The sequence below is a fragment of the Chionomys nivalis genome, chromosome 1, assembly GCF_950005125.1.
Source record: "Chionomys nivalis chromosome 1, mChiNiv1.1, whole genome shotgun sequence".
In the NCBI taxonomy this organism is placed as follows: domain Eukaryota; kingdom Metazoa; phylum Chordata; class Mammalia; order Rodentia; family Cricetidae; genus Chionomys; species Chionomys nivalis.
Genome location: NC_080086.1, coordinates 21,760,040 through 21,832,128, shown reverse-complemented (window position 1 = coordinate 21,832,128; position 72,089 = coordinate 21,760,040). Strand labels below are relative to the sequence as shown.

The 72,089-nt window shown below is 39.8% G+C and overlaps 2 protein-coding genes and 1 long non-coding RNA gene across 4 annotated transcripts in view; all 3 read right to left on the bottom strand.

The window, feature by feature from the left end:
- Positions 1–26,785: 26,785 nt before the first annotated feature.
- Positions 26,786–36,910, bottom strand: LOC130881154 (C-type lectin domain family 2 member H-like). Of its 2 annotated transcripts, none has more exons than XM_057780481.1 (5): positions 36,079–36,910; positions 34,481–34,605; positions 29,045–29,220; positions 28,387–28,493; positions 26,786–27,397 (listed from the first exon to the last, which is right to left on the bottom strand). In XM_057780481.1, the coding sequence occupies exons 2-5, from the start codon at positions 34,599–34,601 to the stop codon at positions 27,271–27,273; spliced, it is 531 nt and encodes a 176-aa protein (XP_057636464.1). In that variant the 5' UTR covers positions 34,602–34,605; positions 36,079–36,910; the 3' UTR covers positions 26,786–27,270. The 2 variants fall into 2 exon arrangements, with proteins under 2 accessions (XP_057636464.1, XP_057636474.1); XM_057780491.1 differs by having other exon boundaries at positions 27,345–27,397; positions 28,421–28,493.
- A 5,766-nt stretch (positions 36,911–42,676) lies between these two features.
- On the bottom strand, positions 42,677–45,669 carry LOC130881160 (uncharacterized). Its single transcript, XR_009057707.1, has 3 exons — positions 45,497–45,669; positions 44,918–45,091; positions 42,677–42,889 (listed from the first exon to the last, which is right to left on the bottom strand). It is a non-coding gene; the product is annotated as an uncharacterized LOC130881160 (long non-coding RNA).
- Positions 45,670–67,581: 21,912 nt separating this feature from the next.
- The window catches only part of LOC130881148 (C-type lectin domain family 2 member H-like), an 8,035-nt gene continuing 3,527 nt past the window's right edge, over positions 67,582–72,089 (bottom strand). The window contains exons 3-5 of the mRNA XM_057780468.1: positions 69,365–69,549; positions 68,702–68,808; positions 67,582–67,696 (exon numbers count right to left, since the gene is read on the bottom strand). Of these exons, the coding sequence (XP_057636451.1) occupies positions 67,582–67,696; positions 68,702–68,808; positions 69,365–69,549 (407 nt within the window). The remainder of the gene's footprint in view (positions 67,697–68,701; positions 68,809–69,364; positions 69,550–72,089) is intronic.

Genomic DNA, 72,089 nt, shown 5'->3' with positions numbered 1-72,089 from the left:
AGTGGGGACTACTCCAAAACAGGGATGTATGGAAAGCCATACACAACCCAGTTAAAACATATCACTGGAGGCACAGTAGAAAATGTGATGTGAAAGGAAAAGGGGGAATTCAGGGCCTAGAACTATGTGGAACTGATGAAGGTTGAGAGGAGAGGGTGAGTGAGCCAAAATTGGGATATACTGTGTGCTAAGGATTAAGTGGGGGTAGGGAGATTGAGAGCAGAGGGTAAGTTAGCCAAAACTAAGGATACTTGCAAGTGCTTATGAAAACCCACAGCTTAATATGCTAACTTAAAAGTATAATTTAAAAAATGTGTTGCAATGGGAAATATTTGCATAGGTGGGCAATGTTGTCCCCAAAAGTATTGGGTTAGTAAGCGAAAATTGAAATGCCAGGGATAGAATACCTCCCTCTGAATTACTGTTCAGGGAGACCACAGAGGTCTCCAAAACAGTACAGGCTACTGTCATTGTCCTTGGTTATCTCCCCAAACTGCATGTAAGACCTTATTGCTGAAGACTCCACTTGCTTTGGGTATAGGACATAGAGAAAGAAATGTCAAACTCATCAAGAAATTTCATCTCAGTTGGCTAACTTTCATGTAGCCAGCAGGTGCTATTCAAGCATTTGGCGAGAAAAGACAGAACTTAGCTTTTCCAAGTCTGGACCTACATGCTGCAACGGTGACTTAGCAGGTAATTGTGCTCACTACTGCACTAGTGACAACTGTTGACTGGTAACAAAACACACTCTGATTGTATCTGAGGCCTGCTTCACAGGAGGGAACTTCATGCCTGGGTTTCACTGAGTCTTGTTCAGAGGAGTTTGGTAGGCAGTAGTCAATGCTGAGATTCATAATAGACCGAACTCCTAAGGATAAAGGTCTAAGAACTCAGACCTAACTGAGACATATTTATCAATTGGTACACCCCAGGCCCAAAGGATATGAGAGAAGAGTCAGAAAGAACCAGCTAATAAAGAGTGGTGCTTTGAAATAGAAACTTTGATCTGAGCCCTCAGGAATAAGGGTTTCAAATAGCAAAATGGGGACCAGGGATGAGAAATAAGGAAGACAACAGCAATATTTGGAACCAGGAGATCTTATATAAGCTGAGGACTTTTGCCAAGTGAATTTATTAGAAAAGATAATGTCTCATATACTATTTTAGGGAGAAATGACCAAGGTTAACAAAGAACTATGTCAGGCAATGTTGGCAAAGAGAACATAGGAAACCTCAGGCACAGCTGCCAAAGGAAAGCTGTCCAGGGAGAAAGGTTAGGTCTGTAGACACAACAACCTTGACTCCTACAAGGCGTGGACTACAGTGTCCGACCGTGTGTTCCTGGAGGAAGATACTCTATTCAAGTTCTGTTTGTACTGCAATCATGAACTCAGCAGTGAGGCAGCACCTTCCCCAGGAGTCTACTCTTTCCAGGTAGCGGGGGTAGTTGTGAGCTTAGAGAACCAGGGAGTTTACTGTGGCTCTCAAGGGACAGTGTTGACTCTTAGGTTCATGGAGGACAGAAAAGTTCTAAACACAAATGAAAGTGATGACTTACAAAACTATACTGAGCAGAAATAAATTGCAAAATGTTATACAAATAACATCAGCCTGTTCCCTCTACCTTACTGCCCTTGAAAAACTTTTTATTTTTATTTTTATTTTTTTGCTGTTTCAGTCCCTCACACCCTTTCCAGTTAGGTGCTGATAAGGGGAATCTATTAGTGTAACAGAATTAGCTCACAGATGACTTCTCAGCATGTCTCTTTATTGTTCTCTCTTTTATATACCCTTTCAACCAGCAATTCTTCAGCCCTAGTGGATAACAGCACTGGAATTGTTTCAGGGCCATAAAAGACAGATAAGAATTCTTACACACAAAGCTATAACTGTCAGCTTACTCTATGACTTAAAGTGGGAGGGGTTAGTGAGATTCTCCCTGAGGTCTTAAGGGAAAAGGAGGTTCATTAACGGAGAGATTAACTCAATGGGGAAATCTAGAAGAGGAAACTATGTGCTATGCTATATTCTCAGGTGATCAGATAAAGGACTAAGAAGTTTACAATTAGTAAAATCACAAGGTGCTTATGGACCACATTTTACTCAACTTTTTTTCCCAGTCAGCCTAGGGAAGTATCAGGTAACCAGGCAACTAAAACAGGAAGTTTGAGGCCTTTGATCCTTAGCACTTTAGTCAGATGTTAACAAGCTGTAAGGGGCTTTTAGATTTGAAGATGACACTATTTGCTGGAAGTGGTTGAAACAAAGAGAAGCCCCAAGCCCTTTCATTATCAGATAGGGGACTTGACCTCTGTCAGCCACTCTGATCATTGGTGGCATAAATCTGGAGGTTCCTGTGGAAAGATTGTTTTTCTCCAGGTTTTGGGCAGATGTTTAATTATTTTTCCTGCCATCTTGTAGAGTGAAACACAAGCACCAAATCTCCCAAACTAAAAACATCAATAAACCCAGATGAAAGTAAACGATCATCACGTCTCTTATCTGCAAGCAAGGAAAAAGCAGGGCATGCTTATTTTTTGCCTATCTGAGCAGCTATGGATCAACAGTTTTAGGCATGTAGTAATTCTATGTCCTTGGATATCTGGGAATGTCTTAAATGAAATACTTTTCCCTAGAGACTTATCGCTGACTAGATGCCTGCCAATAAAGATAATTGCAGAAAGGCCGAACTCTATGTTCACATTGGAGAAAAGAGCAAAGACATGGTAGTGGGAAATAGGTATTTGGACTGTGTGACTGTTTTCACATAAAGCTAGAGAATAGTATCAGTATACCCTAAATGATAGGGAAAATTGTGTCCAATAAGTGATCAATTAGCACTGAACTGTGGAAGATATATCCCAAATTTGTAACAGATAGAAATAAGCTACAGGAGAAATCTACAGCCAGTCCACTCAAAAGGCAATAACTCCAATGACCTTATATCATGGTTTAAATCCTCCAATAGAATCCTTGATTCTGATGTGTTGACCTTATGAAATGATTGATGAATAATTACTGCATAATCCTGCTGCTCATAGCAGTTATGAACATATAATTTTTTTATCTTCTGAAATGTGTTCAGCAACTGCATGTAAATGATGTTAGACATAGGAAACACTGTGAACATGTGGATGTCTGGGTTCTGTAGCTCACTGTTGTTGCTTTGCATGACAGAAGCATACAAACTGTTAATCAGCCCCTTTTGCCTATGAACGCTGCAGTAGGGTCTACAAAATTTCTCAAGGTGCTGAATTACACATAGAAGAATATAACTTTGTTGGTTTGTGATTTAGAAGCCAGGGTAACAATGTCAATCAAATTCCTTTTGTGAGTAAATCAGGTAATGTTGCAGTTTCCTCTGAGACCATTGCAACCTTGAGGGAAGTTAGGAAAACAAAAAGTTAAACCAATCAAAATAGCTTCAGGATGTCTCTCAAACTGCCCAGATTTTCCAGGTCCCCACCTCAAAAGAGCATGAGCAGTAAGTGACTGCTGAGAATCACTGTCAGACATGCCCAGATACCATGAAGGAGCAGAGACCAACAGAATGGCATAGAAAAAGTACAGACCAACTGAGTCCCTGGAAAGGACACTGTGGTGATTTGAATGGGGATGACTCCCATAGGCTCATGTATTTGAATGCTTGGTCTACAACTGTTGAAACTGTTTGGGGAGGATTAGCAGATAAGGCCTTATTGGAGATGTGACTTGTTGGAGAATGTGTTGATTTATTTCAGTAGTTGGGTCCCCGAGGTTGGTGTTCCAAAAGCTACAACATCCCCGGGTAGTGCTCTCTTTTTGCCTCTTGGTTGTTGTCTCAAGTTGTGAGCTCTCAGCCTCTGCTACAACAGCATGTCTGCCTGCCTTCCTGCTGCCATACTTCCTAACATCTGAAATTTTATTGAAGCTTGCAATAAATTCTCTTCTATAAGTTGCATTGCTCATAGTGTTCTTCACAGCAAATTAAAAGCAACTAAGACAGACACTCTCTTAGCCAATGAGCTGCCATAAACCTGTTCTTTATGTTCCAGGGTTCTAGCTTTTGTGAGTGATCACTCATGTTGGAGTAGACTGTGGTGATGTAGCATCTTTGTGTCAATTTTGATCTTGTATGAAAGCCCTCACCGATATTCCTGTAAATAATCCCTAAAGGAGTAAGTCACAAAATAATCCCACAACAGTTTGGAATTATGATTAATAAAAGAGTTATTTATATAAATGGAAAAGCTTACAGATCACCATCCTAGACAACAGCCTTCTACATGACTAGGAAAAAGAGTGAGTACATGGCTACTGCTGCTTTTTTCAGGGCAGAGAGACCATGCACAAGTGGAATGGTATCTAAAGGCTATTGGCTGAAGGAGCAGAAGGAGCTTCTGCAGCACCTTCCCCCTTTGTTTAAATAAAAGAGTTCTAAACCTACTACAAAATTATATACAATAAGAACAAATATCCTATTCTAACTAGCTCAAATCTTGTATAATAAATAACTTGGCCAAGTCATGAGAAGAAAGTAACTACTTTTATCAAGTCTTCAACCCCATCAAAGATCCGAGAAGGGAAATAATGTTACCTGAGTAGTTTAGGAAGTGTAATCAAACAACTTCCAAAACATGCAACAAATCACAGAGACAACTGGCTACATGGGCAATCACCCAAAGTCACGTTTGCAGCATTGAAGCAACCAACTTTGGCTAAGGCCTAGAATAACTGACAGACTCCAGAAGTATATAATATTACTCAAGTAAACAGGAAGTGCGTTTTAAGCAACTTCCAAAGCTCTAGAATTGACAGAGACATGTTACTGCCTGGATAGTCACCCAAAGTTATTTTGTACCACTGGGGCATCCATCTTCAGCCTACAGGCCCATAGTATCCAGCAGACTTTTTCATAAAGCAGGAAAATTCAAAGACAGTTCAGTCACTTTCTTCTGTATCCTGCAGAATGTCTTATGGACTCTTTCATGCATGAATCAGGAACCCCGAAGGAACATCTCACCTTTAGGCAAGTTCAGTAGTCATTTCTCTGTGGGTTCTTTATGTCCAGTTTATGCAACAGTCCAGGCAAGAGCAGTTTCTTGCCCAAATGGCTAACCAACTCCATAAGGAGCCTCTTTGATGCCCATCTTCCTCTCGAAGTAGCTTGGTGCTGCCAGGAGCAGATGTATTTCATTGTCATGAAAAGCCCTAAGTTATCAAAGCATTAAATGTCATATTCTGTAGTCTTTGAAAGACATGAAGAATGCCTATCTAACTGAAATATATCTCTATATATCTAGAAAATCTAACATGACTACAAGCTTGACTATTATCGATGATTATCCATTAACAACATATATTTCCTAATTGTACATTACATTTTTAAATAAACTACACAATCACAATACCTTAATAAAGTTTAGAAATACATATACATATAACCAGATTGATTTTAAATTTATATCAATAAAGTAAAATTTATACCAATGCAAAATATTCATATATTATATTATATATGAATATTCCCCTTTAAATGTAAAAGAACATTTATAAACAATATTTGGGAATGTGGGCTCAGTTTTTTCTCTCCAAACTGCTTCCTGCTGTATGGGGGCACTGTTATTCAGGTCTTTTATGGTATAACCTGTCTGCTAGGTTCATCTCAGTGAGCAGTTGAGTGAAGTAATTTTTTGAGGGTATTTATGGCAACCTTTCAGGAGGGCAGGGTCCATGAAATCATATCATTGGTCTGGAAGCAATCCACAGGTTCTCATCTTCTGTGAAAACAAAAGAATAACCTCTTTTCCAAAGCATCATATCCTTAGACCCAAATTCTGAAGTCAAGATACCTTTATAATATACATGGTGGATTAGCTTAGCAGCCCATACAATAAAAAGTCTCTCTGTAGTTAGCTCCTTCACAGTCAAAAAATTCAAAGAAAACACAATAACATACAGAATCTAGGTTCTCTGTAAATTTTCCATTTTTACGTGGCTTATTTTTCTTTATTTCTTTTAACCTATAATCATCTGTACTCTATCTCTTTAAAGACTTTAAAGGCATTAACTTTATTTTAAGGCATTAACTTTATTCTCTATATTCTTTTTCTTCTCTCTCCCAAGTCTATGTACAGCCATCCAACACTGTTACCCATTTAGAGATCTTTCATGTCTGAATCTGTCCTATTGTGAATCTGTAATTCTTTACTATCCAGGAGTACTTCTTAAAATGCTAACCCATCCTTTTAGTAACAGAAAAGACAGAGGAATTCCAGGCTGTAGAGGGCCCATAGGTTGAATTACCTTGTTGACAGCCCTTAGATCTGTCACAATTCTCCATTTCCCAGATTTCTGTTTTACAACAAACACAGGAGAATTCCAAGGACTTGTTGAATTCTCAATATGTCGAGCATCTAATTGCTCCTGTACCAATTGTTCTAAAGCTGCAATTTATCTTCAGCTAGAGGCCATTGCTTAACCCATATTGGCTTTTCAGTTAGCCATTTTAAAGGTAGGGCTGTTGGTACCTCTAAAGGTTTGTTAGTAGCTTTATGTTCTTGTATAGCCTGAATGGCTTGTGACCTTTGTGCATAGTACTTTATTACGTTCTTTCCAGAATTATGAGTTCCTGGAACTGCAGGAATGTTAATATGGGTATTCCATTGCTCTAGGAGGTCACAGCCCCATAAATTTATTTCAATATCGGCTACATATGGCCTTAGCTTTCCTCTTTGACCTTCTAGCCCAATACAGTCAACCCATCTTGCGCTTTGCTTAACTCGAGATATGGTTCCAATTCCTAGTAATTGAACATATGTCTCTTGAAGAGGCCAATTTGGATTCCAAGATTCTGGAGTGATGGTACTCACATCTGCTCCTGTGTCTATCAAGCCAACAATCACAATTCCATTTATACATATTCTAAGCTTTGGTCTCTGATCATTTATAGAGGTTTGCTAAAATATATGCTTATTTCCTATTTGAATTTCTGACTCATCCTCCAAATTTGAGCCATCATTTAGAACTTTATGATCTTGCACAGAAGGTTCTAGAGTTTTTAATTTTCCTGGTGTGGCATGTCTTTCATAGTTACTGGGAATGACTGGGCCACATTTGTCTTTGGGGACTGCTAGAGGTCATTCAGGGAGTTTCCCAAAGGTATTGGGTTGCCTTGTCTGTCTGTTGTTGATCTCCATTCATTGATCCAAAGACTTCCTTTCCCACACCTCCTACACATACCTGAAGACTGAGGTTTCCTATTCTTGCCACACCCAAATGAGGTATTATTCCTAGAATTTCCTTGTCTGCAAACTCATTTTAGGTGTCCTAATTTACCACAATTAAAACATTTGGCAGGTTGATGTCCCCTCATTGCTTTGGAAAATGCTTCCCCTACCCAATATTTATCATCGTAGTAAAATGTCTGAAAATTTATTGTATGCTGAATCCATTCATCCATTGGTGCTGATCTAGACCTTAAAGCCCAATTATCTTTTTGCATTCTATGTTTGCATTTTCAAAAGCCAGCGATTCAAGAACTATTCGTCTAGCTTCTGGGTTTGTTACTCCTATGCTCAGAGCCCTAATTAATCTTTGCAAAATGTCAGTATAGGGTTTTCCTTGTCCCTGTCTAATCCTTGTATATAACTTGATCCTTTTCCCTAGTTCTGGTATTCTGTCTCAAGCATTCAATGCTGCTTTGTGGCATAGGGACAATACTTCTTCATCGTAAAGAGCTTGGACCTGTGGATCAGTATAAGCTCCCACACCAAGATTTGATCCTGGGAAACCTCCATATGCTTTGCTCTCTTTTACTCTTCCATATATTTGGATTCTTTTCTGAAATAAATTCCAAACATCAAGGAAGGTCTATCTTCTAACACCATGGATGCTAGCTGGGAGAAATCATGGGGCATAGCCCTGACATTAGGAGCCCAAGTTCTTATCATTTCCTTAACAAATGTAGATTGCAAGCCATAAGTAATGACAGCGTGCTTAATTTCCTTCAGATCATTCATCTCTGTCAGCACCCATCTACGTTTTTTGGCTCCCTTTGAGCCGTTAGAAGTTGATGCTTTGTCAGAGTAAATTACAGGGTATGTCACTAAAATCCTGGGTAAACCAGTTCTGACAGCCAGTGGTGACAGTGTATCCTACCCTTGTGTCTTCTCTCCCTGATCATCAGCTCCAATGATTTCCTCAATCATTTCAAATCTCTTAATCATAATCTCTCATAAAGCCTGAATCTCCTGACCTGCAAATGTTTCTAGTGATTTCCCTATGATATCAATTTTCTGATCCCCATTCTGCACCTGTGATTCCAAGGTCCTAATGTTTCCTTTCAAACATAACATCTCCTCCTTGAAATACTCCTGAACATCGTGTAATTTGCCATCCTGGAGGTATATTCTGTCTGTTACCTTATCAAAACTCTGTGATAACTTCTGAACGTCAACTTCAACAGCCTGGATCCTCTCAGGTAAGTTCCTAGTACCCTTAGATATTGAGTCAATTTTGCCTATCATGGTATTAATCCTATCAATTAATGCCACACACTTCCATAATGATATAATATGAATAAAACTGAAACCTAATAACCAGTAAATTGAGGTATCTCCATCGGCATATAGACCTCTTTGATTTCTTCCATAGTGGCAGTAAAAACCACGGCAAATGTTCCATTAAAAACGAAACCTGCCATTTTACATTTTCACCAGCAGATGGCGCTGTTTCCAAGTTGTGACTGGAATTGATGTAATGGTGTCACGACAAATCTTGTTTTAAAATATGCCCTGATACTTGTTTAAAAACTGGGAAAAATGAGTCACTCGAGAGGTTAGTTGTAGTACACAGAGAGAGAAACCCAGAGTCCAGGCACAGGGAATGAAAACCCAGGGAGCTTCTAGCAGGTGATAAACAGTGAGGCTTGCCCCGGGACACCAGCCCTGCTACTCTGCTCTGAGCCAATGTAGGTTGTCATGACACCACTGCTGTGAGAGAAGCCCATTGTGCACCCAGTGTCCCTATGCTGGGACAAAGGGTAACACTGCAAATGCCACTGTAGCAGTGCTCCACTCAGTTGTGGTGGGGATTTCAAACAGCATGTCTGTTTGAGCCACTGATACTTCCCAGGGAGTTTTTGTCCCAAGGGGTTTTCAGAGTTCAACAACCACCTGCTCTCTGACTCACACTGCCTAAGCACTGTGCTGCAAGGGGGATTTAAAAACCTCTCAGAAAAGATCAAACCAGGCGGGCAGAGACTGTCCTGGCCCATGGATTCCAGGAGGCATGGAGTTTAAATCCACTTCAGAAGGCAAATTATAGGGTGCTTGGGGACTTGAAGCTAATCCAAGGTGTATTGTCTCCACACACAGACGGTGGCTGAGGCAGGGCTCAATCCAAGCCACGCTGTTGGCAGTCAGCCAAGCTGGGGATGGGGAGGGGTAGGCTGTCAGGGTGGTGGTTCTAAAACCAAACATTGGGTACCAGGTAAAGGAGTAAGTCACAAAACAATCCCATACCAGTTTGGAATTATGATTAATAAAAGGGTTATTTATTTAAAGGGAAAAACATACAGATCACTGTCCTAGACAACAGCCCTCTGCATGACCAGGAAAAGAGTCTGGCAGCCAGAAGCAGAGTCCGAAGTAAGAGAGTGAGTGCAGGGCTACTACTGCTTTTCCAATCCAGAGAGACCATGCCCAAGTGGACTGGTATCTTAAAGGCTATTGACTGAAGGAGTGGAAGGAGCTCCCACAGCAAATCCCTATATATTTCTAAGCTCACCTAGTTGGAGTTTGATGATATCTTTACTTTGGCCTGTCTTAGATGAGTACATGTGTTTCTTCATATCCCCAGGAAAGTCTCTCATACAACAATCACACACAGTTTAATGATAGAAAGTCATTGTTTTTCTGATTTTTTTTTTTTTTGTAGAAAAGTACATTTTCTTTTCATGAAGAACTTAGTTGAATACAACCCAATAGAGGACTCTTCCTATCACAACCCTGAGACCCTACCTTCCTTACACATATGATTTGAACACTGTGGTGTTTGGTCTCTGAGAACATAAAAGTGAGTTACACATAGGACTTTCTTATTAGTTTATTAGTAACAAAATGGATTGCAAATCAAAAATGCTAAATGAAGTAAGGCCAGAACACTGAAAAAGTATTTTCCAGAATGAGATATGCTTGTATTTATCTAATCATAAAAATACAGACTCAAAACAGGCATAGCCATTGCCAGATATAGTGTCCCATGCCTTTAATCCAAGCATGTGGGAGGCAGTGGCAGCTAGACCTCTGTGAGTTTGAGGCCAGCTTCGTCTACACAATGAGTACTAGGACTGCCAGAGTTACATAGTAAGATCCTGTCTCTAAAAACAAAAACAAAAAAGCAAATAAAAGCAGCAACAACAACAAAGAATTAATAATAACAGGCAGAGTATATGAAAGGTTAACTTATTTTTATTTTATTTAATTATTCATTTGTGTGTATGTGTGTATAGGTACAGCATAAGTGTGAACATCACAGGACAACTTGCTGGTGTTGGCTTTCTCTTTCTACAGTGTGGGTCCAGGTCAAACTGAGGCCACAATGCTTAATCCATATATCAATAAAGTAAGAAGACTGAGTTGACTGATAACAGACTATATCTGTTATTTCATCTTTTTTAGGATTCATCAGCACAGTATAACATATGATAAAAATTAATTTATTTTGTTCTTAAAACTCAACTGTGTGTAAATGATTGCAAAACTAGGCACCAAATGCCTTTAGGAGTTAATTTTTGAAGTGAATCTAATAAAGAATAAAGTTTGAATGGCATACTCATACATAAAATCTCAAAAAAGTTGAATTAAGAAAATTAAAGGGCATTTGCTTAGATAATACTCTTAGTCCACTGTAATTATAAAATGAACACTGAAGAGTAACATGTAAAAACATTTTGACAGAGTTGATGATCAATTAGTCACAAAGTCTACAGTATTGTTTTAAATACTGTCTAGATATTATTTCATGTTTGTTATTGAGTTTTGCAAAAAAAATTGATCATACCTACAAAAATATTTTTGAGTCCACAGACTACCATGTTTCTTGTGATTATTGGATCATTCTGATGCACTCAGTCTCCCCACATTTTTAGGTCCCCTACATTCAAAGCAAGGACCAAAGAAACAAATTTCAGATCTGGACATAAAAGAAGACCTCACTAATACAGATATGACTATACTTTATGTTTTACTTGAAAAAGGACACTTAAAAGAAATCCTACACTAGTTCAGAATTGAGAATAATAGATGGTTATTTTTTTATGGGTAGACTCACAAATCATAATCCTCTGCTGGAACAGAGAACAGAAACCAAATCCCGCAGCCAGAAAAGGGGCCAGATGCATTCTCTACATGGGAATAAATAGTATAAGAGGTCACGCCCCAGTGGGTGAGTAACTACTGACTGTAGGATTTCCTACAGCCCCTCCCCTTTTGTTTAAATAAGAGAGTTCTAAGCCTAATATAAAATTATATACAATAAAAACAAATTTATTCAATAGATATCCTATCCTAACTAGTTTAAGTCTTATATAATAAATAACTTGGCCAAGTCATGAGAGAAAAATAATTACAACTGTCTAGTCTTCAATCCCATCAAAGATCTGGGAAGGGAAATAATATTACTTGAGTAAGCAGGAAGTGCAATCAAGCAACTTCCAAAATGTGCAACAAATGACGGAGACAAGTGGTTACCTGGGCAATCACCCAAAGTCTCATTTGCAACTTTGAAGCAACCAACTTTGGCTAAGGCCTAGAGCAACTGACAGACCATTTTCAGAGGCAGGAAAATCTTCAAAACCATCTTATCCTGTCTTGGCAAGATTTGATAGTCTTTTTCCTTGTGTCTGCCTATCCATTTCTGGATACCATGTACCTTGTCAGTGGTTAAGGCATGGGCAGTTGCTTGCCCAAAGACCAATTTTGCCAAGAGAAAACAAGTTCCCAGTGGAGTGTCTTCAGTGCTCAACATTCTCTCTGGAATAGATTAGTGCTGCCAGGAGCAATCATGTCTCACTTCAACGGAACCCTAAGTTATTTAAATGCTATATTCTACAGCTCTTTGAAGTGGTTGAAGATTATCTATCTATGCAGAATAAAATCTCTGTATATCTAAAGAACCTGATTAGTCTAACTATAAAGTATGATAAACATAGATGACTATTGATCTATAATTCTTAATACCTATAAAACTTAAAGACTAAGACTTCATATTAGAATATTATATAATAAACAACTGTGCAACAAGTGAGGACAATGAACTCAAAGTGTAAACAATGTATAAGTATCTTGATCAGAAGTAGAAATGTACATTGCAATATGATAAATACATTCTTAAATTGTATCAATATACAAAAATGTTTTAAGCAGAGGTAGAAGCATGCATGCATACAATATGGCAAAATAACTTTTTATTTATAACTAGGCATACAAATATAGTAGACAAAAATAATAACATATTCAAAATAATTTAAGTTTGTATCAATATATAAGAATCTATAACAATGTAAATTGCCTATAAATAATACCTCACAAGTATTCACTCTATTACTCACTATTATTATTAGTGTGAATAAGCGCACACTAATCTATTATTCCATCCAATTTTTCCTTTTCTTAAAAAGAGATCCTTGAGCCTAAAATATCTCCCCCAACCCTATACCAATTAAAATCAACCCTTAAATGATGTCCCTAACCCTGAGAACAAACTTGGTTGGGAGAGGGGATGTCATCATCTAGAATTACTTCCAGCTGTCATGGGGGTGATCTTCTTTCTATGGGATCCTGTGAAAGTAAAATGATGGTTAAGTTCCAAGATTGCTGTCTGGTATAATTGCAAATAGTTTCTGAGTATTTGGTAGGGTTCTTCTGGTGTTCCTATTTGGAATTCTGGCCTTAGTGTTGTAAAAATGTGCACCATTTCAGCTAATTAAGTTGGAGCCATCTTGAGCAGCTGGTACCCAAAACAGGTCTTATAGTTGCTCTATCAGCATCATGACATCATATCAACCAGGTGGAGTTGTTATGGGGCCCATCTTATTCCTGAAAACTTCAAAGATTACTGCAGGAAAATTCATTGTTCATTGTGGAAAACTTAAACATTATTTATATAGACATATTCACACACATATTCAATAAAAGGTATGATAGAGATAAAAATAGGTATGAAGAAAAGTAAATTTTTTCTAAATTCATTTTTCTTTCTGTTCCATATCAAATGTCTCTTGACATGAGACAGAAATTCAGAAGTTTTCTTTTAACAATATGCTTGGATATAGAGAAGGACAGAGCCATTGTCCAACTCTAAAATCAGCTATATACTATTATATATATATATACATACATACATACGTATATATGTTTAAATGTATGTGTATTAGTTACCTGACATCATAAATCATGTTCCTTTTTTCTCTATGATCCTTAAGTGGATAGTTATTTTTCTATCTGTCAGTATTCAAACATCCAAGTGTAGGGGAGACCCAGCCAATCACCTTGCTAGCAGGGAGCAGGGTGCCCTGAGGATATTTTTACTTATAAAGATTGTGGGCATGCTCCCAGCCACTCCTTCTGTTTTCCTGTTCTCTGCGGGAACCTCTGGTTCTGTAAGTCTATTTTCTCCATTAAAGCTGTATATATTCTTACAATCTGTCTGCATTCATTTACGCCGCTACATTCAAGGTCTTTTGAATTTTTGAAGATTAATATTTTCCTGCAGAGATGAGAATAGAAACCTCGTCCAACCTATATGCTTTCTTTACCATCTGTATGGTTGTCAACATTGTGGATGAGCTGTCATTTCTCTGTTTCAAGAGGTTTCTCCTTTTCAAACTGAATCTTTATTAATTTTGATGGTATCCATAGTTTTTCTTCTCCTGTGGAAACAAGAGCAAAACTCCTTCCCCAACATCTCCTGGCTTCCATTGTGAGGTCTACACATCTTTGAAATAAACTGGCTGATTTAATTAGGAGACTTCTATCATCCAATGTATCTCTGCTGCTGTTGTCCCTCACTCATTAGCGTTAAGAAAATTTAAGGTTAATAAAGCATTATGTAATCTATTTCTAGAGGTATTTTTTACCACTTTGTTTAGCATATCCTTTGTAGTTTCATTGATCTTTCTATAATTGCTTGACTTGTAGGATTGTGTGGTATAGCCATAATATGCTTAATATTATAATAAGCAAAAAACTGTTTTATTTTCTTAGAGATATATGATAGATCATTATCTGTCTTTATTTGTGCAGGTATAGCCATGATGGCCATAATGTCTAATAAATGTGTGATTACTGAATCAGCCTTTTCTGAGCTTAAATCAGTTGCCCACTGAAAACATGAAAATGTCAATGGTGTGGTGTACATATTTTAATTTTCCAAATTCTGCAAAGTGAAACACATACATCTGTTAGATTGCACTCCTTTGAGTACCATTTGGATTAGTCCCTGCAGGTAGTGGTGTTTGGTTATAGAAAGAGCAAGTACGAAATCTATAATCTCCTTAGCTTGTTGCCATGCAATAGAAAACTCCTTGTTTAAACCTTTGGTATTGACATGATGTTTTTTATGACATTCAGAGGCCCATAACACACTTCCAATCAATAATTGATCAATTTCTGCATCACCTTGTGCTAGAGGATTTGGTAGACCCAAATGGATTTGATGTTTTTTATGTATGTAGGACAAAGCCTATTCCTGATTATATCTTGCACATGGATAAATAATGAAGTCAGTTCTATATCATCTGCTACAAATTCAGCAGTTTCAATATGCAAGATAACTCTTTCTGCATATTGTGACTCAGTAACTATATTGAGAGGTTCTTTAAAATCCCTTAGAATCATATGAATAGCATATTATTCTGCCTTCTGGACAGAATTATAAGGACTTTGTTCCACTTTAATTCTTCTGATTTGTAACTTGTTTTCAATGATTTATTTGCATCAATATAAAATGTATGGTCTTCAGTTATTTGAGTATAACATACAACTTGGGGAAGAATCCAAGAAGTTCTCTTTATAAGGTTAAGTCTATCACTTTTGGGATAATTGCTATTAATTCCCCCCTCCCCCAAATAGAACAAGCCCTTTGCCATGGTTCATTGTCTTCCCATAACTTTTTGGTTGATTCTTTAATATGTTGAGCATCTAGTTGCTCTTGTGCCAGCTGTTCTAAAGCCTGCAACTTTTCTTCAGCTAAAGGCCACTGATTAATTCATATTGGTTTCTCAGTTAACCATTTTAAATGTAGGGCTATTGGTGCCTCTAAAGATTTTGCTTGTATAGCCTAAATGGCTGTTGCCCTTTGTGCATAGTACCTTTTAATATCCTTCCCAGAATTATGAGTTCCTGGGACTGCAAGAATGTTAATATGGGTATTCTATTGTGCCACAGGTCACAGTCCCATACATTTACTGCAATATTAGCCACATACTGCCTCAGCTTCCCTGTTTGACCTTCTGGTTCAATGTAGTCAACCCATCTCATGCTTTGTTTAACTTGAGATACGGTTCCAATTCCTAGTAATTGAACATTTGCCTCTTAAAGAGGCCAATTTGGATGCAAAGATTCTGGAGTAATGATACTCATATCCTTACCTGTGTCTATCAAACCAACAATTACAATGCCACTTATATTTACTCTTAGCTTTGGTCTTTAATCATTTATAGAAGTCTGACAGAATATATGTTTCCTATTTCCTATTGGAATTTTTTACTTATCCTCTATATTTTTTCTTTTTTATTGATTTTTATTGAGCTCTACATTTTTCTCTGCTCCCCTCCCTGCCTCTCCTGTCCCCCCTTAAATCCTCCCCCAATATATCCTGGTATATGATTATATGATTCAACCCTTTAACCCTTTTTGATGGATCTTTTTTTTTTTTTTTTACTTATTTATTTATTTTTATTCTTTTTTAATTAAAATTTCCACCTGCTCCCCATTTCCCATTTCCCTCCCCTCCTCCCAAATATTGCCCTCCCCCCACTTCCCTCCCCCTATCCCCACTCCTCTTCTCCTCCCCCCACTCCATTCCCCCTCCCTCTCGATACTGAAGAGCAGTCCAAATTCCCTGCCCTGCGGGAAGACCAAGGTCCTTCTATCTACGTCCAGAAAGGTGAGCGTCCAAACAGGCTAAGCTCCCACAAAGCCAGTTCATGTATTAGGATCGAAACCTAGTGCCATTGTCCTTGGCTTCTCATCAGTCTTCATTGACCGCCATGCTCAGAGAGTCCGGAATCAACCCATGCTTATTCAGTCCCAGACCAGGTGGCCTTGGTGGGCTCCCAATAACTCAGTTCCACTGTCACAGTGGGTGGGTGCATCCCTCGTGGTCCTGATTTTTTGCTCATGTTCTCCCTCCTTCTGCTCCTCATTTGGACCTTAAGAGCTCAGACCGTTGCTCCAAATTGAGACTCTGTCTCTACCTCGATCCATCGCCAGATGAAGGTTCTAAGGTGATATGCAAGATATTCATCAGTATAGGATAGGGTCATTTCAGGTTCCCTCTCCTTAGTTGCCCAAGGTACCAGCTGGGGACATATTCCTGGACACCTGCGAACCCCTCAAGAGTCAAGTCTCTTGCCAACCCTAAGATGGCTCCCTTAGATAGGATATATACTTCGCTGCTCCCGTATCCATCCTTCCTATATCCCAACCATCCCAATCCTCCGAGCTCCTCCCATCCTCCCCTTCTCATATTTCTCATCCCATTTCCCCTTTGCCCCATGCCACCTCACCCGCAAGTTCCCAGTTTTTGCCCTGGAATCTTATCTACTTCCCCCTCTCCATGCGGATGACTATATGATTTTCTTTGGGTTCACTTTCTTATTTAGCTTCTATAGGATCACACATTATATGCTTAATGTCTTTTATTTTATGGCTAGAAACCGATTATGAGTGAGTACATCCCATGTTCCTCTTTTTGAGTCTGGGATACCTCACTCAGGATAGTGTTTTCTATTTCCATCCATTTGCTCGCAAAATTCGAGAAGTCATTGTTTTTTACTGCTGAGTAGTACTCTAATATGTATATATTCCACACTTTCTTCATCCATTCCTCCATTGAAGGGCATCTAGGTTGTTTCCAAGTTTTGGCTATTACAAACAATGCTGCTATGAACATAGTTGAACAGATACTTTTGTCATTTGATGTGGCATCTCTTGGGTATATTCCCAATAGTGGTATTACTGGATCTTGGGGTAGGTTGATCCCAAATTTCCTGAGAAATCGCCACACTGATTTCCAAAGTGGTTGCACAAGTTTGCATTCCCACCAGCAATGAATGAGTGTGCCTCTTTCTCCACAACCTCTCCAGCAAAGGCTATCATTGGTGTTCTTGATTTTAGCCATTCTGACAGGTGTAAGATGGTATCTCAAAGTTGTTTTAATTTGCATTTCCCTTATCGCTAAGGAGGTTGAGCATGACCTTAGGTGTCTTTTGGCCATTTGAATTTCTTCTGTTGAGAATTCTCTGTTCAGATCAGTGCCCCATTTTTTTATTGGGTTCATTAGCATTTTAAAGTTTAGTTTCTTGAGTTCTTTATATATTTTGGTGATCAGACCTTTGTCTGTTGCAGGGTTGGTGAAGATCTTCTCCCAGTCAGTGGGTTGCCTTTTTGTCTTAGTGACAGTGTCCTTTGCTTTACAGAAGCTACTCAGTTTCAGGAGGTCCCATTTATTCAATGTTGCCCTTAATGTCTGTGCTGCTGGGGATAAACGTAGGAAGTGATCTCCTGTACCCATATGTTGTAGAGTACTTCCAACTTTTTCTTCTATCAGGTTCAGTGTGTTCAGACTAATATTGAGGTTTTTAATCCATTTGGACTTGAGTTTTGTGCATGGTGATAGATATGGATCTATTTTCATTCTTCTACACGTTGACAACCAGTTCTGCCAGCACCATTTGTTGAAGATGCTCTCTTTTTTCCATTGAATACTTTTAGCTCCTTTATCAAAAATTAGGTGTTCATAAGTTTGTGGGTTAAAATCAGGGTCTTCTACTCGGTTCCATTGGTCGACTTCTCTGTTTTTATGCCAATACCAAACTGTTTTCAATACTGAGGCTCTGTAATAGAGTTTGAGGTCAGGGATGGTAATGCCTCCAGACGATCCTTTATTATATAAGATTGTTTTGGCTATCCTGGGTTTTTTGTTTCTCCATATAAAGTTGATTATTGTCCTCTCAAGATCTGTGAAGAATTTTGATGGGATTTTGATGGGGATTGCATTGAATCTATAAATTGCCCTTGGTAGAATTGCCATTTTTACTATGTTGATCCTCCCTATCCAAGAGCAAGGGAGATCCTTCCATTTTCTGGTATCCTCCTCAATTTCTTTCTTCATTGACTTAAAGTTCTTGTCAAATAGATCCTTTACTTCCTTGGTTAGGGTTACCCCAAGATATTTTATGCTATTTGTGGCTATCGTGAAGGGTGATGCTTCTCTGATTTCCATCTCTGCTTCCTTATCCTTTGTGTATAGGAGGGCAACTGATTTTTTGGAATTGATCTTGTATCCTGCAACGCTACTAAAGGTGTTTATCAGCTGAAGGAGTTCTTTGCTGGAGTTTTTGGGGTCGCTTATGTACACTATCATATCATCTGCAAATAATGAAAGTTTAACTTCTTCCTTTCCGATTTGAATCCCTTTGATCCCCTTATGTTGTCTTATTGCTATTGCTAGAATTTCAAGCACTATATTAAAGAGGTATGGAGAGAGTGGACAACCTTGTCGTGTTCCTGATTTTAGTGGAATAGCTTTGAGTTTCTCTCCATTTAATTTGATGTTAGCTGACGGCTTGCTATAAATAGCTTTTATTATAGTTAGGAACGACCCTTGTATTCCTAATCTCTCTAAGACCTTTATCATAAAGGGATGTTGAATTTTGTCAAATGCTTTTTCAGCATCTAATGAAATGATCATATGGTTTTTTTCTTTCAGTTTATTTATATGATGGATTACATTGATAGATTTTCGTATGTTGAACCAGCCCTGCATCTCTGGGATGAAGCCTACTTGATCATAATGGATAATTTTTCTGATGTGTTCTTGGATTCGGTTTGCCAGTATTTTATTGAGTATTTTTGCGTCGATGTTCATGAGTGAGATTGGCCTGTAGTTCTCTTTCTTGGTTGTGTCTTTGTGTGGTTTTGGTATCAGAGTAACTTCAGCTTCATAAAAGGAATTTGGCAATGACTTCTCTGTTTCAATATTGTGAAATACATTAAGGAGTATAGGTATTAGGTCTTCTTGGAAGTTCTGGTAGAATTCTGCATTGAAGCCATCTGGACCTGGGCTTTTTTTGGTGGGGAGGTTTTTTATAACAACTTCTAATTCTTCGCGACTAACAGGTCTATTTAGATTGTTCACCTGGTCCTGGTTTAACTTTGGTATATGGTACTTATCTAAAAAAGTGTCCATTTCTATAACATTTTCCAATTATGTGGCATACAGATTTTTGTAGTAAGATCTAATGATTCTCTGAATTTCCTCTGAGTCTGTGGTTATGTCTCCCTTTTCGTTTCTGATTTTGTTAATTTGCGTATTCTCTCTTCGCCGTTTGATTAGTTTGGATAGGGGTTTATCAATCTTATTGATTTTCTCCATGAACCAGCTTTTTGTTTCATTGATTCTTTGGATTGTTTTCTGTGTTTCTATTTTGTTGATTTCAGCCCTCAATTTGATTATTTCCAGTCTTCTACTTCTCCTAGGTGAGTCTGCTTCTTTTTTTTCTAAAGCTTTCAGGTGGGCTATTAAGTCTCCAATGTGTGCTTTCTCCGTTTTCTTTAAGTGGGCACTTAATGCTATGAATTTTCCTCTTAGCACTGCTTTCATAGTGTCCCATAGGTTTGAGTATGTTGAGTCTTCGTTTTCATTGAATTCAAGAAAGACTTTAATTTCTTTCTTTATTTCTTCCTTGATCCAGGTGTGGTTCAGTAGTTGACTGTCCAGTTTCCATGAGTTCATAGGCTTTCTGGGGATAGCATTGTTGTTGAATTCTAACTTTAATCCATGGTGATCTGATAAGACACAGGTGGTTACCGATATTTTTTTGTAACTGTGTAAGTTTGCTTTGTTACCGAGTATGTGGTCTATTTTCGAGAAGGTTCCATGAGCTGCAGAGAAGAAGGTATATTCTTTCCTATTTGGGTGGAATGTTCTATAGATGTCTGTTAAGTCCATTTGATTCATTACCTCCCTTAATCCTCTTATTTCTCTGTTAGGTTTCTGTCTGATTGACCTGTCCATTGGTGAGAGAGGAGTGTTGAAATCTCCTACTATTAGTGTGTGTGGTTTGATGACTGCCTTGAGTTTTAGTAACGTTTCTTTTACATAAGTGGGTGCTTTTATATTAGGGGCATATATATTCAGGATTGAGATTTCATCCTGGTGAATTGTTCCTGTTATGAGTAAAAAATGTCCATCTCCATCTCTTTTGATTGATTTTAGTTTGAAGTCAACTTTCTTAGAAATTAGTATGGCCACACCTGCTTGTTTCTTAGGTCCGTTTGCTTGATAAACCTTTTCCCAGCCCTTTACTCTGAGTAGATGTCTGTCTTTGTGGTTGAGGTGTGTTTCTTGTAAGCAGCAGAATGTTGGATCCTGTTTTCGTATCCAATCTCTTAGCCTGTGCCTCTTTATAGGTGAGTTGAGTCCATTGATATTAAGTGATATTAATGACCAGTGGTTGTTAACTCCGGTCATTTTTCCTTTCTTTCTTTCTTTCTTTTCTTTGGTAGTAGAGTTTGTGTGTTTCCCTTCTTCAAGTTGTGCTGGTGAAGGGTCTTTAGATGTCTGAGTTATTGTGGGCATTGTTGGACTCCTTGGTTTGTGATTTTCCTTCAATTACTTTCTGAAGGGCTGGATTTGTGGCTACGTATTGTTTAAATTTGTTTTTATCCTGGAAAACTTTGTTTTCTCCATTTATAGTGAACGAAAGCTTGGCTGGGTATAGTAGTCTGGGCTTGCATCCATGGTCTCGTAGTTTCTGCAGTATGTCTATCCAGGACCTTCTGGCTTTCATGGTTTCCATAGAGAAATCAGGTGTAAGTCTGATAGGTTTACCTTTATAGGTAACTTGACCTTTTTCCTTTGCAGCTCTTAATATTCTTTCTTTATTCTGAATGTTTTGTGTTTTGATTATTATATGACGAGGAGATGTTTTCTTTTGATCCAGTCGATTTGGTGTTCTGTATGCTTCTTGGACCTTCAAAGGAATATCTTTCTTAAGGTTGGGAAAGTTTTCTTCTATAATTTTATTAAATATATTTTCTGGACCATTGAGCTGTACTTCTCCTTCTTCTATCCCTATTATTCTTAGGTTTGGTCTTTTTATTGTGTCTCATATTTCCTGAATGTTTTGTGATGAGAATTTGTTGGTTATGCTGTTTTCTTTGATGAGAGTGTTTATTTTCTCTATGGTATCTTCAGTGTCTGAGATTCTTTCTTCTATCTCTTGTAATCTGTTCGTGGTACTTGTCTCTGTAGTTCCTGTTCGTTTATTCAAATTTTCCATCTCCATCCTTCCCTCGGTTTGTGTTTTCTTTATTACTTCCACTTCGTTCTTCAAGTCTTGAACCGTTTCCCTTACCTGTTTGATTACTTTTTCTTGTTTCTCTTGGTTTTCTTGGGTATCTTTGAGAGATTTATTCATTTCCTCTACCTTTTTGTTTGTAATCTCTAATTGGTTGTGGCAGTTTTTCACCTCCTGTTTAAGGTCCTCTATTATTTTCATAAAATTCACTTTTGAGTCGAATTCTTCTAATTCTTCTGTATTAGGGTTTAGACTTCTCATTTCGGGATTCCTGGATCCTGGTGATGTCACGTTGCCTTTCAAGTTGTTGGGGGAATTCTTGCATTGGAGCCTGCCCATCTTTTCCTTCAAATGGAGCCAGGAGAGGCCTGATGTCTTGGACCAGTCTTTGCTGTGACTAACTCTCTAGGTGTATCTCCTCAGTGTAGGGGCAGGAACTCCTGGATGCCCCAATGAGCCAGGTGAACTCCTCAACACCAAAACATGGATGCGTGGTATTCCAATGACCCGCGTAAAGAAGGCCGAATGCAAGGGGTCGGGCGGGGTCCAGTAGAACACAGGCGACACTGCAGTACAAGCTGGAGGTGCCTGCGCTCCCTTTCGGGGGTTGCTGAGGCCTGCCCGCTGCTCTGGTTGGGTAGCCTTAGTGTAGGGGCGTTTGTGCTCTCTACCGGGACCGTCCGCCCCAGGATAGTACACACTCACCCGTCCCAATGAAACTTCTTGGCACCTACACAGGAACTCCTGGATACCCCAATGAGCCAGGGACTAATGGAAGTAGGGCGCAGGCAGAGCAGGTCCAGCAGATCACAGCAGAGACTGCAGCCCCAGCAGCAGGGGCCTGCTTTCCCTGGCGGGGACCTTGAGGCCTGCCCTCTAGTCAAGAACTCACTGCTCTGGGTTGGTAGCCTTAGTGAAATGGCAGGAAACTGTTCCACAGCTAAGGACCTTGCAGACAAGGCAGGTTTGGGGGTGGGGGTGGGGGCGGGTGTGTAGGAGAGCAAGCCCTGCAGCAGGAGCTGGGGGAGGGGTGTTTGTGCTCTCTACCTGGACAGTCCGCCCCAGGATAGCACACACTCACCCGTCCCGATGAAACTTCTCGGCACCTACACAGGAACTCCTGGATGCCCCAATGAGCCAGGGACTAATGGAAGTAGGGCGCAGGCAGAGCAGGTCCAGCAGATCACAGCAGAGACTGCAGCCCCAGCAGCAGGGGCCTGCTTTCCCTGGCGGGGACCTTGAGGCCTGCCCTCTAGTCAAGAACTCACTGCTCTGGGTTGGTAGCCTTAGTGAAATGGCAGGAAACTGTTCCACAGCTAAGGACCTTGCAGACAAGGCAGGTTTGGGGGTGGGGGTGGGGGCGGGTGTGTAGGTGAGCAAGCCCTGCAGCAGGAGCTGGGGGAGGGGTGTTTGTGCTCTCTACCGGGACAGTCTGCCCCAGGATAGCACACACTCACCCGTCCCGATGAAACTTCTCGGCACCTACACAGGAACTCCTGGATGCCCCAATGAGCCAGGGACTAAGGGAAGTAGGGCGCAGGCAGAGCAGGTCCAGCAGATCACAGCAGAGACTGCAGCCCCAGCAGCAGGGGCCCGCTTTCCCTGGCGGGGACCTTGAGGCCTGCCCTCTGGTCAGGGACTCACTGCTCTGGGTTGGTAGCCTTAGTGAAATGGCAGGAAACTGTTCCACAGCTAAGGACCTTGCAGACAAGGCCTTGATGGATCTTGTATCCTATTCCAAGCATTTAAAGCTGCTTGGTGACATAGACACAGTACTTCATTGTCATAAATAACTTAGACCTGTGGATCAGCATATTCTCCTGCACCAAGAATTTGATCTTGGGAAACCTCAACACCTTTTGCTCTTCCTTGCTGTTCCATATGTTTGGATTCTTCTCTGAAATAGATTCTAAACATCAAGGAAGGTCCATTATCTAAAACTGCAGACACTAACTGATGGAAATCATGGGGAGTAGCTCTAGCATTAGAAGCCCAAGTCCTTATCATTTCCTTAACATATGCAGAGTGCAAGCCAAAATTAACAATAGCTTGCTTGATTTCTTTCAGATCATTCATTGCTATTGGTGTCCATCTAGCTTCTTTGACTCCCTTTGAGCCTTTAGAAGTTGACGCTTTGTCAGAATTAAGTATAGGGTATGTCGCTAAAACCCTGGGTAAGCCAGTTCTAATAGCTGGTGGTGGCATTGTATCCTGTCCTTGTGCCTTCTTACTCTGTTCGCCAGCTCCAATAATTTCTTCAATCTTTTCAAATCTTTTTATCATTGTCTTTCTTAAATCCTGAATCTCCTGACCTATATATGTTTCTAGTGATTTCACTGAGGTATCAATTTTTTGGTCCCCATTTTGCACCTGCGATTCCAAAGTTTTATTTTTTTCTTTCAAAGATAACATGTCCTCCTTAAACTTTTCTTGTATATCATGTAGATTCCCATCTTGGAGGTACATTCTGTCTGTTACCTTATCAAAACTTTGTGATAACGTCTGAACGTCAAATTCAACAGCCTGAACCGTTTCAGGTAACTTTCTAGTACCCTTGGATATGGAGTCAATTTTGTCTATCATAGTATCCACTTGTTCAGATAACCTCTGATTTTCAATAATTTTAATCCTGTCAATTAGTTGTTCATTATTAGTTTGTAAAGATTCTATCGTTCTTAGGAGTGCCATATTCTTCCTTAATGATAGAATATGGAAAAGAAAACTGAAACCTAGTAACAAGCAAATTAAGGTATCCCCATATAAATCTTGTATGATATACTCCATTGTATTAGTAAGCAAAGCAGTAAAATTTGCATTAGAAACGAAAACTGCCATATTACCTATTATTCAGCAGGTGGCGCTGTTGCTGAGTCGTGACCAAAACGGGGTCCTGTTTCAGTGTCCACCTTAGTAGATGTTAAAAGCTGGAAAACGCGAGTTTCTCAACAAAGTAAATGTAATTAAATCAATTCCATAGACGGAACCAGAAACCCAAAATCCAGGGGTAGAGAAGAGCAACCTGGAAGCTGCTTATGCCTCCACTTGACAGAGTCTCCCCGAGGGGTTGCAGCTTTCGGCAACTGCTTGTGCTCTGGATCATGCCACTCAAGCGCTGTGCTTTGCAAGGGAGATTTAAAAACGACTCAGAAAAGAGCAAACCATGCAGGAAGAGACTATGTGGGCCTGTGGAGTTTAAATCCACATGGGGAGGCAAACGATAGGGTGTGTGGGGACTTGAAGTCAATCTGAGGTGTTTAAAGGGAAAATATAAAGAACTGCAGCAAGAAAAGCGACTGTGTGATAATTTATGTTAAATGGCTGGTTCCACACACAAGGCACAGGCCACAAGGCACAGGCCGCGGCTGAGGGAGGGAAGGCTCGCGCCAAGCCGAACTGATGCCAGGCAGCCGAGCCTGGGAAGGAGGGTTCCTAAACCAAACATTGGGCGCCAGATGAAGGCGAAGGCATAAGTCACAAGCAATCCCACACCAGTTTGGAATTATGATTAATAGAATGATTATTTATTTAAAGGGGAAAATACTTACAGATCACCGTCCCAGACAACAGCCCTTTGCGCAATCAGGAAGGGAGTCTAGTCACCTGAAGTGGAGCAGGAAGTAAGAGAGAATGAGGAGGGAAGTAGCCGCTTTTTTAAAGGGAGAGAGACCACGCCCCAATGGGCTGGTATCTCAGCGGCTATTGGCTGGAGGAGCGGAAGGACCTCCCGCAACACCTTGTCTTTATTATTTCCCTAACATATGCAGAATGCAAGTCATAAATTGTAATAGGTTGCTTAATTTTTTTTTAGATCATTCATTCCTTTAGGTATCCATCTACATTCTTTGGATCATTTTGGGCCTTTAGAACTTCTTGCGTTGTCAGAATAGATTATAGGGTAGGAAGCTAAAACCTTGGGTAAGTAATATCTGACAGCTACTTGCAATGTCGAATCCTGTCCTTGTGCCTTCTTTCCCTGTTTATCAGCTCCAATAATTTCTTCAATTATTTTAAATCTTTTTATCATTGTCTTTTGTAAAGACTGGATCTCCTGGCATGTATATATTTCTAGTGATTTCATTGAAACACCTAGCCTGTGGCTCTCATTCTGCACATGTGATTCCAAGGCCTGAATTTTCTCCTTTAATGATAACACCTCATCCTTGGACTTTACTTAGATAGCATACAGATTGCCATCCTGGAGATATACTCTATCTGCTAACCTATCATAACTTTTTTAACAAATTTTGATTGTCAAATTCAACAGTATGAATTGTTTCATATAATTTCTCAGTACCCTTAGGTATGCATTCAATTTTGTTTGTCAAATTGATGTTATATTTTTAATAGTATTAATTTTTTTCAGGTAACTTTTGATTTTTGATGGTATTAATCCTGTCAACTAGCTTTTCATTATTAGTCTGTAAAACTGTATCATTTCTAAAAGTGCCTTATTCATTCTAAATGATATAATATGAAGAAAATAACTGAGTCCCAATACCCAATAAATTGAAGTATCACCATAACCATATAAGCCTCGCATAATACAATCCATAGAATTAGCAAAAAAGTTACTAAAAGTTTCCATATTAATGTAATCTGCCATATTTATTTATTTATTACATTTTACGAGATCTGGTAAACTGTTTTGGGTGTAATAATCTTTATTGTGCAGCAGATTCTGTAGTTGCAGAATCGCAGTGGTGACAGAAATTGTCTTGATCTGCTTTAGTTTCCAAGCTGCTTTTGTTTCCCAACTTGGTACTGCTTAAATACACGAAGCAAGAAATTCAGAATTCATCGGCAGGGAGCAAAATCCAGAAGCTGCTTTTGGAAAGACAGTAGGGTGTAACAGAGGGTCACTGACTTTGGCGCTATAATAGCCCCCGATTCTCAGTGAATGTATTTTCATCAGTAATCCAAAGTATATGGATGACTACCATATGTCCAGAAGCTGCACAAACCACCATGAGGCAAGAATCACACCAGGGAACCACACCAGGGAACACAGCAGTCATACATAGGCTTGGAACATTTCCCAATTATTACAGGCAGTAAGCTCCAATGTGGTAGGGGTTGTACAAAAAACAACAACAACAACAAAAACAACAACAACAACAAAAAAAACCTGCTGAGTTAAAAACAAGTCAAGTGGGCAGGGTTGGTAGAATTTCTGGACTGTGCATTGGCTAGGCCTTTAGGTTGCCCACAAAGTAGGTGTGGAGTCCGAATCCATGTGGGCATCAGATGGAAAAGGACGCTTAAAAGAAATCCCATACTAGCTTAGAATTGAGGATAATACATAATTATTTATTTAGGGGGTAGACTCACAAATCAGAATTCTCTGCTGGAACAAAGGACAGAAACTGAATCCCACATCCAGAAAAGAGGCCATATGCATGTTCTACATTGGCATAAATAGCATAAGAAGCCACAACCCAGTGGGCACATAACTACTGGTTGTAGGATTTCCTACAGCATTTGCTCAAATACCTATTACATTTAGAACTGACCATGCTTTCCCAAGAACCTTATGTATAATCTTCTAAGTGAGTTTTCATCTTTGCTGTCAACAGACATATTATCATTGGATTTTGATGGTGATTTAGCAGATCAGGAGTGAAGCAACAACTTTAGACAACAGGTAATAGAGATTTCTTTCTCAGGCATGCTATGGCACATTCCCTACCCTGTATTTAAAATCAATGGCCCTTATAAAGACTAGCTTTAGGCTTGCTGCAAATCCATTTCCTGTGTATGTAGCCTCTGCCACTGCTGATTCCGTTGTCACTCAGGTAGGCACATTCTCCTCCTCCTCTGATAGGAACCCTAAAACAACAAACACATACAATTTCTGCACAGACTGACTCAGATTCAATCCTGCAATGAAATCTCATCCATCTCCACTACTTATTTGTAATAAGAATCAGAGAAAGGCAGAATCCTTGGAGAACCACTCGTACTAGTTAGGCTGAGCATTCTTTACATTCTTGGAGATCAGTTTGAACACCATTTCTTTGTCATTCCTCCAAGTTGACCCTATAAAGTGTGTACAAAGCATTTGACTAGTGCATGATGTCATGTTCAAATTAACTACTGCCATGGGTGGCCTCAAAGTGGTGATTTTTCACATCTCTCTTGAAGTATTTTATACATGTATATAAGTGAAAAAAATCCAATTCTTAGTAAATTTCTTAATGGTCTTTAGTGATGGATATGATTGGGTTTGTCTGTGTCTTATTGTTGCAGTGAAATGGCTATATTCTAAATGGCTATGCTCACATCCAGGATTGTCTCAGGGCTCTTAGGTGATGAGACATTAGTGGAGGTTCTCAATGCTTCTGCTTCCATGAACAAGTGTAGCTATGCACACAGCTATCTGAAAAGTCCTACATCAGTCATTCTACAGTGGCTTCCTCACTGCTCATCTACAGTTCTGTAAACAGCCAACAAGGGTGCTTATTATCAAGGGAACAGTTTTCAATTGGTAATGGAACAGACAGCATCTACCACAGAAACCATCATTATGCTAAGGATTTCAGGGGATATCACACTAAGAAAATGCTTTGAAAAATGATGGTAAATAAATGGAAATACACAGAACAATTTAAATGTGTAGGGTTGTGAAATTTCCTGGGCTTTATCTATTGCATATAAGCATACACCCTAGCTCTGAGGCACCCCTCCTACTAAGGGTTTATTTTTCTACTTTTCCAGTACAGTTGGCTCCACATGACTCAGGCTTTCCTCTCTTACAGTTACAACTCACACAATCACAACACATGAACACAGTAGAAAAAAGTGGTTTACAAACATACAAGTTGTTATATTCAGTGTTGTTTGTCCACATACAAGGATGCTCTGGTGACTCTCTGTGTAGGCCGATCCAGTGGTCAGAATTACCATTGTATCTCTTCAGGAAATTCTGTTATAAAACACAGAAAGCAAATACATATGTCTCTCTGTTTTAGATGATCCTTGAGTCATTGCTCTACAGCCTCCTTTTGGAAAGACAGTAGGGTGTAACAGAGAGTCACTAACTTTGGCGCTATAATAGCCCCCGATTCTCAGTGAATGTATTTTCATCAGTAATCCGAAGTATATGGATGACTACCTGTCCTACTGTGATTGGGAAAATCCCTTGTTAAGTCTGTCCTGACAGTTATTAACAGTGGTCACCTTCAATATTCAATACCTGCCAACTTTGGTTAAGATTTATATGACTGCCAAGTATCTTGGTAATTTGTATGTTTGATGATACAGGTTAACTATGGACACCACATGATCAAATGTTTTTGGAATGTCTCAGGATTCCAGTCAGAAGCAGTAACATCACCAAACAGCACAAATTTGTGCTCCCATGTCCCCAAAACCTAGGGTAGGATGGTTCTTCTTGTTTTAGACTTAAGCTCACTATTTCAAGGAATTATACACTCAGCATGACAAACAACAAACCAGTTCCTGATCCTTTCTTACCAGTTCCTTCAGATTGTCAAATAGAGCCAGATTGGCTGCTAGTGCCATGCAGGAGGTCAGGCTTGATGTCCAGTTATTTGTGTCTTCAGAAAAATAAAAACATTTACTTCCAAATCCTATCCAGTCTGTTGGGCAGGTGGAATAGCAAGGTCCAGTAACAAGTTTTTCTTTTTGTACTGAAATGTAGACATTTCAGAAAATATAATAAACATTTCAAAGTCTCCTGTCTTTGGTTAGCTATCAAAATATCAGTTGTGTGCTGTGTGTTTGGCCAGTAGCTTTCCTAACTGATCATTAAGGGAGTCCTCCCAGAAGGAAGGTCCTCAATTTAGAGCCTTCCTGGTGTGGGACAATTCTGTATTCTGTCAATTACATTTTAAATAAATGTTGATAGTCCAGTAGCCAGGCAGGAAGTATAGGTGGGACAACCAGACAGGAAGGAGAGAAGAGGCAATGAGAACATGAGAATTCTGGGAAGAGGGAAGTTCCCTCCGCAGTCCTGCCCAGACACAGAAGAAGGAAGATGTGACCTGCCCTACTGCAAAAGGTACCGAGCCATGTGTCTAACATAAATAAGAATAATGGGTAAATATAAGTTATAAGAGGTAATAAGAACCATGCGCTAATGGGCCAATCAATTTATAACTAATGCAGACTCTCTGTATAATTTCTTTGGGACCTAACAACTGTGGGAACTGGGCAGGACAGAAAATCCAGTCAACACCTTCCAGTGAGTTTGGAGGAAATATTTTTTTTTCTTCTTTGTATTTTGTGTTTTGAGACAGAATCTCATTATGACTTTCTTCCTGGCCTGGATCTCACTGTGTAGACTGCACTTGTCTAGAATATGTAATATCTCTCCTGGCTGTGCCTCCTGAGTGCTAGGACTAAAAATACCATACCTTGCAAAGAAATAATTTCTATGCCCACAGTCCCTTAAAACTGTTCCTGATTCCTGGACTCCTACAGTTTTCTTCCCCATAACCCTCCTTCACATATTCCTTTTCTCTAGACAAAACAAAGATAACTCCTCTCTTGCCTGGATTTACTACAGAGATATCCTACCCTGTAAAACAAGCCATAATCAAAATAGGTCTTCAATACAAAAGCTTTGATCAAGGCTTTCCTATAACTCTACAACATACATTATGTATATATATATATATGTGTGTGTGTGTGTGTTTGTATGTATATATATATTTGTATGTATATATACACATATATATGGTGGTTCTTTTTTTTTAAGATTTATTTATTTATTATGTATACAACATTCTGCCTCTATGTATGCCCATACCACCAGAAGAGGGCACCAGATCTCAATACAGATGGTTGTGAGCCACCATGTGGTTGCTGGTAATTGAACTCAGGACCTCAGGAAGAGCAGCCTGGGCTCTTAACCCCTGAGCCATCTCTCCAGCCCTATATGGTGGTTCTTGTTAGAGGCACTGACAATGACTGTTATGAAGAAACAAAACAACAGATGTTAGAACCATCACCCTTCATGATAGCCACAAATAGCATAAAATATCTTGGGGTAACCCTAACCAAGGAAGTGAAGGATCTATTTGACAAGAACTTTAAGTCTTTGAAGAAAGAAATTGAGGAGGATACCAGAAAATGGAAGGATCTCCCTTGCTCTTGGATTGGGAGGATCAACATAGTAAAAATGGCAATTCTACCAAGGGCAATTTATAGATTCAATGCAATCCCCATTAAAATCCCATCAAAATTCTTCACAGATCTTGAGAGGACATTAATCAACCTTATATGGAAAAACAAAAAACCCAGGATAGCCAAAACAATCTTATATAATAAAGGATCGTCTGGAGGCATTACCATCCCTGACCTCAAACTCTATTACAGAGCCTCAGTATTGAAAACAGCTTGGTATTGGCATAAAAACGGAGAAGTCGATCAATGGAATCGAGTAGAAGACCCTGATTTTAGCCCACAGACCTATGAACACCTGATTTTTGATAAATGAGCTAAAAGTATTCAATGGAAGAAAGAAAGCATCTTCAACAAATGGTGCTGGCAGAACAGGTTGTCAACCTGTAGAAGAATGAAAATAGATCCATATCTATCACCATGCACAAAACTCAAGTCCAAATGGATTAAAGACCTCAATATCATCAGAACACACTGAACCTGATAGAAGAAAAAGTGGGAAGTACTCTACAACATATGGGCACAGGAGATCACTTGCTATGTATATCCCCAGCAGCACAGACATTAAGGACAACATTGAATAAATGGGACCTCCTGAAACTGAGAAGCTTCTGTAAAGCAAAGGACACTGTCACTAAGACAAAAAGGCAACCCACTGACTGGGAGAAGATAATCACCAACCCCACAACAGACAAAGGTCTGATCTCCAAAATATATAAAGAACTCAAGAAACTAGACTGTAAAATGCTAATTAAGCCAATTAAAAAATGTGGCACTGAACTGAACAGAGAATTCTCAACAGAAGAAATTCAAATGGCCAAAAGACACTTAAGGTCATACTCAACCTCCTTAGCAATCATGGAAATGCAAATTAAAACAACTTTGAGATACCATATTACACCTGTCAGAATGACTAGAATCAAAAACACCAATGACAGCCTTTGCTGGAGAGGTTGTGGAGTAAGGGGTACACTCACCCATTGCTGGTGGGAATGCAAACTTGTGCAACCACTTTGGAAATCAGTGTGGCGATTTCTCAGGAAATTTGGGATCAACCTACCCCAAGATCCAGTAATACCACTCTTGAGAATATACCCAAGAGATGCCTTGTCATATGACAAAATCCTTTTTTCAACTATGTTCATAGCAGCATTGTTTGTAATAGCCAGAACCTGGAAACAACCTAGATGCCCTTCAATGGAAGAATGGATGAAGAAAGTATGGAATATGTACATATTAGAGTACTACTCAGTGGTAAAAAACAATGACATCGTGAATTTTGCATGCAAATGGATGGAAATAGAAAACACTATCCTGAGTGAGGTATCCCAGACCCAAAAAGATGAACATGGGATGTACTCACTCATAATTGGTTTCTAGCTGATGGAGGTGGGTCTTGTATAAATATAGGTTGCTAATGGATAATCATTAATAATAGTCAAATTTATAGTTGTGTTAGTTAGATTTTCTAGATATATAGAGATATATTTCAATTAGATAGACATTCTTCATATCTTTCAAAGACTACAGAACATGACATTTAAAATATTTTAATAACTTAGGGCTTTTCATGACAATGAGACACGCCTGCTCCTGGCAGTACCAATCTACTTCAAGAGGAAGATGGGCATTAAAGAGGCTCCTTATGGAATTTGATAGCCATTTGGGCAAGAAACTGCTCTTGCCTGGACTGTTGCATAAACTAGACACAGAGAACCCGCAAAAAAAGGACTGCTAAACTTGCCTAAAGATGAGATGGTTTTTCGGGGTTCCTGACTCATGAAAGAGTCTGCAAGACATTCTACAGGACACAGCAAAAAGTAACTAAACTGTCTTTGAAACTTCCTGCTTCATGAAAGAATCTGCTGGATACTATGGGCCTGAAGGCCAAAGACGGATGCCCCAACGGTACAAAAAAACTTTGGGTGACTGTCCAGGCAGCGAGATGTCTCTGTCATTTCTAGAGTTTAAAGTTTCTTACTTCTTGTTTACTTAGGTAATGTTATATCCTTTTAAAGTCTTTGATGGAATTAAAAAATGGTTAGTTATAGTTTTCCTTAGTTATGATAAAAGATAAAATAGTTATAAGTATTGTAACTGTAATTCTTGCTTGATAACTGTTTTGCTATATGTAATCTTACTATGTTAAAGTAAAAGCCTTTCTTTTTTGTTTAAACAGAAAAAGGGGAAATGATGGAGGTGGGTCTTGTATTAATCTGTTGCTTTCATTGGTTAATTAATAAAGAAACTGCCTAGGTCCATTTGATAGGCCAACCCTTAGGTGGGTGGAGTAAACAGAAGAGAATGCTGGGAGAAAGAAGCCGAGTCTGGAGTCGCCATGATTCTCCCACTCTAGACAGACGCAGGTTAAGATCTTTCCTGGTAAGCCAGCTCGTGGTACTACACAGAATATTAGAAATGGGTTAGATCAATATGTAAGAGCTAGCCAATAAGAGGCTGAAACTAATGGGCCAGACAGTGATTAAAAGAATACAGTTTCCGTATAATTATTTTGGGGCATAAGCCATGCAGGCGGCCGGGTGCCGGGGACGCAGCCCCACCGCTCATATTACAACATCTAGCCATAAATAAAGGACATTGAGCATATAATTTGTGATCCTAGAGAAGCTAAATAAGAAGGTGAACCCAAAGAAAAAGACGTATAATCATCCACCTGGATACGAAAAATAGACAAGATGCCGGGCAAAAACTGGGAACTTGTGGGTGAGGGGGCATCGGGCTAATGGGAAATAGGGTGAGAAATGTGAGAAGGGGAGGATGGGGGGAGCTTGGGGGAATGGGATAGTTGGAATATTGGAAGGGTGGATATGGGAGCAGAGAAATATATATCCTAATTAAGGGAGCCATCTTAGGGTTGGCAAGAGACTTGACTCTACAGGGGCTCACAGGTGTCCAGGGAGATGTCCCCAGCTAGTACCTTGGGCAACTGAGGAGAGGGAACCTGAAATGATCCTATCCTATACTGATGAATATCTTGCATATCACCTTAGAACCTTCATCTGGCAATGGATCGAGATAGAGACAGAGACCCAATTTGGAGCAATGGACTGAGCTCTTAAGGTCAAAATGAGGAGCAGAAGGAGGGAGAACATGAGCAAGGAAGTTAGGAACACGAGGGGTGCACCCACCCACTGTGACAGTGGAACTGATCTATTGGGAGCTCACCAAGGCCAGCTGGACTGGGACTGAATAAGCATGGGATGAAACCGGACTCTCTGAACATGATGGACAATGAAGGCTGATGAGAAGCCAAGGACAATGGCACTAGGTTTCGATCCTAATACATGAACTGGCTTTGTGGGAGCCTAGCCTGTTTGGATGCTCACCTTTCTGGACCTAGATAGAAGTGGGAGGACCTTGGACTTCCCGCAGGGCAGGGAATTTGGACTGCTCTTCAGTATCCAGAGGGAGGGAGAATGGAGTGGGGGGAGGGGAAGAGGAGTAGGGCCAGGGGGAGGGGAGTGGGGGGAGGGGGCGATGTGTGGGAGGAGGGGGAGGGAAATGGGAAATGGGGAGGAGGCGGAAATTTTAATTAAAAAATAATGAAATAAAGAAAAAAAAGAAGCTAGAGTTAATGGGCCAAGCAGTGATTTAATTAATACAGTTTCTATGTAATTATTTTGGGTCTAAGCTAGGCAGGTGGCCCGGATCCAACAAGCAGCACTCTTTCCTTCTACAAGTAAGTATAATTGACAGTGTGGATGTGGACAGAATGCTGCAGAATCTGGAGAGTGGGTCACTCACCTGACAAAGCAACAGACAGAGTGATTACAGCTCCAATAAGAACCATAATCACTGCATAGCAACAGTAAGTCCTTGCAGGAGACACAGGGGAGACAGTTCTGAGACTTGTCCTTGGAGCCATTTACCTGAGAACATAAATATGAGAATATCTTGACTTGTATTTCTCTACTGCAATTGCCTGTCACAGAACATCTTGGTTCATAAATGATTTCCTTGGCTCACAGAAGACTGGAGGAAAAGGAAAAAGAATTTTTCTATGGAGTCTTCTATTTAATGAACTAAGAGCTAATGAAGGATCAAGAAACAGAAAGAGTTAAAATCAAGTTGAAAAAGCATCATCATCAACAAAAACTACCCTAGATTTAGTTCCAGAAGAATAGACCTGGATAGAATTTAGTGGACCATAATAATAACAAAAAGAAAACAAAATAAATGTGCCAGGTGTAATGGCACAGGACTGTGATTCTAACCCATGCGAGGCTGAGGTAAGAGAGTGGAAAGTTCAAGGCTTGTCTTGACTAAATAGTGAGCTTGAATCTGAGAGAGGCTACATTTTGACTCTATTCTATCTACCTATCTGTTTCTCTGTCCTATCTGTCTTTCTGTTCTGTCTATTACCTGTCTTTCCAACTACAATGAAATAACTAAATTAAATTCTATGTATTAGCAGAATGAGAATATGCAAAAGGAGCATTTCAGTAAAATCAACAAAACACAGTGCACGTCATTGTCAATTCACAGTAAGAACTCTCAGCATATTAGAAATTGAAGAAACTTCCTCAATCTAACAAGAGTTATCTATGAGTAATTCAAACAAAAATCCAACCACAATCAGCATGAGTGCTCTCCCGCCAGGGAATTAGAGTAAGGCAATGATGTCTGCTCACCATTCTAATGTGACTCTGGGAGTCCTAGCCAGGACAACAGGGCAAGCATAAGAAATGTCAGTAATGCACGATAGAGAGATATAAAAGTGTTGCTATTCACACAACATGGATATATCCAGCAAAATATTGTAGTATGAAGAGAGCTTCATGTTGGTTTCCACTGCCTAGAATTGAAATAATCACACAGAAACTATATTACTTAAATCACTGCTTGGCCCATTAGCTCCAGCTTCTTATTGACTAACTCTTATGTATTAATTTAATTTATCTTCATTAATCTGTGTATTGCCATGTGGCTGTGGCTAACTGGGTAAAGTTCCCAGTGTCTGTCTCCAGCGGTCTACATAGCTTCTCCCTGACTCCACCTTCCTTCTGCCTTGCTATAGGCCAAGCCAGTTTCTTTCTTTATTAACCAATAAAAGCAACACATAGACAGTAGGACCTCCCACACCATTTTCCCTTTTCTTTTTAAACAAAAAGGAAGGTTTTAACTTTAACATAGTAAAATTACATATAACAAAAACAGTTATCAAGCAAGAATAATACTTACAATATTTATATCTACTTTCTTTTTTTTTTATCATAACTAAGGAAAACTGTAACTGTCAATTCTTCAACTCCATCAAATGAAGGTGTAAGTCACAAACAATCCCACACCAGTTTGGAATTATGATTAATAGAATGGTTATTTATTTAAAGGGGAAAACTTACAGATCACTGTCCCAGACAACAGCCCTCTGCACAATCAGGAAAGGAGCCTAGTCGCCGGAAGTGGAACCGGAAGCCAGAGAGAGGAGAGGGAAGTAGCCGCCTTTTTAAAGGGAGAGAGACCACACCCCAATTGGCTGGTATCTCAGTGGCTATTGGCTGAAGGAGGGGAAGGAGCTCCTGCAACAATCAAAGACTCCAGAAAGATATAATATTACCTAGTAAACAGAAAGTACATTATAAACAACTTCCAAAACACTAGAATTGACAAAGACTTCTTGTTGCCCCCACAGTCACCCTGAGTTCTTCTGTATAGTTGGGGCATCCATCTTCAGCCTACATGCCCATAGTATCCAGCAGACTTTTCCACACAGTAGGAGATTTCAAAGACATTTCCACTTATATTGGCAGTTTGTCCGTCACTTTCTTTTGTGTCCTATAGAATGTCTGGCAGACTCTTTCATGAAGCAGGAACCCCAAAGGACAGTCTCACCTTTAGGCAAGTTCAACAGTCATTTCTCTGTGGGTCCTACATGTCCACTTCATCAAACAGTTCAGAAAAGAGCAGTTTCTTGCCCAAATGGTTAATCAACTCTATGAGGAGCCTCTTTGATGCCCATCTTCCTCTTGAAGTACACTGGTGCTGCCAGAAGCAGATGTGTCTCATATCATAAAAAGGCCTAAAGTTTAAAAATATTTGGGAATTTGGGCGTAGTACTCTCCAAACTGCTTCCTGCTGTCCAATGGGTGAAGTAATTTTTTGAGGGCTGTTTAAAGCAACCTTTCAATGGGTCTTGGTCCATCAAACCATATTAGCCTGGAAGCAACCCACAGATTCTCATCTTCTGTGGAAATGAAAGAAGAACCTCCTTTCCAAAGCAACATACCCTTAGACCCATATTTTGAATTCAAGGATTCAAGCAATTCCCAAATATTGTTTATAAATGTTTCTTTATATTTAAAGGGGAATATGCTATAGAGATTTGCATTGGTATGGATCTTGGTTTATTGATGCAGATTTAAGGTCAGTCTTGTTATATGCATATTTATACTCTTGATTAAGGTATTGTGATTGTGTAGTTCATTTAAAAATGTAATGTATAATTAAGAAATAAAGGTTAATAGATAGTCATCTATAATAGCCAAGCTTGTAGTCATGTTAGATTTTCTAGATATATAGAAATATATTTCCGTTAGATATTCTTCAAATCTTTCAGAGACCTTCAGAATATGGCATTTAAATGTTTTAAAATTTAGGACTTTTTATGAGATGAAACACATCTGCTCCTGGCAGCACCAGTCTACTTCAAGAGGAAGATGGGCATCGAAGAGGCTCCTCATAGAGTTGGTTAGCTATTTGGGCAAGAAACTTCTCTTTTCTGAACTGTTTGATGAAGTGGACATGCAGGACCCACAGAGAAATGACTGCTAAACTTGCCTGAAGGTGACATTGCCCTTTGAGGTTTCTGCTTCATGAAAGAGTCTGACAGACAGGGGAGAGGGGGAGAGAAAAGGGAAAAGGGCAGGAATGGGGAGAGCTTGGGAGAGTGGGATGGTTGAGATTGAGGAAGGGTAGATTAGGAGCAGGGAAGAATATATTTTAATTAGGGTTGGTAAGAGGGTTGGCTTTAGAGGGGTTCCCAGGTGCCCATAGGTACGTCCCCAGATAAGTCCTTGGGCAATAGAGGAGAGGATGCCAGAACTAGCCTTGTCCCATAGTCAGACTGATAACTATCTTACCATAGATAAGTCAGGTGACAGATGGAGATGGAGACAGAGATGGAGACAGAGATCCATATCAGAGCACTGGACTGAGCTCCCAAGGTCCAGTTGAAGAGAAGAAGGGAGAATATGAACAAAGAAGTCAGGACCATGAGGGGTTGGTCTACCCACTGAGACAGTGTACCTATTCTAATGGGAGCTTACCAAAGCCAGCTGGACTGGGACTGAACAAACATGTGATCAAACTGGATTCTCTGAATGTGGCTGACAATGGGGAATGACTGAGAAGCCAATGATAATGGCACTGGCATTTGTTGTGGGGAGCTGCGGGCTGCGTTCCTGCTGCCCCGGCTCCCAGCCGCCTGGTTAGCTTATGCCCCGAAATAACAACACACAAACTGTATTCATATAAACACTGCTTGGCCCATTAGCTCTAGCCCTTACTGGCTAATTTTCATATCCCAATCAACCCATCTCTAATAATCTGTGTAGCACCAGTCTTACCAGGAAAGATTCAGCATGTCTGACCTGGTGGCTTGCTTCATCGCGTCTGCTCTGGAGAGGAGCGGCATCGCGTCTGAGCTCACTTCCTCTTCCTCCCAGCATTCTGTTCTGTTTACTCCACCCACCTAAAGGCTGGCCAATCAAATGGGCCAAGGCAGTTTCTTTATTAGCCAATGACCTTCCTCCATCAGGCATTTGTCTCTACTTCATGTACTGGCTTTTTTGGGACTCCAGTCTACTTGGATGCACACCTTCCTAAGCCTGGATGGAGAAGGGAGGGCCTTGGACTTCCCATGGGCAGGGTAGCCTGCCCTCTCTTAGGACTAGAAGGGGAGGGGGTAAAGGGAGTGGAGGAGCAGGAGGGAAATTGGAGGAGGGGAGGAAGTAGAAATTTTGAATGGTATTATTTATAAAGCAATAAAAATAAAAACTAAGAAAAAGAAAATTCAAGGTTAATAAAGCATTATGCTATCTATCTATCTATCTATCTATCTATCTATCTATCTATCTATCTATCTATCTATCTATCATCTATCTATCTATCTATCTATCTATCTATCTATCTATCTATCTATCATCTATCTATCATCTATCTATCTATGTTGGCTTATTTTAGCAGTCTCCAGCATCAAATGTCTCTCTGCAGTCAAAAAATTCAAAGGAAACACAGTAGTTTACATAATCCAGACTCTCTGTGTACATTCTATCTTTATGTGGCTTGTTTTTTTCTACTTTAAAACAAATTGTGATTGTTTGTACTCTGTCTCTTTAAAGACTTTGTTTTATTTTTTAAAACAATTTACTTCTTTTCCAATTCTCTATACTCTTTTCTTCTCTCTCCCAAGTCTACATGGATTTATTCAACACTGTGAACCATTTAGATGTCTATATATGTCTGAATCTGTCTTTATTGTGTATCTGTATTCATTTTTTTTTTGTCCAGGAGCACTTCTTAAAGTGATAAGCTCTTCTTAAAAACTTAAAATGCACCATTGCTAGGGGAAATACGGCACTTTCTGCTTGCCCTGCCCAGCCCAGAGTGGCATAGCTGTTTGCTGCCTCTGAGAGCCATGCTCAGAGCCCCATTTTTAGGCACACAGCCAGTCTATGTTGCCATTAAGAAAGTTGTAGCAGTCTGCTCACAGACCCCATTTAAATGTTCCATAGCTGGACCTCCAGAAAGAGTCAGAGTTTGTACTGGTAACACAACCCAGAAAGATGGCATTTTTTTTCTTTTGAAAGATGGCATTTTAAAACCGTGGTGTTTTTTTTTTTTTTTTTCTGCTATCACTGAATCAGGAAAACGTCTCTTAAAGGAGTTGTGGCATGCCATCAGCAAACAGAAAGAATATGTGTTAACTCTGTATTTTTCTCAGGTATTTAAGTGGATTTAGTTGGCCATGTTGGCGCATCAACTTGTATGCTTTAATTACCATTATTGAATAAAGAAAACTGTCTTGGGCCTGTATGGGGAATAAAGGTAGGTGGGGAAAATTAAACTGAATGCTGGAGAAAAGAAGGATGGAGTCAGGGAGAAGCCATGTAGCCCTGCCATAGACAGACGCCAGAACTTTTACTGGTAAGCCACAGCCATGTGTCCATACTACAGATTAATAGAAATTGGTTATATTAATATGTAAGAGTTAGCCATTAAGAAACTAGAGTTAATGGGCCAAGCAGTGATTTAATTAATATAGTTTCTGTGTGACTATTTTGGGGCTAAGCAGCTAGGAACCAACATGCGGCTCTCCCCTCCTGCAAAAAAAAAAAATTCCTAAGGAGTCTTTTAAAAGTCTTTAAAAGTGGTGATTGAGTTTACAATACTGCAGGAAGATATATTAATGCACAAAATAATTTTCATTTTTATGCATAAGAAATTGTCAACTGCAAACATATGTATAAGGATATCAATATTCATAGCCCTGCCAAACAAATTATACATCTGATGAAATATGTTCACAATTAATTGCAAGAAGAGCTGCAAGTGCTTGTAACCTTGGAATCATTTCTCCAGTACCTACCGTTGGGATTTTAAAACTCTCAGCACATTGTAGGTGCAATTTCTTTTGGGAGAGAGAGAGAGACAGAGTGACACACATAGACACACACACACACACACACATAGACACACACAGAGAGAGAGACAGAGACAGAGAGAGAGACACACAGAGAGGGATATTCAGACAGCCAGAGAGACAGCAAGCTGAGGGGGTGGGTGGGTGGAGAACAATGCCAATCCACTGTTTAACTTTATATTTCTTTTTAGGGACCAGAGAAGTGTTCATTGCACCAAATCCACTTTATTTTACCTACCAGGTGTGAAGGCAAAGCTTTTTGTATTGTAACTAAGAAATCTTCACTTGAGACAAGCTCTTGTTTACAAATATGTTTTTCATTTTTTACCTTCCAATTGATTTAAATTCGAGGACTGATGTTTGGTTCTGTGATCATTCTGGGTCAGTTATAATACACAGAATAAGCTGTGAGTCTCACCATGAAAATCCAGTGACTAAGCATCCTATGCAGATGAGTTTTCTTTTCTTTTTTTATTATTTTTTTAAAAAAGAAAATAAACTATCTTTTTCTTTTTGCATACCAATTCCTGTTCCTACTCCCTTTCCTCCTCCCATTTCCTCCACCTTTCTCCCACCCCACCCAAATCCACTCTTCAGAGAGGGTAAGGCACATTGCTTTGGGGAAGGTTCAAGGCCCTTCCTACTATACCTAGGCTGAGCAAGGTATCCATCCAAAGAGAATGGGTTCCAAAAAAGTCAATAGATTCAGTAGGGATAAATCCTGGTACCACTGCCACTGGCCCTGCAGTGCAGAAGAGTTTTCATCCCTTCTCTACCTAAGGATTGTCCACATTTTCCTGTCTATAGCACTCTCTCTCTCTCTCTCTCTCTCTCTCTCTCTCTCTCTCTCTCTCTCAATACACATTGATTTTGAAAAAGAAAATTGAGCCAAATATGGAATAAAATGATGCTTACCATAGTAAATACACACATTAAATATGTTTAATATTACTAGGCTTTGGAGAAAATAGTTGAAATACAGCTTAGCATTTTGTTAAAATGAGCCTACATTTACTTCATGTTCTGGATCAAGGGAAATGTCTCTGTTTAGACACAAAACCTTCCTGTATATACAACAACATTATGAATTAGTCCTTGTATTATGCAACAGTTCAGATATCTCTGAGCTGAGACAAAGTAAACCAACATTTCTCAACACTGGGGAAAATAATTGAAAAAGAAAACTGGACCTCTTGTTTGCATCTGCCCATTTCTTATGACAGTTAAATGTATCCCAATATGCTTTCCCCAAAAGTCCTTAAAGTGGACTTGCTGGCCAGCTTACATATCCTTTAAACATTTTATAGCCAAAGCAGTTTCTCTTGGGTCAACAAGATGGCTCTGTAGGTAAAGGTGCTTGCAGTTCAAGCCTGGTGACCTGGGTTTAACCCCTGGAACATGCACAAAAGTGAGAGAACCAACTACACATACTTGTCCTCTGGCCTCTAAATGGCACATGTGTGAAACCTCCCACCCACACTACCTCCATCATCACAAAATTCAAAACAACAGCTGCTGGAGTCCAGGTCCAGTGGATTTCAAAGACCCTGAAGATGAAGATGTGACAGCATCGTAATGAAGGAAATGACTACAAGCTTGTTGTTCAGGAGATGGCCCTGAAAAACTTGAGCATCTTTGTAGTTATTTTATTTTAAAGTCATAAAGCATACATTTTCAGTTTTATTTCCTCAAATATGTTTCAAGAAACCAGATAATAACTCTCTGAAGTATTTTTTTTACAAGTTTTTCATATCCTTTATTTTCCCTAGGCATCTGACTCATAATTAATTTAATCTTATAACCTCATAAGTGAATCTGTACTGACAATATCTTTATTTCTGTCCCTTACAACCATGGCCAAAATAAGAAAATTTATTCTATTGGTACAAGAGCTGGTTGACACTTGGTCAACCTTTTCTATTTTTTAACTAGTTGAGGTTTTGGCATCTACACAGATGAGTTCATTTTTCCTGAGCTATTTCTTCATGCTCATACATATTTATTAATTTCCCTAACCCATTCTTTCAAGGGCTACTTTCTAAGTCAGTGTTCACTGTGAGATTTTCTGAGAATAATTATGTGCCTCAAGAAACTGCTTGATTTCTATTATGTTCATTTAAGTGTTTGCTTCAAGAATCATCATTTCAATTCCAACATATGTTTTAATAAACCCACATAAAATTATTAATATATTTCTATTGTGCCATCCCTCAGCAAGGCAGATCCACCTAAAGCCCTGATAAAGAGGCTGCAGGAGACAGTCTTTCTCTACTGAGATAATGTGCTTTTCCTTCCCTGGAACTCCACTCTGTGGTCACCTGTGGAGCTGCAGTCAAACAGTCGGTGAAGCTGGCTGGTTTTTCTGAGCTCTAAATCAGAAGATCTGAGCTTCTCCAGGTTATGCTTCTCGAAATTTAGGATGCTGGCCAAAACTGGACTTTTTTCACTCTTTCGCTGAACCTACCTGTCTCTCCCATGAAACTCCTTGTTGAACGCTGGGCTTCCCAAAGTCTCTAAAACAGCATATAATATGTCTTTTAAATTTTGGCTCCACAGAAACTTTACAACCATTTTTATTTCTAGTTGTACATTAAAAAAAATATATCACATATTAGAGTACTACTCAGCAGTAAAAAACAATGACTTCTCGAATTTTGCGTGCAAATGGATGGAAATAGAAAACACTATCCTGAGTGAGGTATCCCAGACCCAAAAAGAGGAACATGGGATGTACTCACTCATAATCGGTTTCTAGCCATAAGTAAAAGACATTAAGCATATAATGTGCGATCCTATAGAAGTTAAATAAGAAAGTGAACCCAAAGAAAATCATATAGTCATCCGCATGGAGAGGGGGAAGTAGACAAGATTGCAGGGCAAAAAATGGGAACTTGCGGGTGAGGTGGCATGGGGCAAAGGGGAAATGGGATGAGAAATATGAGAAGGGGAGGATGGGAGGAGCTCGGGGGATTGGGATGGTTGGGATATAGGAAGGATGGATACGGGAGCAGCGAAGTATATATCCTATCTAAGGGAGCCATCTTAGGGTTGGCAAGAGACTTGACTCTAGAGGGGTTCGCAGGTGTCCAGGAATATGTCCCCAGCTGGTACCTTGGGCAACTAAGGAGAGGGAACCTGAAATGACCCTATCCTATACTGATGAATATCTTGCATATCACCTTAGAACCTTCATCTGGTGATGGATCAAGGTAGAGACAGAGTCTCAATTTGGAGCAACGGTCTGAGCTCTTAAGGTCCAAATGAGGAGCAGAAGGAGGGAGAACAAGAGCAAAAAATCAGGACCACGAGGGATGCACCCACCCACTGTGACAGTGGAACTGATTTATTAGGAGCCCACCAAGGCCAGCTGGTCTGGGACTGAATAAGCATGGGTTGATTCCGGACTCTCTGAGCATGGCGGTCAACGAAGACTGATGAGAAGCCAAGGACAATGGCACTAGGTTTCAATCCTAATACATGAACTGGCTTTGTGGGAGCTTAGCCTGTTTAGAAGCTCACCTTCCTGGACGTAGATAGAAGACCTTCGTCTTCCCGCAGGGCAGAGAATTTGGACTGCTCTTCAGTATCGAGAGGGAGGGGGAATGGTGTGGGGGGAGGAGAAGAGGAGTGGGGATAGGGGGAGGGGAGTGGGGGGAGGGGGCAATATTTGGGAGGAGGGGAGGGAAATGGGAAACGGGGAGCAGGTGGAAATTTTAATTAAAAAAGAATAAAAAATAAAAAAAAAAAAAAAAAAAAAAAAAAAAAAAAAAAAAAAATATATCATTTGAATTCAGTGCATCAAGATTTCCACAATGGCTTTCTTTTTTAATAAGGTAATATGCAACTTTTCCTTCAAATAGGCCCCCCAAAACCATCTGGGTGTTTCACTTCTGAAAGTTATTTATTTATTTGATATGTGACTTTTAGTGTTTCCCTTTCTTACTTGTTCTTCTTTTCTGAAACTAAACCCTAAATGTTTATTATAGAAAATATCACATATATCCAAAAAAATCTCCCATCAACAACAACTACAAAAACTCCAAACATTATGATATATTCTCTGTTTGGGATAACTTGTTTCACAGAAACGTGTTTCTGTGTGGAGAAAAAAAAATGGTTTTAGATATGGGACCATTTGACTAAGCTGAAATACATCTATATTCTTCATGAACTTGTTTTTTTTTCCACGAAGCCCATATTCTTTCAGTAAAACAAACAAGCAAGTAAACAAAAATGGAAATAAGCAAAGAGGAAAAAAGGGATAAAATAAGAGAATGAGGGAGCTGGAGAGATGGCTCAGAGGTTAAGAGCACTGGCTGCTCTTCAGAGGTCCTGAGTTCAATTCCCAGCAATCACATGGTGGCTCACAACCATCTGTACTGAGATCTGGCACCCTCCTCAGGCATGCGGGCATACATCGAGGCAGAATGTTGTATACATAATAAATAAATATAAGAGAACGAAATAGTTAGTCTCTAAATGCAGAAGACAGTTTAACAGAAATCCTTCAAGATTCTTAATTTCCATAATTATCCACAAACCAGAAACGCCAGGAGATTTGCCGGAGTTGGAGTTGAACTTCCAAGTGCACTTCCCCTCTCCACCTTTCCTTGGAATCACCCTGGATCTGCAAACCATAGGTCACAGAAAATTGAAAGCTGCGCTGTTAGTTTCCTTCCCTCTGGGACATAAGGATCATGGTCGACAGCAACTTCCTGAAAATCACCAGAGTAAAAATTATCAGATAAACAGTTGATAGCAAGCTACACACACACACACACACACACAAACGTGAGCACACATGCATGCCCACACACAAGCACCAATGCATGCACACATACACACTAAAAACAAAGGAAAACCTAAAAATCCAACTAAACAAAAACTCTGCTTTATGCTCTTATAATTGATTCCTTGTTCATTTTTTTTTGTCCAGAAATACTCAAGTATTGTATACTGTGATAGAGTATTAAGTAATATACCAGATGTCTCCAGGAATCCCCACTCTACAGAGACCCACCATGACAGGCTAATAGTCGGGATGCTCTACTCCTCTGCGAGACCCTGGTGAAGCTTCTCTCTCCCCTTTTAGTTTGATTCTTATTGCATCAAATACATACCCATTTCTCCCTTCTGAAGAAGGTCTGTGCTAGTGGGTTCTGTCTCTAGCAGGCACACATGGAAGCTGATGAAGCCTCTTAAGAAATTATTTTTTTTGAAGTGAGTCTCAGTTCAGAAAACTGAAATTGAAACTAGAGAGGAAGTATTATTGTTTTTTGTGTGGAACCCAGGGCGCACTAAACGAAACCAGCCGCCCCGGGGCTCAGAGCAGGAGCCAGCGCAGACTGGGACGTTGTGTCCCCCAGTGGCGCAACTCGCCCCCGCCCCTCCCTCCTCTCTTCCGGCGGAGGTGACGGGGGGGGGGGGGGGGTAGGGGGCGAGAGCGATCTTGCAGACCGCCTGGCGGGGGTGACTGTGCCAGAGTGGACTGGCGGGGCGGCCCACCTCAGAGGAGCTGGCAGTGCCAGCTCAAATCCTCTGAGAGAGCCACGGGCACTCTCTACCCATAGAAGGAGAGTAGGGAGTACATGCCTTTGACTTGGAATGTCTTTAGGGGCCGCTACATTGGAAGGATGGGGATCCCCTGAAGTACTGTTGTCTGTTTATTATGTTTGAGACTGAACTAACGAGGAAAAAAAAAAAAAGAAAGAAAGAAATGGGACAAAACTTAAATGTAAAAATGCAAACAACTTGGCAGCAGCCCATCTAGAGTCTGTATCCCTAGCTCTGAGCCAGGTCTAATCACAGGGAACACACTGCTTGGGCGACAAGCCACTAGACTGCAGGAAGTGCAACATGGCACAGCCCTGGCAGGAGGAGACAACAGGCAACAACAAGGATCACGGCCTGCAGTGGCTCAAGAAGCATCACAGCTCTGGGGCACAGCTGGACCTTACAGCCAGGGAGGTACCTGGGACGTGAGCATTTTCCTCCATGCCCCCTTGTGCAGGCCCTGTCTGAGCTTCTTGAGGGTCTCTGTAAGCCCCTTTGGACAGGGAGAGGAACCTACAAGCCTGTGCAAAGGAAATCGACTACTTACAACTGAAAAACTAAACAAATAAAAAACAGAGACTCAGATTGTGGCCAGAGAAAAACTAACAAAAATTCTTTTTAGAAACATTAAAAGCCAAGTTCTTCACTGTGATAACACTGTGATATGGTCTCTTCTGCTGGCTAGTGGTTTCCCATCTTAACCCTTTTCTATCCTGATACTGCTTATAAGAAATGTTAAATTATACCAGCCTGTATACTTTAAAAAGTGTTGATTTTAAAGTAAATATCAATGATGCATTATGTTTGAAAATGCTTTTGTTTCCACAGGAAAAAAAATATATGTAAGTTTTAGTCATTTATATCCAATGGGTTACAAAGGCACAAAAAGAATTTAATAAGAATTTACATAAGAGACAAAAAAGTCTTTAATAAAAAAGACAGGAGACTAAAAATGTCTGGCTAAACTAATAGAACAAAATTCGAGGGAGAGCCAGACTTAAAGTTATAAAAGGCCGAAAGATATAAACTATGTTTGCTGTAATTTCTTGTACCTAAATGTTTAACAGTTAATTCTGGTTTTAAAAAGCTTTCTTTGTCTTGTTAAAGGGTCATGTCTATTTCTTAAAAAAATTACGTATGCTTAAAATGTTAGTCTATGGTAATTATAATTTTGTACTTGTAATTTTTTCTTCTGAACTCTGGTCATTAGATTTGGGTTAGCAAAAATTTGGGTTTTTTTTTTTTATATAGATAATGTTAAAACCGTTTTATGCTTTTTTTAGTTGAAAAGCTGCCACCTCAATGCTTTTATACACAAGAATGTCAGTTACCACTGAGACTAGATTCCCAAAGAAAGAACAGTCGCAAGGAGACCTTAAAAACACTAATGCCAGGTGATAGTCACCCAAAGCATTAGCTACAATAAAATAAAATAGGTTATAAAACATATATGCTTTAAAAATGTTTCATATTGTTAGTGTTTAGATTTTAGCCTCATTGTCTTTGCTAAGATCATTAATTTAAAGGTTTAATCTGATAAAAAATATGCTATATAATTCTGATCTTCTTAAAGATACAAATTGTTTTTTTGTTTATTTTTATTTTTATTTATTTATTTCTTAAAGATTTCTGCCTCTTCCCCGCCACCGCTTCCCATTTCCCTCTCCCTCCCCCGATCAAGTCCCCCTCCCTCATCAGCCCAAAGAGTTGTCAGGGTTCCCTCTCCTGTGGGAAGTCCAAGGACCACCCACCTCCATCCAGGTCTAGTAAGGTGAGCATCCAAACTGCCTAGGCTCCCACAAAGCCAGTACGTGCAGTAGGATCAAAAACCCATTGCCATTGTTCTTGAGTTCTCAGTAGTCCTCATTGTCTGCTATGTTCAGCGAGTCTGGTTTTATCCCCTGCTTTTTCAGACCCAGGCCAGCTGGCCTTGGTGAGTTCCCGATAGAACATCCCCATTGTCTCAGTGTGTGGATGCACCCTTCGGGGTCCTGAGTTCCTTGCTCGTGCTCTCTCTCCTTCTGCTCCTGATTTGGACCTTGAGATTTCAGTCTGGTGCTCCAATGTGGGTCTCTGTCTCTGTCTCCTTTCATCGCCTGATGAAGGTTAATATTCAGGAGGATGCTTATATGTTTTTCTTTGGGTTCACCTTCTTATTTAGCTTCTCTAGGATCACGATTTATAGGCTCAATGTCCTTTATTTATGGCTAGAAACCAAATATGAGTGAGTACATCCCATGTTCTTCTTTTTGGGTCTGGGATACCTCACTCAGGATAATGTTTTCTATTTCCGTCCATTTGTATGCAAAATTCAAGAAGTCATTGTTTTTTACTGCTGAGTAGAACTCTAATATGTATATATTCCATACTTTCTTCATCCATTCTGCCATTGAAGGGCATCTAGGTTGTTTCCAGGTTCTGGCTATTACAAACAATGCTGCTATGAACATAGTTGAGCATATACTTTTGTTGTATGATAGCATGCTCAACTTCCTTAGCAATCAGGGAAATGCAAATCAAGACAACATTAAGATACCATCTTACACCTGTCAGAATAGCTAAAATAGAAAACACCAATGATAGCCTCTGCTGGAGAGGTTGTGGAGAAAGGGGTACACTCATTCATTGCTGGTGGGAATGCAAACTTGTGCAACCACTTTGGAAAGCAGTATGGCGGTTTCTCAGGAAATTCGGGATCAACCTACCCCTGGACCCAGCAATACCACTCTTGGGAATATACCCAAGATACAAATTGTTAAAAATACAAGTTAATAATCTGTTATCCTCAAATTACTGATATACATACAGGGATAAGCCTTATTAAGTCCCCTGTATATGTTTTTAAAGCTTAAAACTAGTTATTTAAAATAAAGTTTTTTTAATTGGATATACCTGTACAGCCCTAAATACTTCAGAAATCTATAAAATATGGCATTTAAAATAATGTTTAAAAAGCTTATATCAGAGACTCCCAGATCCTCACAGTGACCCAAGGTCTCCAAAGAAGACTATGGGACACCACGATGTCTCCACCTTGATAACAACAATGCTGACTGCTGAGTAAGATGCCCCGATGCTATGACCCGCTGCCAGGACCCAGCCCAGACTGTGGACACTGGAAAATTGATTGCACCACTTTTTCCAAGACCAAATAAGGTCAATCTTTTCCATGTCCCTCTTCCACAGAAACCAATCACCTTACGGGCCTGGTAAAGCCTGCTGTTCTGATACTGCTGCCTCCAATGCTTTGGAGACCTGGGTATGACTGTACATGGGCTGGTCTCTGTCATTTTTCTCTTTGTCTGTACTTAAGTATAATTTACTTATTCTTCTAAGATCTCTGATTGTATTAATGGGTAGGGCAGCTATAATATCAGTTTAAGAGCAAAAGGTATCCAGATCCTTCCACAAAGCTATAGCCAGCTTGTTAGCTCATTATATATAAAGGTCTAAGAATAAGTGATAAAACAATGACTACATACTGTTTGGGTCACAAGCTCAGGATTTTCTAATTATAAGTTTGTACACTTTTAACCCAAAGTTGTGTTTTTTCTAGAACTCAAAAGTATGAATCTATTTTTGCTGTTTTATAGATATCTGTTATTTGCTTTTTCTATAATATGGATTTTAATACGGCCCTAAAAGTTTCAAATGTATTAACTTCTGCTCCTAGTTTAAATTTGTCTCAATAGGTTTCCCCTTGGTTGGCAGACACAACCAAGCATTAATGCATTAATTGCTGACTATAACCTGCTCCAAATGACTGTGGAGCGTGGACTTGCTAAAAACTGATGTGAACCAGTTTAGCCTATGTGAATGCTCCCTGGCACTTCAACAGAGTACATAAACCAAATGTTCCTGAAATTTTCTTTGTTTTTGACTAGCATTTCACCTTTGTTAACTCTTGACAATGATGCCACAAAGTCAGCTGGAACTAATTAAAAGAATACATCATCCGGTAGTCCCTGGTTAAAGTGCTAAGTTAAAAAAAATAACCATGAAAAGACTCTGAACAGTTTTAGGATTATAAGAGACAATTTGACCAAAGTTAACAAAGCTTGCTCATGAATGAGCCTCCCTAGGACCAAGAGGAGTGGGGAATGTGGGACCCTTACCCCTTATTCTCAAAGGGACAAAAAGAAATTTTCTAGCAGAATGTTTTAAAAATAGAAACTCAGACTTACTTGTTCCCAAGAAGGTAGTGGCCTTTCCCCCTCCCACCTGAGAAATTATGCCTGGCCACATGGTACAGGCTGATAAAGATGGCCTTGCTCCAAGAACAAAGAATTAACTGACATAGCAGGATGGGAGAGAGCAAAAGACCTTGCACCCATGCCAAATCAGCTTCAAATGGCCTCTTTGTAGTTACACCTTTAAAAGCTTACCCCACAGAGGAGCTTCAACTTCTCTCTACCTCACTGCAGTGGGGTTAGAGATGGGTTCCAAACATGTTTGTATTATGCTAATTGAACCTTGCTTATTACAGTCTGGACCTCTCTGGTGATCTCTCTCTGGGGGTCATAATCTGGGCATAACCGTGACAATTCTATTTTCTCCAAAGACAGGGTCTGCTAGTCTGCATGCTATTTCTATGTAACTTAATATTTCCTGAGTAATATTTCTTGTTGATCATAACCAATGTTGATGCTTGCTGCATTTTGTCTGCCCTTCAACAGGAGTATAGGAAAGGAGTATAGGAAATGAGCAGGAATGACTCAAATGTAGCTTCATTATCAGAAATTCCACCCCAATAGGGGTACTGACTCCACCAAACCTGCAATCCCAGGGTGCTCTATGCCTCTTGCAGGAAACTTAACCATCCAGTATCTCTTTCTGCAGTTTGACTGGACAGAGGCTCCATCCCAGCACCTGTTTACTTTTGTTTATACAGTTAGGGAGGGGCCCTAGAGAATCTGCAAAGTTTCTCTTCTCTCAGACCTGTGATCATTTGTCTTCCAGTGGCTCTTGGACTTCCCTTCCATCTTAAGAACTGTTTCAATTTGGAGAGAATGTTGCAATTCATAGGGTAATACAGGGGAAAGATGACATCCATGGTTGACTCATTGCATACCTGTGAGCACTACTGATATTCTAGAGAGATAGGCATAAACTTGGACTTTCCCAACCACAGAGGGGTGTGCCATTCAAATTAGGTACTGCAGGACTATAGACATCAAAGACCCACTGAGAACTGAGGACTATTCTAGCCCCAGAGCCTGTACTCCTCAGTTACACCCTGAAGCCATCCTTAGAGGAGGCTGTAGGGCAGAGATACTCCATGGGTCATTTGAAACTGAGACTCATATATTTGCTATCCATGTTTTATGACAAGATTTCCTGAAGGGGGAAGTCTGTTCTTTGGACTGGCCTGCACAAAGAGTCACCAGAGCATGAATGGAAGGGAGCAAGCAGCACTGAATATAACAGCTCATAAGTTTTCAGATCCTTTTTCCTTCACTGTGTCCATGTGTTATAATGTGTGTGAGTTCTAGCTATGAGAGATGAGATCTGATGGCAATTATATGGGAAGGAAGAAATGAGGCATTGTTCAGAAGTACAGTGTGTGTGTGTATGTGTGCACATGCAGAGTCTGTCACATCAAGTTCTACATCTGAAAGGACCGAAAGAACCAGTATAAGTACATGATACCCAAATAACAAGTTCTTAGCACAAAGGAGATTTATTTGTCCCAGAGGGACAAATGGCAGGGACTAAAAGGCAATATAGGGAATAGAAGGCAAAGGAGAAGGGAAAGGGAAGAAGACAAAGAGAAGAGGAAGGGATATTTTTCCCTGTGGGATAAAGGGTTGTTTCTGGATAGAGAGGAGACTGACATGGCTCATAGATGACTGACATTTTATAAAGGTAAAAGGGGAAACCCCATAGAAGGATGAGCTGGTTTGCTTTGATTGGGCATGTTAATTGGGACAGTCAAAGGGGACTTTTGATTTCTGGACTTCAATTGTTGTGGGAGCTGTGGGCTGCGTTCCTGCCGCCCCAGCTCCTGGTCGCCTGGCTAGCTCAGTCGGTAGAGCATGAGACTCTTAATCTCAGGGTCGTGGGTTTGTGCCCCACGTTGGGTGCCATTCTGTTGTGGGAGCTGCAGGCTGCGTTCCTGCCGCCCCATCTCCTGGTCGCCTGACTAGCTTATGCCCCAAAATAATGACACACAAACTGTATTCTTTTAAACACTGCCTGGCCCATTAGCTCTAGCCCTTACTGGCTAATTCTCATATCCCGATCAACCCATCTCTAATAGTCTGTGTAGCACCAGTCTTACCAGGAAAGATTCAGCATGTCTGACCTGGCAGCTTGCTTCATCGCGTCTGCCCTGGAGAAGAGCGGCATCGCATCTGACTCTGAGAGGAACTGCCCTGCATCTGCTCACTTCCTCTTCCTCCCAGCATTCTGTTCTGTTTACTCCACCCACCTATGTTCTAACCTATGAGGGCCAAGCAGTTTCTTTATTATTTAACCAATGACCTTCCTCCATCATTCAATACTTTGGTTTTTGGACTTTGGTAATGAGCCTCAAGAGGATGAAGTCACCAAATAAGGGAATATATCTTTGTAGCGAGCTTTAGGAATGTAATGTAATAGTTTTTAGCAAGGTAGGAGAAATGGGAGAGAAGGGCACATCTTGCCAGAGCCACTTTTTACAAGTTTAGGACCAGTAGGTCACCTTCAACTTCCCCTGAGGTTCCTCCCAGCTAGCTCTACATCTCCCCAAATCTGAGCACCTTTTCTGTCCTTCTGTTCATTAGCTACAATTTTAGAAAGCCCTTATTTGCTGTGGTTTTGTTGCATGGAGTCTCTTGTTCATCCTGGCTGCCTAGTTAGCTTAGACACAAAATAATCACACAGAAATTGTATTAATTAAATTACTGCTTGGCCCATTAGCTCTAACTTCTTGTCGACTAACTCTTACACCATAATTTAACCCATCTTCATTAATCTGTGCATCACCAGCAAAGTTTCAGCACATCTATCTCCAGTTGTGGATCCATGGTGTCTCTCTCTCTCCACCTTCCTTCTCCCACCATTTAGTTCAATTTTCCATGCCTACCTAAGTTCTGCCCTATCAATAGGCCAAAGCAGTTTCTTTATTCATTAACCAATAAAAGCAACACATAGACAGAAAGACCTCTCACACCATTTCCTCTTTTCTGTGTAAACAAAAAGGAAGGCTTTAACATAGTAAAATTACATATAACAAAACAGTTATCAAGCAAGAATTATAGTTACAATATTTATATCTACTTTAGTGTGATGGTGGCATCTAGGGTATCTCTTTCCCACTCCTTCATCAATTTAAAATTTCTCCTTGCTGATAAACAGCCTGTGAAGCATGTAGACAGAAATGAAGGTGGACACTGGGATTATGAAACCCAAGGAAGTCACTGTGGAAGTGCACGGGTGTGACTAATCTATCCTCCTCTTGCACAGCTGCACCTGTTCACATAAGCACAGGCTCCAGGTCCATGTGAATCCCCTCTGAATTCTCTTTGTCAGAGCACACGCTAAGATAGCTCTTGTTTGGATGACATGCATTTCAGTGGGATATTTTATATATATATATGTGTGTGTAGAAAATATAATATATATGATATTAATAACATATATAAAATATCACATATATGATATTAATATCATATATAACATCATATATATCATATTAATAACTATATATTTTCTGAGACAAGATATCTCTTTGTAGCCATGTTTATCCTGGAACTTGCTCTGTAGAGCATGCTGGTCTTGATCTCGCAGATCCATATATCTCTGCCTCCTAAATTTTGGGATTAAAGGCATATTCCACTGTGTCTGGTTCATATACTATTCTACTATTTCCCTGGAAAATCTAGGGTCCCAATTACTTCCATAAATCAAAGTAATTTATTGTAGGTCTTTACAAAGAAGTCTTTTTTAAAGTTTCACACATTTATGAAATTTCCAAATTTCAGTTTAGAAAGCTGAAAATATCTTCAGCAAAGTTCTTAATGACAGCAGTTTTATGAACGTTGCAGCAATCATGGGTTCAGTGACATATGCCCGAGTCTGGTTGTGTATACTTACTTGTGCATGAGTGATACATGTGTGGAATTCAAACAAAGGCCTCCAGGATATAAATAAATCAAATGTTGAAGTAAGATTGCTCTGATGATGAACATTTGATATTTGCTTATCCACATAAAAAGGCACAGTTGGCTTGTTAGATGTAGTGATGGGGCAAACAGGCCTGCTTTTCATCCCGCCTGACTTCCACATAGCTAGCTTAGCCCTGGAAATAATAACATAAAAACTGTATTCTTTTAAACACTGCCTGGCCCATTAGCTCTTCTTGGCTAACTCTCACATCTTGACTAACCCATTTCTAATAATCTGTGTAGCACCTCGAGGTGGTGGCTTACCGGGAAAGATTCAGCATGTCTGACCTGGCAGCTGGCTCTATGGCGTCTGACTACCCTCTACTTCCCAGCATTCTGTTCTGTCTATTCCACCCACCTAAGGACTGGCCTATCAAAGGCAAAGGCAGTTTGTTTATTAACCAATGAAAGTAACACATAGACAGGTGACTCTCCTACATCATTTCCCCTTTTTCTGTTTAAACAAAAAAGAAAGGCTTTCACTTTAACACAGTAAAATTACATATAACAAAACAGTTATCAAGAAAGAATTACAGTTACAATATTCAGATCTATTTTATCTGTTATAATAACAAAGGAAAACTATAACTAACTATTCTTCGACTCCATCAAAGATTTCAGAAGGATATAATGTTACCTAAGTAAACAAGAAGTAAGCAACTTCCAAAACTGTAGAAATGACAGAGACATCTTGCTGCCTGGACAGTCACCCAAAGTTCCCTCTGTACCGTTGGAGCATCTATCTTCAGTCTTCAGGTCCATATTATCCAGCAGACTCTTCCACAAAGCAGGAAATTTCAAAGACAGTTCAGTCACTTTTTGCTGTGTCCTGCAGAATGTCTCGCAGACTCTTTCATAAATTAGGAATCCTGAAAGACCATCTCACCTTTAGGCAAGTTGAGCAGTCCTCTCTCTGCGGGTACTTTGTGTCCAGTTTATGCAACAGTCCAGGCAAGAGCAGTTTCTTGCCCAAATGGCTATCAAACTCCGTAAGGAGCCTTTTCAATGCCCATCCTCAACTTGAAGTAGCTGGTGCTGCCAAGAGCAGACATGTCTCATTGTCATGAAAAGCCCTAAGTTATTAAAACATTTAAAATGCCATATTCTGTAGTCTTTGAAAGATGTGAAGAATGCCTATATAACTGAAATATATCTCTACATATCTAGAAAATCTAACTAACATGACTACAAGCTTGACTATTATCCACGATTATTTATTAGCAACCTATATTTCTTAATTATACATTACATTCTTAAATGAACTACATAATCGCAATACCTTAGTCAAGAGCAGAAACACATATAAATATAACAAAACTGACCTTAAATTTAAACCACTAAAGCAAAATCCATATCAATGCAAAATTTTCATATCTATATCATATCCCCCTTTAAATATAAAAGAACACTTATAAGCAATATTTTGGAATATGGACATAGTTATCTCTCTCCAAACTTCTTCCTGCTGTTTAGGGGAGCTGTTATTCAGGTTTTTCATGGTATAACCTGTGTACCAGGTTCATCTCAGTTGGCAGTTGAGTAAAGTAATTTTTTTTCCAATGGAGTAAATAGATTTATTTTTTTCTCAGAGCTGGGAAAACACTTCCCGGCACCCATCCCATATAAGCATATACCTTAGTTTATACCACAGTACAGCAATGTCAGCAGCTCAACCAGAAAGTGAAAAAAAAAGACCAAGCAGCATTTTTTATGGTGAAAAAGTGTATATTTAGAATTAGCCGGCTGGGCTCAGTTTAGATGATTCCAATTTTGTTGGCAACATCCAGAGCATCATAATCAGGAGCCAACCGAACATATGCCTTCTTCTCTCCGTTGGGCCTTATGAGGGTGTTGACTTTGGCCACATCGATGTCATAGAGTTTTTTCACAGCCTGTTTGATCTGGTGCTTGTTAGCCTTGACATCCACAATGAACACAAGGTGTTGTTGTCTTCTATCTTCTTCATGGCTGACTCGGTGGTCAGGGGGAATTTGATGATGGCATAGTGGTCAAGCTTGTTCCTCCTGGGCGCGCTCTTCCGGGGGTATTTAGGCTGCCTTCGTAGCCGCAGGGTCTTGGGCCGCCGAAAGGTGGGCGATGTGCGGATCTTCTTCTTTTTGTGGCTGTGGATGCCTTTCAGCACTGCCTTCTTGGCTTTCAAGGCCTTCGCTTTAGCTTCAGCTTTGGGAGGGGCAGGAGCTTCCTTCTTCGCTTTTGGCGCCATCTTGACGAAAAGGGCGTAAAGTAATTTTTTGAGGGTGTTCACAGCAACCTTTCAGGAGGGTGTGGTCTATCATACCATATTGGGAGAGAAGCAATCCACAGGGTCTCATCCTCTGTGAAAATAAAACAAGAACTTTTCCAAAGCATCATAACCTTAGATCCAAATTTTGAAGTCAAGGTATTTCCAAAGTGTCTATCTTGGATTAATTCAGCAGCATTTATAAACAAATATCTTTTAGTGTCTGTTGCTCCTTCCTCAGCATTCAAACAATTCAAAGAGAGCATAATAGCATACAGTGTCAAGATTCTCTGTATTTTCTATCTTTGTGTGGCTTTATTTTAACCTCTATTGTAGTGATAGGTGAGGGCGCCATTTGTAGTGATGAGATGAGCAGGCCTGCTTTTCATCCTGCTCTGCTCCCACACAGCTAGCTTTACACCCGAAATAACAACACACAAATTGTACTCATTTAAACACTGCCTGGCCCGTTATATCTGGCCTCTTCTTGGCTCTCACATCTTGATTAACCCATTTCTAATAATCTGTGTAGCACTATGAGGTGGTAGCTTACTGGGAAAGATTTAGCATGTCTGACCTGGTGGTTGGCTCCATTGCGTCTCACCCAGAGAGGAGAGGCATGGCGATTGCCTCACTTCCCTCTTCCCAGAATTCTGTTCTGTCTTCCCTGCCTACCTATATTCTAACCTATCAAGCCAAGCAGTTTTTTTATTAATTAACCAATGAAAGCAACAGATAGATAAAGACCCACCTACGTCATTTCCCCTTTTTCTGTTTAAAAAAAAAATGATGTGGGAGGGTCTTCTGTTTGTGTTGATTTCATTGGTTAATAAAGAAACTGCCTTGGCCCATTTGATAGGCCAGCCCTTAGGTGGGTGGAGTAGACAGAACAGATGCTGGGAGGAAGAAGGTAGTGGGTCAGATGCAATGGAGCCAGCCGCCATGTCAGACATGCTGAATGTTTTCTGGTAAGCCACCACCTAGTGGTGCTACACACATTAATAGAAATGGGTTAATCAAGATGTGAGAGTTAGCCAAGAAGAGGCACGAAATAATGGGCCTGGCAGTGTTTAAATGAATGCAGCTTGTATGTTGTTATTCTGGGGCTAAGCTAGCCATGCGGGAGTTGGGTGGAACTAAAAGCAGGCCTGCTCGCCCCATCACTACACTCTATTTTGTTTATTTTTAATTTTTGAGACAAGTTCTTTGTATATCTTTGTTCTGGAATAACTCTGTAGACCAGGCTGTCCTTGAACTCACAGAGATCCGTTGGTTTCTGCCTCCCAGGCATTGGGATTAAAGGTGTGTGCTACCACACCTTGAAGTCACAGAGGTCAATCTACCTCTGCCTCTGAAGTGTTGGGATTAAAGTTGTGTACCCAATACTGTCTTTTTTTTTTTTTACTTTAAGAACTTTAACCTTTAGCCTACATATATTTTTAACACACTGTAAACCATTTAGAAGTTTTCTGTCTTTGAATCTATCTTTTCTGTATCTCTCTCTCTTTTTCTGACCACATGAGCCTTTAATTTACTAAGGAATATGGGTAGAATTAAAGCCGTGGCTTTGACGGCTGAATCCAGCACATTCCTTAGCTTTCTGCGATTTCAGCCTCATGGCTGAGGTACTGGCTGTAGTCATGTTTATTGCCACAACTCTATGGCATTTCAAGGTCCCTGCCAGCAAGCAAGGTGCAGCATTCTGCTCACAGACCACAATTAGTTGGACTGCCTGACTGAAAGAGTCAGAGTTTGTCCTGGCAGAATGGCCCAGAAAACCGGCATTTTAAAATGGTGCAGCTTTTTTCCTGATATGGCTGAAAACCGAAAAGCATGCATTCAGCTTTTCATCAGCACCATTTAAGTTTTTCGTGGTAGGATCTCTTAAAAGGGCTGTAGGGTTTTGCAGCTAAAGCTGAGTCAGGAAGCCTCTCTTAGATGACAGCGCTTGCTTACCTCTAGCAAGCAGAGCAGACGTGAGAAATTGCTGCTACCAAGAAAACATGCTTTACTCTATTCTTTCCCAAGCTTTCTCAGGCTTTCTGTGGATTCATTTATCCATGTCTGGGAGCCATTTTTAGAAGGAACAGCAGGCTGCGTTCCTGCCACCCAGCTCCCGGCTCCCTGGCTTAGCCCTGGAAATAATAACATGGAAACTGTATTCTTTTAAATACTGCCTGGCCCATTAGTTCCAGCATCTTCTTGGCTAACTCTCACATCTTGACTAACCAGTTTCTAATAATCTATGTAGCACCATGAGGTGGTGGCTTACCGGGAAAGATTCAGCATGTCTGACCTGGCGGCTGGCTCCGTGGCGTCTGACTCACTACCCTCTTCCTCCCAGCATTTTGTTCTGTCTATTCCACCCACCTAAGGTCTGGCCTATCAAAGCCCAAGGCAGTTTCTTTATTAACCAATGAAAGTAACACATAGACAGATGACTCTCCTACATCAGTTAGAGATAATTCTGGGTAATAAATGTTGTTATCCACACTATGAACATTAGTTATTTCTTGTTTTATTTTAGGCTTCATATCAGAGTGACTGAAAAAGGGACCTTTCTGAATAATGAAGGAATCAGAAGTGCCAGAATCAACACAAATTAGACATTAGTTTGTAGCAAGTCATAATTGTAGCCTTTGTTAAATTACATAACATCTTTTGATTATCCAATTAAATTCTTTGAAAAAATAATGTATTTATTTATTTACTTGTATTGGAGTTTTGAGATGGGGGTCTTTTGACATAGCCCTGCTGTACTGTGACTTTCTGTGTAGAACATGCTGGCCTGAAATTTACACAAATATGCCTGCCTTTGCCTTTGAGTGCTGGAATTAAAGGATTATGGTACCATACCTAGCAAAAGGACTACTCATATACATAGTGGTGGGAGTGTAAACTAGTCCAGCTACTTTTGAAACTAGACTGAAGGTTTCACAAACTACTAGAGGCAAAACTGCCATATAACCTAGGTACACCACCTCTGGTGTGTACTCAATAGAACTGATATTTTACTACAGAAAACTTGTACACTCATTTTGGCTCAGTGGTTAAAGCTCAGTGGTACTGATCTTCCAGAGGTCCTGATTTCAATTCCTACCAAACACATAGTGGCACCCAACAATTTGTAATGAGATCTGGCACCCTCTTGAGGAAGAGACCTCGTCAGTCGTCCTCATCAACTTATGTCATGAAACCCAATATGGACAAGTTCAACAGAACTGCCATATACAGGCAGCCAATGCATGCTTAAACGTTGCCAGGGCATACATTTCATTCATTTCCGTTCATGATAGTCAGGAATGTAATCCACACTGATGTTCATTAATAGGTGAATAAATATGAAAAACATGATACACATTCACAATGTAATATTATCCATAAAAAATGAAGTCCTGAAATTTTCAAGGAAATGGATGGAAATAGAAAAAATTGTAGTTAATGTGTTAACCTAGGCCCAGAAAATCAAGCACTGCATATTTTCTCATGCAGATCTTAGCTTGAAATCTCTTGTTTTGTGTGTTTAACATTGAGTACAAGTGGGAGTCAGGAAACTAGAAAGGGATCTTTATGCTAAGAGAAGGGGGATAGAAGATTGTAGATACCATGTTAGTAGAGAGAAGGAATATTGGTGGTAAAAATCCTTAGGCATAGAAGGGCTGGGAACAATGAAGAAAATCAGCTGCTAGTATGGGGAAGGAGTGGGGACTAATCCAAAGCAGGGATGTATGGAAAGCCATACACAACCCAGTTAAAACATATCACTGGAGGGATTGTAGAACAAATGCAATGTGAAAGGAAAAGTGGGAATTCTGGGAGCTAGAACTATGTGGAACTGGAGAAGCTTGAGAAGAGAGGATGGGTAAACCAAAATTGGGATATACTGAGTGCTGAGGATTAAGTGAGGGTAGGGAGATTAAGAGAAGAGGCTGGGTGAACCAAAACTAAGAATATATACAAGTACCAATGAAAACCCACTGCTTAATATGCTAACTTAAAAATCTTACTTAGAAAAAGAGTTGCAATGTTAAATATTTGCATAGGTGGGCAATGTTGTTCCCAAAAGAATTGGGTCAGTAAGCAAAAATTGAAGTGCAGGGAATAGGATACCTCTCTCTGAATTACTGTGCTGGAAGACCACAGCATTCTCTAAAACAATATAGGCTACTGCCATTGTCCTTGGTTATCTCCCAAAACTGTATGGAAAGATCCTATTGCTGAAGACCCTGATGTGGGATTTTCCTCTGTATGCTGTGAATACCACTGGTTAATAAAGAATCTATCTTGGGCATAGCAGGGCAGAATAGAGGTAGGTGAGGAAACCTAAACTGAATGCTTAAAGAAAGAAGGAAGAATCAGGGAGATGCCCTGTAGACACTACTAGGGACAGATGAGCTGGAACCTTACTCATCTTGCCACAACCACGTGGCAATACACAAATTAATAGAAAATGATTAAATTAATATGTAAGAGATAGCTAATAAGATACTAGAGCTAATAGGCCAAGCAGTAATTTAATTAATATAGTTTCTGTGTGGTTATTTGAAGTCTGAGCAGCTGGGAACAAACAAGTGGGCAGCTACTACAAGACTCCATGTGCTTTGGTACAGGACTTAGAAAAATCAATGTCAAACCCACCAGGAAACTTTATCCTGCCTGGCTAGCTTTCAAATAGCCAGCAGATGCTATTCAAGCAGCTAGGCAGAAAAAATAGCCTTTTTTTTCAAGGCTGGACCTATGGACTACAACCTTGACTAGTATGTATGATGTGCCTACTGCTGCACTAGTGGCACAATTGTTGACTGGTAACAAAGCACCTTCTGATTGTATCTGAGGTCTGGAGGGAACTTCATGCTTGGAACTATAATGTTGGCCAGAATCCCATGGCTGAGGGGCTGGTAGGCTCTAGGGTAGAACCTGATACTGTTATTTTACTAAGTGGTCATCCAGTCAAATTTTCTTCCAAATATTTCTGTCTGAACATCCAAACCTGGGCTTTGCTACCAGGAGTTTGGTAGGTGGTAGTCAATGCTGAAATTCATAATAGATCAAACTGCTGAGCATAAGGGTCTGAGGACCCACTCACAAATAAGATGTCTTTATCAATTGCCATGCCCAAGGTCCAAAGGATATTAGAGAAGAGTCAGAAAGAACCAGCTGAAGGGAGAAGTGCTGTGAAATAGAAACTTTGATCTGAACATGCAGGAATAAGGGTTTCAAATGTCAAAGTGATGAGTGGCAGGACCTGGAATGAGAAATAAAGAAGACAATAGCAATATCTGGGACCATGGGGTCTTGTATAAGCTGAGGACTTATGCCAAGTGAGTTTATTAAGAAGTATAATATCTTATATACTATCTGTAGAGGGAAATGACCAAGGTCAGCAAAGAGCTAAGACAGGCAATGTTGGCAAAGAGAACATGGAACACATCAGGTACAGCTGCCTAAGGACTGATAAACACTGCTCTAGGGGATAGGTCAGGTTCCTAGAAACAATGACTTTTATTCCTATAAGAAATTGACTCCTGTGTCAGACAGACCTTTCCCAGTGTGTTCCTGGAGGAAGCCACAGTATTCAAATTCTGTTTGTATTGTAATCATACGTCTTGGGTCAGTTTGGTTCCCCACAGTACATGACAGGACTATAGCACTTAAGAACTCACATTAACTGAGCTTATTTGCACAAGCTGCACAATAAAGATGCATATAAACTTCTGACCTACATGGAAGGACTTCTCCATGCCCCTCATCTTACTAAGAAGGTATTGGCAATTGATAGCTGCCTGGAGTAGGGGAAATCATTCAAGAATTCTTGATATTCTCTCTCTTTCTCTCTCTCTCTCTCTCTCTCTCTCTCTCTCTCTCTCTCTCTCTCTCTCTCTCTCTCTCTCTCTCTCTCTCTCTCTTTATCTCTTTTCTTTCTCTATCCACTCTTCCTTCTTAAAATATGTTCCCATTCCTCATGGCACCTTCTTTTCTATCTCAATCCTCCTGTTGAACATAATTCTTCAGTGTTATTTTCTACAGTAAATCACAATTCATAATATTGTCCCCTGGCTTCTCCTACTTCTCTGTCTCTGCCTTTTCCTCCTTTTTCCTTGCTGATTTTTTATATGGATTTTTTTCTTCTCATTGCAGAATTTTCTTCTGTATTTCTTTTGGTATAGACATTTAAAATGTATTTTCCTATGAATTTCACCTTCAACAGTGAAGCAACACATTCCCCAGGAGTCTATTCTTCCCAGGTAGCAGGGGCAGCTGTGAACTAAGGAACAGGTGCATCCCAGTTCAGCTTAGAGAACCAGGGAGTTTACTGTGGCTCTCAAGGGACCTGTTGACTCTTGAGTCCATGTAGTATGAAAAAATCCTGGGTACAATTAAAGGTAATGACTTACAAAAACTGTTAAAAAGATAAAAAATAGCAAAATGTTATGAAAATTGGCAGCCTGTTCCCTCTGCCTCACTGCCCTTGAGCCTTCTGTTCAGTCAACCTGACATGGTAGAGAGATTGGATGCATGAGGACCATAAAGGACAATGTTTCATCAGGCAAAGGTCACAGCTTTTGGAGCAAAAGCAGACATATTCAATATGACTCTTGAAGCTTGATGGTTGTTTGAATTCATACATGTGTAGTTTCAAGAGCCATGATTCCCAGCACACAGTTGTCCTAAACTTCTGTCCTGTACATAGGACACCTTTAGAGTAAATCTGACTTTTCAGATATTATTTAAGTAGAGACCTAGAGATGGAAAGATTTTACTGGATCAAGTAGGTTGTCTAACCTGACTATGGAGTTCCTCAAGAGAGACACAGAACATCAGAGAAAAAGTTAAAGATGCTACACTGTTGGGTCTGAAGATGGAAGATGGGACTCTTCATGGGAAGCAGGTAGTCTGTATAGATGGTTAGGCCAAGGAAGAGTTTGCCTTTAAACCTCCAAAAGAAACAAGGTCATATTGTAAATTATAGTCCAACAAGATGTTCCGAACTTCTCTCCAGCCTTTAGATCTATGATTGAGATTCACGTTGTTGTTATTTTAAGCTTACTTTTCTATTTTTAGGTTTATTTATTTTATATTTATGTGTATAGTTACTTGTGTGTGTCTATGTCTGTTTGTCTGTCTGTAGAACATGTACATACCTGGTGTCTGCTGAGGTTGGAAGAGGGCGCTGGATTCCCTGACACTTGAGTAAGGGTGTTTATGTGCTACCATGGAGTGTTAGGAACCAAAACTGATTCCTTTGCAAGAGCAGCTTGGCCTCTTAGCTGCTGAGCCATCTCTCCAGTCCCTTAGTCTTATTTTGCTTTTAAGTTAGAGTGCTAAAATAAAAATGATATTGTTTGTTTCTTTTCCTGTTTTTTTCTTCAGGAGAAAGTCTCATTATGTAGCCCTGGATGTCCTGGAACTCACTATGTAGACCAGGCTGGCTTTGAACTCATAGAAATCTTTGTGCCTTTCAGGTGATGAAATTAAAGGCTGCATACAGCCTAAAAATGGGGTCTTTGTGGATCCAGCCCCTCAGACCTTTTCAGGGTCCAGTTAAGGCATTTACCAATGAAACTAAGTGATCATCACATCTCTTATCTGCAAGCAAGGTAAAACCAGGGCATGCTTATTTTTGTTTACTTGTGTGGACAGCTATGAAACAACAGTTTTAGGCATGTAGCAATTCTATGTCATTTGCTATCTGGAGATGTCTTATATGAAATACTTTTCCCTGGAGACTTAACACTGACTAAATGCAGCCAATAAAGATAATTTAGAAAGATAGAACTCTATGTTTACATGGGAAGAAGGAACAAAGTGGAAAACAGCTTTTTGGACTGTGTGACTGCTTTCACGTAAAGCTAGGAGATATTATCAGTACACCCCAAATTATAGGAAAAATTGTGCCTAATAAATGATCAAAATGGGCTGAGCTGTGGGAAATATACCCCAAACTTGTAACACGTGGGAGTAAGCTACAGGAGAAATCTACAGCCAGTCCATTCAAAAAGCAATAACCCCAACAACCTTGTATTTTGGTTTACATCCTCCAAATGAATTTTTGATTCTGACGGGTTGACCTTATGAAATGATGGATTAATAATTGCTGCATAATCCCGCTGCTTGTAGCACTTCTAAACATATAAATTTTCTATCTCCTGAACTGCATCTAAACAATGTTAGGCACAGGGAACACTGTGAACACTGTGAACATGTGACTGTCTGAATTATGTAGCTCACTGCCTTGCATGACAGAAGCATACATACTGTTAATCAGCAGGCAGGAAAACAACAAAACTCAAATATCATTTCATTAATCTACTGGGGATTTCCCCTGTGAGAAGATGTCTTGAACAGCTGTGACCTGTAGGTGGCGCCAGTGTCCTACAGAGGCTACAGTCTAGTGGAGACTGTTGCTGCTCTTCTCATTTTCATCTCCGTAATAGGACACACAATGATCTAAGCCTTACAGATTTACTGAGTCTGGTGAGACAATTCATGGATAAGCTTGTAATGCTGCCTCCTTTGGCCCATTTTATTCTATGACAAAACCCTGCACTAGGGGCTACAAAATTTCTCAAGATGTTGGATTATAAATAGAATATAATTTTGTTGTTATGTGATTTAGAATTCAGGGTAACAATGCCAATCAAATTCCTTTCATGGGTTAATTTTGTCATGCTGCAGTTTCCTCTGAGACCATTGCAACTTTGATTGGAGGTTAGGAAAACAAAAAGTTAAACCACTCAAGAGAGCTTCAGAGCATCCCTAAAACCATCCAGATTTTCTAGGTCCCCACTTCCACAAGAGCACATGTGCAGTAAGTGACTGCTGAGAGTCACTGTCAGACAAGTCCAGCTGCCTGGAAGAACCAGAGACCAGAAGGATTTCCTAGAAGAGGCACAGACCAACTGAGCATCTAGAAAGGACACTTTTGGAATTTGAATTAGGATGGCTCTTATAGACTCATGTGTTTGGATGCTTGGTCTACCATTGGTGAAACTGTTTGGAGTGGATTAGAAGAAAAGGCCTTATTGGAGATGTGACTTTGTTGGAGGTTGTGCAGACTTACTTCAGTAGTTGGGTCACTGAGGTTGGTGTTCCAAAAACTACACCATCACGTTCCAAAAACTACACCATCACCCGGTAGTGTTTTCTTTTTGCCTCTTGGTTGTTCTCTCAAGTTGTGAGCTCTCAGCCTCTGCTTCAACAGCATGTCTGCCTACCTTCTTGCTGCCCTGCTCCCCACCTTCTGAAATTTTAGTCAAGCTTGCAATAAACTCACTTCTATAAGTTGTCTTGTTCATGGTGTCTCTTCACAGCAAAATAAAAGTAACTAAGACAGACACTCTCTTAGCCAATGATCTGCCATAAACCTGTTCTTTATGTTCCAGGGTTACAACTTTTGTGAGGGATCACTCATGCTGGAGTGGACTTTGGTGATGTAGCATCTCTGTGCCAATTCTGATCTTGTAGGAAAGCCCTCACCCATATTTCCTGTAAATAATCCTTTTAAATCTCTGAGTTCACCAGGTTGGAGTTTGATAAAATCTGTACTTTGGCCTGTCTTAGATGAGTACATGTGTTTCTTCATCTCCCCAGGACAGTCTGTCACACAACAACCACACATAGTTTAATGATAGAAAGTCATTTGTTTTTCGGATTTATTTTTGTAGAAAAGTACGTTTCTTTATGAAGAACCGAGTTGAATACAACCCAAGAGAGGAATCTCATAGCTACAGTCCTGAGACTCTATCTTTCTTATGCATATGATTGGAACATTCCTGTGTTTTACATAGTGTGCTGGTCTCTGAGAATACAAAATTAAGTTACATTGGATTTTCCTATTAGTTTATTTGAAAGAAAACGGACTTCAAAGCAAAAAGAACTAATGAAGTAGGACACGAACACTGAAAAAAATACTTTCCTAAATAAGATATACTTGTATTTATTTAATAATACAGACTCAACACAGGCAAAACCATTGCCATATATGGTGGTGCATGCCTTTAATCCCAGCACTGGGATGCAGAAGCAGGCAGACCTCTGTGAATTCTAGGCTGCCTGGTCTACATAGAGCGTGTCAGGACAGTCAGATGTACATATCAAGATCCTGTCTCAAAAAAACAAAAACAAAAAGCAAATAACAGCAGCAGCAACAACAACAATAACAACAGCAATGAAACAAATGTAATAGGCACAGTCTCTATCAAAGTTGAACTTAAAAAAAATATTTATTACTTTTTTGTGTGTATATATGTGTGTGGCTTCAGCATAACTGTGGACATCACAGGACAACTTGCTGGGGTTGGTTTTCTACTTCTACCATGTAGGTCCAGGTCAAACTCAGGTCACCAGGCTTAGTCCACATAGCAATAAAGTAAGAAGATGGAATTGACTGAAGGCAGACTTTTTATCTGTTATTTAGTCCATTTTAGGACTCATCAGTACAGTATAATGATAAAAAATTAAATTATTTTGTTCTTAGAACTCAACTGTGTGTAAATGATTGCAAAACTAGGCACCAAATACATTTTAAAATGTTCAGTAATTAACTTTTTATGCATTATTAGGTTTGTTTTTGACTGAAACTAATAAAGAATGAACTTTGAATGTCATACTCATGTAGGAAAGTTTCAAAAAAGTTGAATTAAGAAAGTTAAAGGGCATTTGTTTGGATCATGTTCTTAGTCCACTGTAACTAAACAGGAACACAGAGGAGTAAAGTTAAAACATTTTGACTAAGTCCATGATGAGTTAATCACAAGGTATACAGTATTGGTTTTAATACTGTCTAGATATCATATCATATTGGTTATTGAATTTTATAAAATAATATTGACCATGTGTACAAAAATTCTTAGAGTCCACAGACCAAGCACCATATTTCTTGTGATTATTGAATCATTTCCATGCATTTAGTCTCCACTCATTTTTAGGTCTCCTGCATTCAAAGCAAGGACCAAAGAAAAAAAATTCATATCTGGTCATAAAAGTGGAGTTCAATAATATACATGCATACATACGACTATACTTTGGGTTTTACTAAGATACCTATTAATTTATAACCATCAGTGCTTTACCAAGAACCCTTATGTATAATCCTCTCAGTGAAATTTCATCTTTGCTGTCAACACATAAATCATTGGATTTTGATGATGATTTTAGCAGATCAGGAATGAAACAGCAACTGTAGATAACAGGTCACAGAGCATCTCTTTCTCATGCATGCTCTGGCACATCCCCTACCCTGTATTTAAAATCCATGGCCCTTTTAAAGAGTAGCTTTAAGCTTGCTACAAATCCATTTCCTGTGTATGTAGCCCCTGCCACAGCTGATTCCGCTGTCACTCAGGTAGGCACATTCTCCTCCTCCTCTGATAGGAACCCTAAAACAACAAACACACACAATTTTGCACACACTGACACTGATTCAATCCAGCAACGAAATCTCATCCATCTTCACTGCTAATTTGTAATAAGAATAAGAGAATGGAAGAGTCCGTGAGGAATCACCTGTACTAGTTAGACTGAACTTTCTTTACATCCTTGGTGTTCAGTTTGAACACCACATCTTTATCATTTCTCCAAATCGACTCTATATAGTGTTTAGAAGGCATTTGACTGGTGCTTGATGTCATGTTAAAATGAACTGCTGCCCTGTGTGGCCTCAAAAGGGTAATTTTTAAATTCTGTCTTGAGTATTTTACACAAGTATAAAAGTGGGGAAAATCCAATAGTTAGTAAATTTTTGAAAGGTCTTTAAAGATGGATGTGACTGGGTGTGTCTTACTGTTTCAGTAAAATGGCTCCATTTGAAATGGCTCTGTCCACATCTAGGATTGTCTTAGTGCTCTTTGATGATGAGACTTTAGAGGAGGTTCCCAATGTCCCCGGAATCTCTGTTTCTGTGTACAGGTGCATTTGTGCACACAGCTGTCTGACTAGTCCTACCCAGCAGTTCTGAAGTGGTTTTCTGGGGTTTCAGAGCCCTCATTGCCCATCTGCATTTATGTCAACAGCCAACAGCAGTGTTTATCATCAAAAAAAATTTCAATTGGTAATTGAGCAGACGGTATCTACCCCAGACGCCATAATCCTGTGAAAGATTTCAATGGACATCAAACTAAGTAAATACTTTGAAAATGATGGCCATTAAATGAAAACACAGAGAAAAAAATTAAATTTGTAGGGAGGTGGAACTTCCTGGGGATTAACTATTGCATATAAGTATACACCCTACCTCTGAGGTACTCCTTCAACCTAAGGGTTTATTTTTCTACGTTTCCAGTACAGTTGGCTCCACAAGACTCAGGCTTTCCTCTCATATAGTCACAGCTCACACAATTACAACTCATGAAAACAGTAGAAGGAAAAGTGGTTTACAAACATACAAGTTGTTATATTCAGTGTTGTTTGTCCACATCCATGGGTGCTCTGGTGACTCTCTGTGAAGGCCGATCCAGTGGTCAGAATCCCCATTGTATCTCTTCAGGAAATTCTGTCGTAAAACACAGAAAGCAAAGAAAAAATGTGTCTCTCTGTTTCAGATGACCCTTGAGTCTTTGCCATACAGTCTCCTTCTGGGAGGGTAACAGGGTGTAACAGAGGGTCACCAACCTTGTAGCCATAATAGCTCTCAGATCTCAGTGGATGCATTTCCATCTATAATCCAAAGTATATGGATGATTACCTGTCCCACTGTGACTGGTAAAGACCCTTGTTAACCTTATCCTAGTAGTTATTAACAGTGGTCACCTTTAGTATGCAATACTTGACAGTTTTGGTGAAGGTTTTATGGCCACCAAGTATCTCAATAGTTTGTATGATTGACATTACAGGTTGATGATGAACACCACATGATCAAAAGTCTCTGAAATGTTTCAGGGTTTCAGTAAGAATCAATAACATCAGCAAATGGCACAGATCAATGTACTTCTATGTCCCCCAGTGTCTAGGGTAGGATGCTTCCTCATGTTTCAGACTTATGCTCACTATTTCAAGGAATTGCATACTAAACATAACAAACAACAAACCAATTCCTGGTCTTTTCTTACCAGCTCCTCCAGACTGTTAAATAGAGCTAGATTGGCTGCTAGTGCTATGCAGGAGGTTTGGCTGGATGTCCAGTTTTTTGTGTCTTGAGAAAAATAAAAACATTGACTTCCAAATCCAATCCAGTCTGTTGGGCAGGTGGGAGAGCAAGGTCCAGGGCACTCAGTGACCAGTTTATCTTTTCTCACTGAAATGTAGACAATTCAGGAAATATAATAAACATTTTATAGTCTTCTGTCTTGGTTAGGTATACAAATCTCAGTTGTGTGATGTGTTTTGTGCAGTAGCTTTCCGAACTTATCATTGAGGGATTCCTCCTAACAGGAAGGTCCCCAATTCAGAAACTTTCAGTGGGCTCTGAAGAAATGATATATTTTTTTTTCTTCATATTTTGTGTTTTGATACAGAATCTCACTATGATCCCCTTCCTGGCTTGGATATCCCTGTGTAGACCACACTTGTCTAGAATATATAGTTAACCCTCCTGGCTGTGCCTCCTGAGTGCTGGGACTAAAGACATAAAACCCTGAAAGGAAATAATTTCTATGCCACCAGTCAATTAAGGATGTTCCTGATTCCTGGAATCTTACAACTTTCTTTCCCTTAACCCTCCTTCACATGCTCTTTTTTTTCTTGACAATACAAAAAGAACTTCCCACTTGCCTGGGTTTACTATAGAAAAATGCCAGCCTGCAAAATATGGTCAAAATAGGTCTTTGATACTAAAATTTTGTACAAGTCCTTCTTATAACTGTACCACACACACACACACTTACACACACACACACACATGCAAATGCACAAACACACACACACACATTGCTTCTCTTCTAGGAGCTCAGAATGACCATCATGAAGAAACTTGACAACAGATGTTAGAACCATGAGCAGAAATGGGAACACTTATTCACTGCTGGTGGGAATACAAACTGATACATGCAATTTGGAGGTTCCTCATTGAAAATAAAAATAGACCTGCTATCTGATTTATCAATGTCACTCCTTGTCATATATGGAGAAAACACATCCTTTTACAGAGCATCTTGCCTTTCATGTTTTTTGCTGCCCTATTTACAACGGAAGGAAATGGACCTGACCTGGATGCCCATCTACTGATGAGTACATAATAATGTGGAACACATCCAAAATTGAATGATATTTTAGCCTTAAAGAAAAATGAATTTGTAGAAAAGTGTGTGGGAAATTATGATATTAAGTGAAGTCACAAAAACTTAGAAAGAACGGGACCCATTTTCTCTGTAACATGCAATCTCAGCCTGAGATGCACTGTGAACAGTTATGAGTGTGATCATAGTATAACACAGAGAAGGAACAATGAAGAGTGACATAAGGTGACAAGCAAGGAAAGGATGCAGCAAAGAGCATACAAGTTATAAAAAAATTTTAGAAAAGAATTGGTTTTCTAGTTTAAACTCTGTGGTACTTCATTAAACTGACATATAAAGTCTAAAACCATAACTGAAACTCCACAGCTTCAGTGTGGCTATTCTAACTGTGTAGAAGTTAGGTGAGATACCTGAGTTTGAAATTTAACATGCTTTTGAGGGCCCATGTTAATGGAGCTGTGTGATGTTTTTAATCTGAGTCTATTATATAAAATGATTGTATACATACATATACATGGATGTAAATGTGGCATCTCTCTCTCCTTCCCCCCGTCTTGCTCCCTCCCTCTCTCTGTGTGTGTGTGTGTGTCTGTGTATCTGTGTGCATGTAAAAGAAGGTTTGAAGGCTGCAAATATTCAGAGGGCATTTTAGAAGAATAATAGATATTCTTCTTTTATAACTTTGCCTTTTCCTTACTTTAACAGATAAGAATGAATACACTCCTCTTTCAAGGTCTAGTGAGTTCCAGGAAATATGTGACCTGATAGGACATAAATACCAGAAATGACTGCCCACACATTAGTGATGGGGAATTTTTGTAGCTGTCCTCAGGTCCCCAAGGCCTCAGAGAAAAGGACCAATGCAACAGGCAGTGAGAATGACTGTCCCTTCTTTTTATTTGACTATTTTCTGAGCTATGTAATAGTTTAGGCTACACTAACCAAGACTTGTTGGCAAATATTTGTCCTGTCTAGACTTGTGTGTATTATTCATTGATGTGGTCAAAATGACTCTTTAGCAATGGCTGCAAAGTTATTCAAGATTTTTATCACATTCTTCAGAACAATCTTCAGCTAAAAGCTTAGGAATCACATGTTCTGGAATTTTCTATTTAATATTTTCGTATTGTGGTTGAAGATATCAACTGAAACCAGGAGTCATGTGCGTGGGGTTCCCTGTACCTTCCCCAATGATATTACTCTTCACTGTTCTCACTTCCTTTTAGCCACAGCATCTTCCTTGTGGATCTCTGCTTAGTTTTCCTCTCCTTCTCTGCCTTGAATAGATACCTCACATGGCATGTATCTAAGCCATTGGAAATATCAGATGTTTACATTACAGTTCACAATGGTAACAAAGTTACAGTTATAAAGTAACAATGCAAATAATTTTATGATTGGGGTTCACCACAAAATGAGTATTTATATGAAAGGTTTGCAATGTTAGGAAGGCATAAAACCACTGCTCTAGAATTACTGAATGTCCACTTCCCAGGGATGCTGAGCCTAACCAACCTCCTGTGCACACCACAGCCTGTGCGGTGCATCTTCCTGTTAGACCCTAAGTTCCCACAGAACAGGAATTTCTGGCGTGTTTTCT

Excerpts from the sequence above, each read along its gene's own strand:
- LOC130881154 (XM_057780481.1), bottom strand. The coding sequence starts at position 34,601 with ATGGCTCCAAGGACAAGTCTCAGAACTGTCTCCCCTGTGTCTCCTGCA. Across the intron at positions 29,221-34,480 it reads TCTGTCTGTTGCTTTGTCAG|TACAAAAAGAAAAACTTGTT; the intron begins GTGAGTGACCCA and ends TCTACATTTCAG. Across the intron at positions 27,398-28,386 it reads AACACTGAATATAACAACTT|GGTTCCTATCAGAGGAGGAG; the intron begins GTATGTTTGTAA and ends TTGTTGTTTTAG.